Here is a 72,089-nt window from a genome sequence, read left to right as displayed (position 1 = left end):
TAATTAACACGTCATACATTATCTTAACATTTCTCAGTGTGTGTTTTGATATTTTTTTTAACCTGGATCCATTTTGGGGCAACATCTGCTGTGACTGAAAAAGCTGCTCCAAATAGAAGATGTGGTTGTTACAATAAAACTTGAGGGATTATTTCATGGCAGATTTCTTCCTGGAAGATGATTAGTGTACCAGAGTTAATGATGCACGTACCATTGCTTGTCATTTACTCTTAGTCACTGCTGTGTTTTATCATTATGTCATTTATTCTTTTATTTCCATTCATTTCATTTATATGGATTACATTAGTTTTCTGCTGAGACTGGCTTGTTATGTGTAGTACAAGAGCAGAGGATGCTCATGCTACACACAGGCTGCATGCTAACAAATAAGGTCTGTTTAATATACATTTATTTTTGTTGGTAAAAAAATGTTTTATACATGTTGTATCATTACAAAGGGCTTCCAATTACCACAGCAAATGCCCCTGTGATGGAATTGAACTGTTGAGCGCACCACAATATCTGTTAGCACAATATCTGCTAACATTAGTTTGATTGTTTGTGCAGCTCGCTAACAAGCTGCTGCATAAATTCTTTCTTGTTTTCTGGAGCTTTTTACTACAAAGTTGGCCACGGGCAACTTCTGTTGTTTGCAGAATAAATGGCTGCTACATTAGTACAAAGTTTACAAAAAGAAAAACAATGTTTTACCTAATGATTTGTCTTGGAAACATTCAGGCATACTTACACTTGGCTTGGACTTTGGATTATTTTCACCTTTTTCCTTCAAAATTCAGGAGCAGCACTAGAAATATTTAACTGATTTCACTGTCCATATTTCTGAAAGACACTTTCATTGCTGACCCTAGGTTTAACTGTCTGTGACATAATGAATAAGATAGCTACGTACTTGCTGTTATTAATCAATGGTCTTCAAATTATTTTCTGCTGGAACCCAAGCCCCTGGCTTAGAGTAGAGCAAACTCATTTAACAAAGATAGAGATCTACTCCTGCCTCTTAATGTGAGTCAACATTAGCTTACATTAGACTTTGTCTTTGGCAAGAACCTGTTCTGTTTAACATCTGCGAGAGCATGGTGCCAATTTCTTCTGAATAATTTCAGGGCTTTTTGACCCACTGGATTTGTTGAGAATTTGTCACACTTTCCTACTTCAGACAGTACCAAAATCAAAATGTGATATTAATATTCAGTGATTATATAACATTCAGAAGAGGCTATTATTGAAAACAAAGTGTACAATGGCTTGCTCAAGTGCATAGGTGATTTCACTGGTGCAGTGGTTGATTGGATTTTGTAGCTTTGTTTTTAAATGTATTTCTTTCTCTTTCTCTCTCATAATCACCATGGTGGCCAAATATCGTTTTCTTGCTTCTTCGTGTGAAAGCCCCAGCATGAGAGCTCATCCTCACGTCAGCAGCCTTCTGCTGCAGTGCCAAATGTGCATGCACGTGTGTGTTTGTGTGGCGTGGGTAAGAGGGACAGATATCAAAAATAGCACACACATTAATACTTTGCTCTTCCTCTGTTCTGTAAAGTTTTGCCCAGGGGCAGAGCTGCTGAGACTCAACTGGTGCACAAAATTTTCCTCATCTTAGTCTTTATCTCTTCATAATCTTGGGGGGGCTTTAGAGGAACAATTATGGTCTCATGGAAAGTCTTGTTTGCATTTGGTTGGTCAGTTATAATCCAGTAGGATTTGCAAGCGTAACAAAGTCCTTACCAAAGTCTTTTGTTACTTGGCTTGTTTAGAGGCTGGTGCTTATCAACAGTGATGGTTACATGAGACATAATCACTATAAAATGGACTTGACAATAGACCTCCCTTATCAAGAGGACAAAACAAGGTTACAGCTGAAGTAATGTGGGACCACTGAGTCTGTGGCATAACTTTGTTTTAATTACCAGCGAGACCACCAGGTCTGGCTATATTCAGTATACATAGTGCCCAGACACACCATTACGGCCTCCCAAAACAGGTGGTGGTGGAAGCTTGGCAAGATACTGACTATTTGTCCACTCAAGTCAAATTTCCATTCCAAATTTAGAGCAGATTTAAATAGAATTTTCTAGAAAATCTGCAGGAGAAAAACAAAGTAATGTTTGTTTCCATCCACTACTTATATGAATACAGAATATAAATATTAGGAGTTGGGTACATTGACAACAGGTAGTAGCATTAATTCTCCAATCAGGTACCGTCAAACTTCAAACAAATTACAACAATGTGAAAAAAGTCACAGAAATATGATATTTATATTTATTTTATGTATTAAACTTCATTGCAAAAGTATTCCATTTACTTAAGTAAAAGATATAGTGACACTCACACACACACACACAAACACCTACCCGACTAGTGCTCTTCTTTTTCTCCCTGCTGGGATATAATTTACAGGCCTGTGGCCCTTGGCTGCCCTTTATTACAGATTGGACGCTGGCTAGTTTTCCCAGCATCATGCTCTTTAGCTGTTTGCCCTCCACCTTCTTCACGAAGGCTGCTAATTTAAGGCTACTGAGACCTGACAGTGTTTGATTTTGAGACTTGTGAACAGCAATTGTGTTTCAAGTGAACCTAAGCATCCACTTTTCAGAGATTTAACATTGCAGATTTGAATCTAGCACATGATCTGTCATGTATTAATGCTGCCTTGTCTGTTAATTGTCTGTCAATTAAGGTGGATGCTCTTAATGGGTTTGCATGTGCTTTATAACCCTCCTCTAGACCTGGGTTGAATCAAGAGTGGCTGCTGACCAGATTTGGTGAGTAAGAATTTGTATTTGGGGCAAGAATTTGACCTAATGTTATTGACATAAAAAAAGACATTTAACCAACCTCTCAACTTAAGCCCATAAGTAGCCAAAAGACAAGCATGCAGAGAAATAAAACTGAAACTAGCTTAATTAGGGAATTATGTGATACAATTATGTGTGGATTACAGCCCTAAACTAATTCTGTCTGCAGTCTTATTTTAATGGCTCCAACCTTGTCTAAACAAGACCTATTTCATGCATGTCTCCTATATAAAAGTGGTATTATGCTCATATTACCTCAACTACAATATAACATTCAATGAAGTGCTAATAGGAATGGTAGGAGGCACACATTATGTACTTCTCAGCATTTTTCTGCATAGTATGTATTTGTGGTGTGGACAGATGATTTTCCATTGAAGGAAAACGTAAGAGTTAAGACTAACTCCTTGTATCTAATGAGCAAAATGCTATAAAACCCAATGAGGAATAATGGGCAAAACCACAAGAATATGACACATTTATTTTCTCATATGTAATGACACTTAACAGAAAGAATAAAACATGTCATTGTGATAAAACAGGATTGAAAGTTGGACCCAGGAGCAATCACAGGGAAAGGTGAACAGTCATTGTTGCTTATGGCTACAATTATAAAAATATAACAAGAATAAAAACAAGGACCACTACATTTGCACAAAAAAGCCCTTTACACAGAATTTCCATGGCATATACTGGAAGTCAGAAATAGAAATTCCAAGCGTGATCTAACATAGCTTTACACAATCCGTAGCTTTTCACCTCTTTCTGTGAAATGAATTTTTAGCCTTTAGTCATTTTTAGATGTTTTTGTAACTTGCACAATAGTAACAGATGCGAGCCAATTTCCCACAAACTGACTTAAATTTTTGAGTGAAAAGCTGTATTCCGAGCTTGTGAAGCCAGAGCTAGGATCTGTCAGGCTTTTGTCTTTTTATTTTCCGCTCGTTTATGGTTTTGCTCTTTTTAAATCACAATGATGACCACATAATTCCTCAGAGGTCAAGAGGTCCGCTGTAACTGTATCTTTGCACAGTCTTCCCTCCGGGCTGGTTAAAATCCCACAAAGGTACACACTGACAAGACAATGAGTCATTCATTAAAATCACATTTATAGATATGGTTGACAGCTTCCTCTGCAATTAAATTATTTCATGTTCCAGATCCTGAGATGAACATTATATTATTGAAATCAAAAGCATATTCTGTATCAAAGGTAGGAAGGACAGCTGATTTATGATCTTGCGAGATGTTCCTGCTGTGGCGTTGCCAAAGAGCTGGATCATAACCCTTTGTAGTTGGCCCACCCTGCTGCAGCATCTGCAGAGATCTGTAGTCATCACTAGTAACTTTAGGATTTACACCTATTCTCTTCCTCCTCTTCTATTTGGATGTCCAGCAGTGAAAGGTGCTTGTCAGGCCCTCAAAGTGGCACTGACAGGCTAACTTTTTAATAAACCCTAGAGAGGCCATCTTTATAGGCCAATATCCATACGTGGAGAGCTTTTTTGGCAACAAGAACACAGCATAAGAAGGTGTTTAGTACAAAATGTCTCCCTCACTATGGCAGGGGAAGCAGTAGGGAGGAAAAAAGAAGAAGAAAAAAAAGAGTTAGCATGTTAAAAACAGCAGGGGTGGGATGTAGTGTTGAAAGGCTGGCTGGTTTCCAGTGTCCTGTGTGGTGTCGTATGATGGACAAGCTACGGATGATATAAAAGGTTCTGCCCCACACATTCGTTGTTAATCATCTGCTCAGAGGGTCTGGTGGATGCATATGTGTTCTATGTTCTCAGATAGACCACAGATATTGTGGAATCTGGCATCATTAAGAAGACTTATGACAAATGTTGTATAGCCAAATAATGTGATGCTTGAAAGCGTAAGAATATTTATCAGTGTTTCACAATGTTCTATCGAAAAGGGTACCATCATAGTTAGTGTTAGACTTTCCAGTTTTCTGTGTTCTTTGGTCACTAAAGGTGACAGTAGGAAAGAATGGAAAGGTATGATAATTTTGAATGTGTTGAGGACAAGACCAAAGGTTATCTAAGGCTTTGGTTTTAAGAAAGAACCATTTGCAACCATGGACTCTGACAGATGCATTTTTGACATGCCAGAGCAGAGGTTCAGTTCCTCTGTGCTTTAGTTTTACATCAAATAAAACTTTGTGCTGTGAGCACTTGAGCCTTTTAAGATTATTCATTATTTGGAAGGAAACTCGTGAAACCTTTGACCTTGCAGGCAGCAATTTAGTTGCTGTTCTCCCAAAACATGGCTCCAGACAGTTTGTTAGTTGATTATTTAAAAAAAAAAAAAAAACACACACACACACACACACACACACACACACACACACACACACACACACACACACAATGCTCCATCAGTACTGACTTACGCCATAGAGGCAACTCTACATCATAAAAAAGTCAACTGTGGAATTTACTTTGAGAGCAGTGATGCTCGAGAGTCATTTTTCCCATCTACACCCAACAATCTGGGGTGTGGTAGGTCAAAAGCTTCAAACAAAACATCTTCAGAACCATATTTTGAGTGCTGCACATTAATCTTATGTGGTCTCAGCCTTTTTGTAGAAATCAGCTAATATGCCTTACATCAATCTGTTGGCCTCCAACCAACAGCTGTTGCCCATGAGTTCTGATAATGTTGTCCAGATAAGAACGATCTGAAGTCAGAGCTGTGACAGTAAGATATCACCAAACCGCACTTTATCACAAATTTATGGAAGCCATAAAATTTCACTTCACTTACTTACAAATGTATGTTCCTGGAAAAAATATTCCTTGTGAATTTAACTATTTGTACTCTTTGTATGTAAAAGAACAGCTCTTGCTTATCAAAGAAATAGTCCAGTGCATAATTCCCTGTGAAACCAGGACACTTTGTTGTTACATTTTGGCTTTGGTAACGTGGTGATTAGTGGGTTTTATAGGTGCTAGTAGGTGGATTTTGTTACCCCTGGACGGAGCCAGGCTAGCGGTTTCTACCTGTTTCCAGTCTTTGTGCTGTGCTATGCTGTAGCTTTAACTTTTCGTCTCTCCTTCTGTCTACTGCCTGTCTACTATTCCCTCAGCACATCAGTGATATTTTATATGACATAAATACAGAAGCATACAGTCTGAATACATGTGAATAATGCAAAATATGTTGCATGGAAACAAAGGAATGATAAGCTTTAATGCAAGCTTTAGAAAATCTTTGAGAAGGAGTTCGCCAGTAGTGATGGGCCCCAGCAGCTTTGGGACTGTCAGCTGTTTTTATAAGTTGTGCTTCTTGAGGCTCTCACTGGAAAACAGTGATGATATCAGGGAACATGCCACAGCTGTCTGCCCATCTGGGAAAAGTGGGAAGCACCGCACACCTTCAGGCACCCCCGTTCTGTCAACTGTTAGACCACTAGGAGCAACAAACAGAGCCAGAGAGAGTTGGTCAAAAACCCAGTGTCACAGAGGTCATGTACCATGTGGTGGTGCTTTTGCTCCCCATTTGGTAAATTAGTTTCCATTTATTTTTACTTGGTAATAGAGGCTTTAGTGCGTGACAAGTTCATAGACACATACTCAGAAATAGCGCTAAGGACCCTCACTGGTGTGTCCTGGAGGCGAGGCAAGAGGGCCAGTCATTGATTGTGTTTAGTGTTGGCCCTCTGACCCATACAACAAAGTGACATGATGTAAACCATTGGTGCACTTCTGGTTTTATTTGACATGACAGACCTCTGGTAAACATATACATAGCATGGCTGAGTTTATATCACTTCTCCACCTTCCAACTAATTTCCTGACATGAAATTTTTAAGGTCAAATTATCAGTCGTGTGAGCACAAATTACTCTGATTTAAGGGAATCAATTCATCAGTCGTGACAGTTCAATGAGACATTTGTTTCTGATGAGCGGCTGAGGAATTCACCTCTGAGAAGCGATGTAAAGTGTGGAGGGGGGATGCGAGGATCTGGTTTGTAGCACGGTCAACGTTTCTGACAGATCACTGAAATATACCCGCCCAAATCACCAGGTGAATAACTGCCATTTTGCTGCGAGACATGTTAGACACGCTCTTTTGCTATTTGAGTTTTAATAGGCAGCTAATAGCCCTGCTTTCTGTGAGGTGTTTAAGGTCCACAGTACACTCTGTCACTCACTCCCCTGACCTCATTGTGTTTCTAATGGCTGAGGCAAGCGTCGCCAGACACTGACGCAATGATGCCTCACAGGTCGTTTCCAGAAACTAGAAAAGCATCTCCGCTTCCTTGGGTGGAAATTCTCATTTTACATTTTGAGTTGCATGTTTTCCTTTCGCTTTTTTCCCCCAGTCCTTGTCTTTGTAATTGAAGTCTATAAATGTGTCCAGCTATCAGCCACTCTTGTCAGGCAAAGCAAGAGGTGCTATCAACAACAGCGATATGTGCTATTTATTTGTTCATTGCACTTTGAGGTTACACACGATCCCACGCACTTTCTCTCTAAATCTTAGAGAAGGACTGCAAAAGATCAACTTTGTGGCAAGAGACAAAAATTAATTGCTTTGGCTCAGTGGCATTTAACTTTATGAGTGTGCACAGGGATGTGGTCATATCTGCTGGGTGCTGTTTTCCATATGGTTGCCATAAAAATATGATTTTATAAGCTCAAAACATATCCTTTCAGAGTGTTATAAATAAAATTTTGGCACAGTAGCGGATTTGGCACCAGTCAGCAGAAAATCACTGCAGTGCTATCACAGCTTAAACGGGTGGTCACCAACTGATATTTGTGCAAAAAGTAGATAACCACCTTAAATGGTAAAAGCATGTAATATCCCACTATATTTTTACTTCATTGTTTTGATGTTGTATCTTGTACAAGAGCTACAGCCTGTGGATATCGACTTGTGACTTGTGTCTTAAAATGTAATGCGTTTGACATGCGTTCAGTTGAGATATGACAAAGGATGTGGATCACTTATCTACTTTTTCCCGTAGATTAGCTGCAGTGAACTTGTGTCACACAGTCTGGAGACAAAGACAGGAAAAAAAGAAAACCTTTGTGTTATATTTAGGGGTCATCACCGTGGTGAAAGGCAATGAGAAAACAAAAGCAAAACAGCCTAATTCCTTCACATTACTTCAGGAATGCATGGCTTGATGTGACAATGAGGGAAAAGGTCAAAACCAGCGATTATTCCACTGACAACAAACTGTGTGTGTTTTTTTATAAGTCAGATCATTTTTGCTCCAGTCTGTGGTACCAGTGCAAACACAGAATCATGATGAGACTTCCACAAGTGAAAATATGGAAATATACGTATATTTCATATGAAAATATTTTCATATCACATTGCATTCATAAACTTAGTGTAACTTAAACTATGGCAATGAGCCTGAGGTGATGACAGCACATTGTGCAGCAGTTCACCTGGCGAGGTGATGACTATTGGCTTCACTTTTGATGAAAAATTATCTTTCAACAACCTTCTTTTAGAGATTGTAAAGGCACAGCATTAATAGTAGTACTAAGAAAATTAGCACAAACAAAAAAAATAAATAAAATGCAGCTTACATTACTATAGCCTTTAACAAAAGTATAAATTGATAAAACCCTCTGTGCATTTGCTGGCAGCAAAGACCAAAATTAATTTGAAGGTATAAACTTTACCACTGCAGCTGGTGTATAGTCGATCAGCAAACTAGACTGGCAACCCAATCCGAGTGGTATCACCATCTACCCTCAACAAACTGCTGATTAATGTCAGGGCTGCAGAGATGGAAAATATAGGAGTCGCTTTGTGTTGTCATCAGGTGATTCAAATGTAGAGGATGAAATTGAAAACAGACCATTTGGTGGGTGTGTGAAAGAGAAAGAGCGGGAGTAGGAGAAAGCGAGTGAGACTGAGAAAAAGATCAATTTAAAGGGATGCTTTTTTTCAAATTAACGAGTATAGGCTCTCAAAACCTACCAAAGTGTTTTACTTTACATAATACAGAACAAATACAGAAATGAAATCGACAAAATAGCACAGAAGTGAAACAACCATAAGATAAAATCTAAGATGTACAGAGACTAAAACAGCATGAGATATTAAATTCATTAAGATACAAACAATGTTTTGGTCACGGACCTTTGTTAAAGCTGACAATGTGAGGGAATTTAACTTTTTCTCATGCATCATTTAATTTTCCTACACACCTGTGTATTTACATTACATTAGACAATTAAGGCATATTGATGCTTTTAATCAAATCAAAACTAATCTAATCAAAACTAATCTAATCAGGCAATCAAGACTGGACAAACTGACTAATATAGTTTTCAAAATAAACCAAAATAACACAACAGGCGTCAGTAAAATTACCATGAAATCACTCAATTTGCGCATGCAGAGTCATTTGTCCAGTGATGTCTTTTTACTTGGAAATTTGTCAACATTGTCTTTCATATCTGGAGGAGTGTATGGTGCACAGTTGTTGGGTTTCACTGGAGAATATATCAAGAGTGTCATCTGAATAATTACCAAGTCCAATTCCATGCCTTTGTATAATGTAGCCAAGGGGAACCATGTGTATAGAAAATATGATGGTCTCAGAATTGAGCCCTGGGGCACTCCATGTGTTGTAGGAGTTAACTTGTCTGAATACTACATCACTAAAAACAGATGAGGGGAGATGGTAAACAGATGCAGATTATTCTGTTTGTGACTGAGAACATGACAGATTAAATTTAATAGGATTGGTCCCATGGGGCTTGGTGGGCATGTGCAGTTGATTTCCATTCTTTAAAGCAAATCTAACAACAGCAGAGTTTTAGAGTTTATGTATGACTTTTTCTCACAACACATTTGTTTCTTATTGCCCTATTATCTACATACCGGTTAAATAAAACGTACCAAAATACAAGGATGCAAAAAAGATTTGAGCATTTTTGATGCTGTATGTGTCTTCATTACTTTGCTATCCATAGCATGTATACTTTTCTGTGCCCTGAAGGTGTGCTTTGCCTTTGTGACGCTAGCTAACATATATTTCCCACCATACATGTTTTTTCTTGTACATTATTTAAACAGCTGGTGATTGATTTCACAGACCTTCAGCAGCATTTCATCACAGTTTAAGGGAGCCCTAACCTATTTTTCTGGAATTTAATAAATCAGACCAGTATTTTCTTGCTGCAAGTAAGCTGCATTAAGCTTTTAACTCTTCATCACTTGTAGATAACACATGTTTGAGGCTGGATGTTGAATCTAAAACAGTATCGTAACGATCCATCTTTTTTACATTGTACACCTCCTGACACAGTGAAGATTTTGTGAACATTCTTTAGCTCTTTGTAAACTAACGTTGGGTCCATTAAAGGATTATCATCGTGATAGAATCGACAAAACCCCGCTCTGTCTGGTGTTGGCTGTATCATACTTCATAATATTCATAAACAGAGCTGCGAGTAGGTGTAGGTGGGGCGGGTAGAGAGACACACAGAACAACCCTTGTTCTGCAGAGCTCTTATCAGAGCTCCTGCCCTCCATCCTTCATACAGTAAGTTAGGAGTCAGTTAAGGGGAGCTCTGAGGTGAAGCTGGAGGTTTAAGCAGCTCTTTCCCCATTCATCTCAGCCTGATAGACCGCCATGCATCATCCCAAAAGAAAGCGAGAGAGACAAAGACACAGAGGACTATGAAACACAGGAAGTGTATGTGTGGTAAATTGTGTGTGACATCCACTTTCAGCACCACTTTACTGCCTGTGTTTGTGAGTCATTGAATGTGATAGGCAATGTGCAATTGAATAGACCAAAGGCAGCGAGTCCGTATTTATTGCTCTCACATGTATGATCTCACTCAAGGGCAACACACACACCTACACACTGACTCAATACGTGTTGTTGATTCCACAGGCAGGTTAAGTCAAGAAAATAACCATGCGCTGATGTCATGCTCTTTTCCCATGTTAGGAGGACTGACTGGCCCCATTACCACAGAAGAAAATACAACATGACAAATGGCAGCAAGCTGGCTGCACATTAAGATGAAGAGAGCAAACAAGGCTTGCCAGCAGTGAAATTAGCAGAGTAAGTAAGAAGATATAGCTCGGCTTACTGTGCCTCCTCTGATGTATGACACTGGACAATGTATAGCCAACAAAAGGCGTCTCCGTCAGAGTCATCATGATTGATGTCAAACAGTGGTCCAAGTAGCCAGGCTAAATTAGTTATCGCTAATTAAAGCTGCATTTCTGCCTCATACCCGCAGCAGATCAGGTTCCATTGTTTCATAATTTTTGTGGAGTGCTGACAAACACCAAGGCGGGAGTGTCATGAAATAGCCGCAGTAACCAGTCAAAGTGTTTTGCTCAGGCTGACAGAGAAGCATGTTTCTGTTTATGACCAATATCTGATTTTGTAACCAAACTCATACTGTGTAGGAAACATGGTGATATCAGCAGTCATCAGCTTGTATCAGGTGTCAGCTTGCTGTTGTCTAAAATGTTAAACTTCACTTTATCTGATGTGGCAGAAAAGGAGGGAGAATGTACATAGAGAATATTAGCTAAAGGCAGAGGAATGTGATGGGTGAGGGTCCTATGGTTACTAATGCTGGAAACAGACCTCAAGATTTTTTAAACATACAGTACAAAGACTTATTTCAACACATATACACAGCACATATTGAACAACAGAGGAATGATAAAGAGCAGCATACAGGACAACACATAGACTAGATTTTGGGGGTTGCCTAGAAATGCTCAATTCCTTTACAGCGCATTTAAAATTGAGCTGGGACCTAAATTCCTGTGTAAGTAATACTATATATTCAAATTTTTTTCAATAGAAGAAAAAGCAAGCTTTGACATATTTGTGTAAACAGGCTCTATATTTCAAGCCTATAGCCTATAGCCTACAAAATCTTGAGTGTTCATGTACCAAGACAGACGATCCGTCCATTTTTGTGCCCTGCAAACTGGATCAGTGGAAGAACACAGAGTGGCATACCCAGAGTACCATTGCAGATACCCAGAGTCTAGCCAAACCCTCCCTCTGACCTTTGCAGCAACCAAGCATTGCAGCAGCAAAGGTCAGTCTTTGTTTGTGCATTTGTTTGCACATGGGGTTGATTGCCAGGTGAAAACACCACTTGAGTGACATCATGTAAACTGGATTGTGACAAATTTGATCTCAGTGATTTGCGGAAAATTATTGCTCCGTACACAATGGAGACACAAACTAAACTAAAATACACTAAAATGTGGCTGTTTGTGATGAGACTGATGAGAATGAGGGTGAGAAGTTGGAAAAGGGCACAACAGATGGGACCGGTAACATGCAGTACACAATAATATACAGAACGTCTTAAGAAATATACACATCAACTTGAACTTGAAATTGATTTTGCTATAGTGATAAATCGGTGAAGCACAGAGGCAAAACAAACACAGGGTCTAAACCACAAATGATTTTGTAAATGGGCCCAAAGCACTCGTCTTTCTTTTTTATTTCTTTCTCACTTTCCTATTGTTTACTAATGTTTTGTCATTTATTTGGTAGTCCTACTATCATGCCATACCCCCAACCGTTGGACCAACAGGAGAGTGGTTATCTTTACCATCAGTGCCTCCTTTTGCATAACCTCTTGTACCCTTTCTGTTGAGAAATAGAAGTGTGTGAGAAAAAGGCCCCTTCAGTGAAGAACTGAAATAAAAGATTTAATATCATAATGACAGACAGAAACCTCCTTACTTTTCCGTTCACCCTGGTCTGAACTTTGCCTCGTGAGTTGAGGATGGGAGGGATTGAAATGGGACAGGGATTGGGCATGGGTGCTTTGACAGCAGATAAAGGCCATGCCTGTGGTGAGCACAGACTGGGAGCCCGGGGCGGGGAAACTAAGAATGACAGCCACCTTGTGCTAATGGCTCAGCGGTGTCACTCTTCCAGTGGTCTCACCCTGATGACATCATTGCTCCAAGCAGACATGTGTCACAATGGGTTGTTTAGGAAATCCATCAAGTCATCTGCTTCTGCAGCAGAAATTAGCCTGAACCAGTACCGATGGCAATGAAACAAATATCTCTAAGCACTGGGTGTTTATGTCTCCACAGCCACATTTTGTGCCTCTCATGTATTAGCATATATTTGGGCCACAGAGGCAGCTATTGGTTTCTCCAACAAACAGTGTCTGATAAGTTTTTTAATAAGTTGTAATTAAGCAGACACAACTGGAGTTATATTAAGCCAAGAGGACTCAATGTCTACACCCATGCTAGTGGTGCTGTACTAAAGCACAGGAGTGCTTTGGGCTTAATACTAATGTCAGCATGCTAATGTGGTAACAATGACCATGCTAGCATGCTGGTGTTTAGCAGGTGTAAGATTTATCATGTTTGCCATTGTGATTGGCATAACAATAACTGATTAGCGCTATCATGAGCAACTAGTGGCTCTACAGGAAAAGGCCCATGAATCATCAAATTCATCATTAGTAAGATTCATCATCTGGGAATATTTGATATCTGTACCAGAATCCATGGCAATCAATCTGACAGTTGTTGAGTTATTTTATTAAAAGCCAAAAATGTCAGCCTGCTGGTGATGCTATCATATTTTGTGCCTGTCCATTCAGTAGATGTTTACATATTTCACAGCATAAGTGAAATATTTGACCCATTGATGGCACTAGAGGAAAATTCAGGGGATCAACAAAGTTATTAGGGTCCATCCTCAGGGTACCATAAATATCTATGCAAAATTTTTTGGAAATCTGTCCAATAGTTGTTGAGATATTTCGATCTGGACCAAAGTGGTGGACTGAACGGCCAACAGCCCAACAGGCCAACATTGCTACTAGCATGACTAAAAACACTGAACTCAAGAATTCTATTTCTGTGAGTTATCCTGTTTTCTTCATCGTGGATAGGTTTTGAGGAATTAAAGGTTTAACTCTTAATTCCATTCTCCAGAATGCAGCAAAGCAAAACTTGTGTTCTTGCTGGGCCTCTGCTTAACTCTATACCCAACTGAGTCCCTGCTTTTCCTCTTAATCCTTTTATGTTTGTCTCTATAAGGAAAACTGTGGGTTCAGCTTCAGTATTAATTTCCAAAAGGATTTTAGCAAGCAGACTTAAAAAAACTTGAGCCTATTACTCTGAAGGCTCACTCCAAAGTTGTTGGAGTGGTTTTAGAGAGTAAGCCACCAGTGTAACCCTTAGTTCGCTGCACATGCACTTCAGCACATCCACTCAGACAGAGTCCTTCACAAAACCCAAATCCACTCACAGTACACACAAACGTATTATTCCTTAACTGTCACCTTTTAACCACTGTGCGTGAAAGGTGAAGTTGTCACTCAGCCAAATGCTAACGAGGCTATTGTGCATGAGATTAACACCCCCTCACGGCCCCAGCAGACCAGACTGTGGATCTTTCACATGGAGCTCAGAATATGACAGGTCCGCCCTGAACTCGAGACGAGAATAATACACTGGAGTGACCTGTTTTAGCACTTGCAAGTAGATCTCTCCACTGATGACTCAGTGGTATAGACGCTGGCACTGGTTCAGCATTACCATGACATTGTGTTTGATTGTGTGTATGTGTGCACTTTAATCACCATCACCATGACAAACGGTGAAGCTTAACGGCAAAAGAAACGGTGCCATCAGTGTTTTGGCTGGGTTATACAACCATTTAATCAAATTCAAATTTTCCCAGTTGAAAGAAACTGGTAAACACAGAGTGCCGAAGCTATTCAAACACATCTGAATGAGTTGCTGAGGTTTGTCTCTGGAGTCAAAAGGGAACGTTTTCGCCTTTTACATCCAGTGACAACTGCATTTATTACCCACAGTGTGCTCTGCTTTCTGGCCAGGGGTAAAAGATCAAAGAGCAAAATGTATTGATAGTAAGTGTCAAACAAGTGTTTTGAGATGTCACCCAGTGATTAATGAATATTTTTTCTGATATTTTTAGAATTCAGAATTCATATAGCCTTGAAGGCAAAATCCAGGACAAAAACATCTACACATTTACTCACTGTCACTGTGAAGCTTACTGCTGTAAGCACATGGAAGTAACTGAATGTGACATATATGAACATATCTACATTTTTATCAGCTGAGAGCTTCTCTCATTTCTGGTCAGTAAGATGACTGTTTAGTCAGAGAGTAAAGCTCAAACTGTAATAGTCAAAGGGACACAAACAGGATTTTGAAAAGTGAGTGAACCATCCCTACATCCCAGAGGAAATTACGCCATTGTCTTTTTTTAGCATACTTTAAACAGACTCAAGGAAAAATGCATTGGTTACACCAGGAAGGACCGAAAAAGCTCCCGTATAATGTATTCAGTTTTACATTACATGCTGAAGGAAGTGTCAGTCAGATTGATGTTGAGTTATACAAAATGTCCTCCCAAACTTTTCACAAGGAAAACACAAGCCAGATTCCCATGAAGGCCAGCTGCCTCAAGGTCTCTCACAACTGACGTGACCCATACAGTGCTTGACTGTCACCAGCAAAATGATTATCGCATTTTACTTAACTGGGTGTGCATTGGATATATGTGGGACAGGCAGCACAGAACAGCACTGGACCCCAGAGGTTAGCCGATGATTATACTCTTGTAGCTGTTTTGTTTTCTCATTGAGTTTACATTCCAGTAAGAATTCAAATCTGACATTAGAGCTTGTGTTTCCTCACAAGTTCTGCTGCTTGTTCAAGTAAGGCAATTCAGGTTTGTTTTTTGATTTTTTTTTTTTTTAAACAGTCTGCCTCTTATCAGTTGATGCTAGCTCTACGAGTTGGATGAAAATTTTTAAATGTTTCCAGTTAGCTCATTTTTAGAACAAGAATCATTCACAGAAGACTAGACTTAATATCTCCCTTCCTGATTTCTTTTCTTTGTATAGCTATACATAGAAGTGATGTGTAGTTTTAATTTTGCATGCACTAAAGGTTGCCCAGATGTAGCATTTATCTCCCACTTAGTTTGCCTTGCACAAAGTAACTGGTGCCCAGATTTTAGGACACCAACGAAGTATGTCAACCAAAGACAAGCTCTCCAAGAGATATTTGCACATGCTTTGTGTCTTAGCCGGTCTGGGTTATTCAAGGGGTTTGTTATCTTGGGTCTCACTTCATGCATTCGTTCACACCGCCTCTCTGCTCCCACACACAGGGCCCAACGTTTTGTAGACCCCTGCTATCACCGAATGTACACACCCTCTATCAAACATACGCACAGGCTGGATCATGGAGAAATACAGAATAACATGTAAGCAAGAGCAGGCAGATGGAGACAGTAAATGCTTGCGCAAACATAAAGGCATGAACATGCACACTGACGCACATGCACTGTCACACAGATTTTGATGTTTTGGACTAAAGAGGAATGTTGAAGTCCGGCCAGAATTCAGACAGCTGTGTCTCCCCGAATCAGAGATTTTAATGGACTGTCCATAACAAGGACTTGACCTTTGACCCGGGGCCTTTCAGCACTGTGTTTCCTCACCCTGCTCCTTCCTCTGGCCTGATGATGAAGAGACATTCCATCTTCCAATGCTCATTCTTGGATTTCACTTTTGTTTTCTTGAAAACATAACAGTAGAGGGTGTGTGATAGAGACATACTGTATATAAAATGAATGAAGACAGGGACAGTGGATGAAATGTGGATATAGTGGGTAGATGAAAGACAGATAATAAATTTTGCAGGGAGAGGTTTTTGCAGTCTTTGCAGAACCTCACACACTTGGTTTTGCTATTTCTGGGCTGCATTGACGGAAAATGACTATTAATGTCATTTAATCCCAGCAGGCAATATTAATGTTTAAAGCCACAGAACAAATAATACTTCATAATTTTATTAAAGTTACAGTGGTTACTGGTAGTAACACTAAAAACAACTTAATACAAGTCCCAGACTTCTGTTTGAAATTACATGTTTATCAATCACTGGGAGCAGGGTGTTTGTTTTGAGCAGCTACATTCTCTCACATCAATATGAAAATGTAATGTCTTTTTTATACATTGCTGTCAGTATGCTTTTACTGACACAAAAAACCTGTGTGCTACCAACTTTAAAATGCCCATGATCAGCTGTTCTGGTCTTCTGGATTACGTCATCATGTGAGATATGTGTATTCACGCAAATTATGTACACTTGTGTTACGCTCTTGTCTCATGAATTTTGTCCAGAACTTGCAAATCAAACATATTTTACTCTAGCGTGGGAATGGTGGTCCCCACCACTGATGCAGACCACTATGTAGAAAGGTAGTAATTGTAAATATGTGGGTATAACTTAATAAATGCCAGCCATATATCAGATATTGGGGCTTGATATGGATTAAAACTTTAAGGTCCTTGGAAGATAGAGACTTCGACTACCTCCACTGAAAAGACAATGAAAACAAGATTGCCTCTATAAGGCTCAACTTGCCATGATGATGGGTTTCTATTGTCAAGGGGGAGAAGTAGTCTATAAATAACCTGGAAATATACCTCCCTCATGGCTATGTGAAATAAAGCACCTGTCATTTTAGTATAAGAGGGAGTAGAGTAGTATCTTTGATGCAGATATGTTGAACGCACACGTTTAGACAAGTTTTTTGTGTCAACACAGGCAAGAAGGCAGGTCAACCACATGAGCCTGCAGTCAGAGAGCCTGTAAACCGATACTCATAGTCTAAGCACATCCTCTGTGCTGGGGTCCCCTTTCTGCCAGGATCACACACACACACACACACACACACACACACTAGTCTGTGCACAGACATTCCTCTGCAGGCTCTGCAAGGGGCAGGCGCAGAGTGTGCTGGAAGCTTGGAACTGTTCTTCAGAGTGAGTGTCTCTCTCTCACTCTCCCCAGTCGTTAAGTCAGAGAGCAGAGGAGGAAGGGAAGGCAGAGAGACCAAGGGAGGTCTGACGACACCATCCCAGCTTACCCGGCACCGATTTTAAACGCACAGACTGATAAATGCAAGCGCACAGCCTGGTCACATCTGGCTCTGATTTACTGGAGGAACATCAAGATTTATAACCAAGCTATCATTCTGCAAGAGATGTGTGCAACCTTTACTGCCAGAACAAAAACTTAAAGGACCTTTGGAAAAACAGAATGTGTCAGTGTCCATGGCAAGAGTCTGCAGTAGCTTTCAATGCTGGAAGTCCAATGTAAGGATGGATGACATGTTCCACGCTGACGGTGTTCTTCACCGTTTTCTGATCCAACTTTAAAGGGAACATCCAGCCAAACAAAGAAGAAGCAGCCAAAGTTACAAGAACTTAATTCACCTGCAGCCTTTTCCTGAGGGTGAAATGATGCTGTGGTACAACTTTGGCCACCACTTGCTCTCACTGGCAGCACTTCTGGTGATTGTGAACTGCGGAGGAGGGGAGCAGAGGAGAGGGACGGATAGCAGCACCAGCAGCACAGGTGGCAGCGGCAGCAGCAGTAGCAGCAGCAGTGGTAGTGGAGGAAGCGGCAGCAGTAGTGGTAGTAGTAATTACAGCAACAGACGTTTTCATAAGATCCAGCATGGCCAGTGCACGTACACATTCATCCTACCTGAGGGAGATGGAGCCGGAGGAGGGTCCTGCAGGGAAGCGAAAGCCGGCAGCCCGCAGTACAACGCCAACTCCCTCCAGAGGGACGCTCCACCACCTGAGCCAGACTTTCCCAGCCAGAAGATCCAGCAGCTCGAGCACATCATGGAGAATTATACCCAGTGGCTACAGAAGGTAAGGAGGAGCTCAGGTGGTATGCAGTTTCATGTAAAACTTACAGTGTGGAGTGACTTTCCTTTTAATGAATATATCTACTTCATGACTTCATGACATGAGAATCAGTTGTTGGTTTGCTGTGTTGTAAGTGGTAGATCAAGAAATGCTGTCGCTATTTTAATTAGATCCAGGTTGGAAAAGTTGGTCACTGAATTGCATCCATAACATCCTCGCATGAGACTGTAACCATTTGAAGTGGTCGCACTGTAGTGCATAGTTCATTGAAATATTTATGTTTCTGTGGGTGTGTGGTCTCTGAGCGTCTGTTTGTGGCTTCACTAGATAACTTGTTTTGGTTTCTGGATGAGACTTTCACAAAAACCGAGCGGTGTTTGCTGTTTTGTCATAGTCAACACGTTGTTTGTCAGAGTGTCTGTCAGTAGGAGAGTTTATGTGCTTTAGGAGTAGAGCTTTTTTTTCTCTCTTACTGTGTCATGCTGTGTCAGCAATTTCAAAATATCAGGGAGCAGACATTGCCACACAAATGATGAAAAACATGCAGAAAAAAAGTTGCTCTAAAACAACTGTACAAACACAAAAATACATACATACAATACATTTATCAGCAACAAAACATGCAGCTGACAATCTAGGGGTCAGAATTACTATCACAGTTTATATTAACTCTGCTATGCTGTTATGTAACTGTGTACATTGACTGAATTGAACTTTTTGTTCTGGATGTCACACAGCTGTTTGATTAGTAGTCATCTTGCACATCATGCCTCTTGTCTGCTGTGTCTCTGTGCCCGTCTGACAAACAAAAGCTATTTTTTCCTACTTTCTCTCTACTTTTTCCTGAGTAAATTTACTCTTGAGTAAATTCCACAGATGTCCAGTTGAGTTGTGCAGAGCGTCAGTCATAGAGCAGAGGTATCAGTCACCCCCTGTTCTCCAGTGGGCTGTCTCTTTAATGGCAGGAAGTCAGAAAGAGCCCCCAGAGACACTAAGGACAGGAAAAGACAGAGAAAGAGAATGCTCCCTTTATTTATTCAAGTCAAGGATCTGTGAATATAACTGGAAAATCGAGACTATAATAAAAGAAAAAAATCTATAACCTGTTTGATTTCTCTGTAGAATTTAAACAAACACAACCCTCATTATATCTGAGCTGATATGAGATTATTTAATTACAGATGAATGACAAAATTACAATTTATTTATAGAGCCACTGAGGTGATTACTATGTTCAAATATGGTTCTACTGTAATGTCAATGAGTTGAGAATTGAGACCATTGCTGATATGACTTGGCAGCTGCCCTGCTTTTTTAAGCTTTGAGACTTTGTGTCTCCACAGAGAACGAGACTATCTCTCTGAAATGAATACATGAATCAAATAAACAAACTTCCAAATTCGGCATAACCGGCTCTCCTGCTCCTTGGCTTTGAACAATATTGTTGTTCTCCAATAAGATTAGCAGGTCCAATCTGTGATTAATTGCTTAAAGCTAATGGTTTATTTTTTTGTCTGCAAAACAAGGTGGCGACAAAACACAAAGCAACTGCACGCATAGATAACACCTGATGGATTTGATGGATTACAGTGGAGCCAGGGGGAATTAATCAACCTGAACTTTATCAATAGCCCAAGTCTATACATTAGCAATTAGCAGCGTGTCCCCCCAAATCCATCTGGGCTACTCTGCTGTGTGCCTGCTTTTCATTTACTCTCAGCAAGTAAACTTTTCACTCCTCAGGTTGGAGGAAATACTCATTCCTCATCAATTAACCAGGCGCTGGTCAAAGTATGTTACAGCGAGATGTTGACTGAGTCTGTAATTAGGGAGGTGTAGTGTTGGAGGCTACCTCACCCTCCTGCAAAATCAGATTTCATCCGTAACTACAGATACAGTATGTCCAAATGAACAGAATCTGTGTAACATCAGCTTATCATTGGACTGTCTATCACGGTCTTTATCTCCGTTTAGCTAAGGAATTCACTGTACATGGTCTATGTCAAGGTTTTAAGACATGCGCTGTAAAAAAAATGTGCACACTTTTTTCACTTTAGAGGGCATAGCACTTCAGTCACTTCAGTTACTACCATATTTTACATTTTTCACTGTTCGAAAATCGTGTTTCTGTATGACTCCCAAAGGGGATCCATGTGTCAAGAAAGACCAGGGGTGAAATAAAACTGGCTTTATCTTTGCTCAGTGGACCTCATCTGTCTGTGATAGTACAAGTGATACTATGAAAACACAACGGCAGCATTGGTAGACTGAAGGTTTGACTAATGAGACCTCTAGAATAACTTTCTCCTCAGATGTAAGAATGGGAGCATGTTAAAACGTCTGCTATCACCACTAATACAATCATGCTTCTTTCCTGACACTGCGTGACCACAGATATTTCTCATTTAGAATAGAAAATTATAGATGAGGTAATATTATTTAATAGATTATAGGATTATATTTTTAAATGTGTGACAAACAGAATTAAATTGATGCATGTAATTGAAAAAAGTATTAGATTATGGAAAAAATAAGCAAAAAGCAGACAGCATGAATCATGAGAAAGACTGATAAGCAAAGGAAAGAAATTGGTGCAGGCATTTCAGGGGACACTTAAACACACACTGGTAATTCAGGCTAATTATGCTGCGTGTGTGTGTGTGGGGGGGGGGGACATCAGGATGCAGTTAACATTTTTCATTGGACAGAAGATTAAGTGACCTGGCCAGTCTATCTATCTTAATCACACCAGGGTTTTTACTGCTTGTCTAAGAGAAAGTTTGCCCTGATGTTGCTCCAATGAGCCCTGATGAAAGAGATGAACGGAGGAGACCAGTCCAGATAGCACCCCCATGCTCGGGTGCTCAGTCCAGTGCGTGCAGGAGGGTGGACGGTTAAGAGTGATGCAGCAAACAGCTGTTGGGGAAGCATTTTAAGTCTGAGATCTTTCCTTCCCTCAACCCAGGGTAAAGTATATGGACCCTGATAACATTCCTGACCAGTCAAAGGTGGCTTGTGTTTGTCCAAGAATTACTTCCTTGGCCTGCCTGCAAGGCCAGAACCTCAGATTGTAGAGGGAAAATGCAGCAAGAAACAAACTACTTCACACATTAAAGAATAATTACAATAAACATTACCTGTGTAGGACCTTAAAAGGACTTGCAGAAATCTAACAGCAGTAAAATATAAATCAATAAATTGCTAACAAAGATAATATAAAACAGCAGGAAAATGAATCACGGTGATCAAACAATATAATGGATGTATGGTTTATCTGAGTTGCATCTCAGCGATTAATAGAAGCAGCCTAGCACCGAACAATATGCTTTATTTACTTTGCTGTCAAAATAAATAAGAGCATCAACATCTACATTTCTCTCGCTACTGTGACTCTCTGTCGCAGAGTGGTATTACAAGATTGGCCGGGTCGGGGCTAGCTCATTAGCATGCTAACTTCAGTAGAAGAAGTGATAGAAAGATAGGCTAAACATGAGTTAACACTGGCGTTGCTTTCCGCTGCTGGAAACAGTTCTTGGTGAGTAAATGTATGAAGTTTGATGCTCAACTTGCCACGTTTCTTCTAGACTGGTAAGTAAACAGTTAATGCTAACATCAGCTATGTAGCGATAGCAAAAACTTATGCGTAGCAACCATAAACTTGAAGCTGGAGCCAGGAGATTGCTAGCTTGTCGTGCTCATAACCCCTAACCCCTTTATCATTAAATTATGCGCTTTATTTTTTATATGGATTCAATAAATGAGACATAAAGTGTTAATGTGTGTTTTGGATGTGCTAGTGGTAAATTTATTACCTTTGAAGCTGTCTGTTTACCCTTCTTTTAAGTTTTTCTTCTTAGCTAAGCTAACTGTCTCCTGGCTTCAGCTTGGTATTTAAGGGATATAAAAGTTCTATCAATCCTCTCATCTCTCTCACAAAAGCAAATAATGTGAAACAAAGCTCTTCTCATGGATAGTAAGTGGCCCGATGAACAGGTTGGTGTAACACTGTTATTAGTGCCAACTATTCTAGCTGCTTTTTGGTGGGCTGAATGAGGATCGGTCTCATGTTTGAAACATGAGAGTGGACGGGTCACTTTACAAAAATAAAAGGTTGCATTGAGTAAAAAGTAGATCAAACACGCATCTCACAGCACGTCCTCAGAGCATCCTTTCTACTTTTCTAATATTTCAAGGACAATGAAAATTTGGCACAGACAGAAGCTCAGCAAGCCAAATTTTGTTTCTGTTTCTCGGGAGTGAAAGTAATAGATCTCCTCATTTCCCTCCTGGTGAAGACAGTAGAAAGTGGTTGAGAGCTGTGTTTCTTGAGAAGGACAGCCTTTGCCAAACTAAGCTGTTGAACAAAGGGGGGGGGGACTATGGTTGCTGTCTTATCCCTGTGAAATTCTCATCATTCTGCCTCTCGACGAGCATGACTGTGCTGCATAAACAGCGGTTTAAAAGGATATACCGACATGTGGGCAGCAGCTTGTTTCCCTTACATACTGGGAGTTCATACGAGAAAGGGTGAATATGTTTCTCTACTTAATGCTATCAGAGGGCCACACAGCATGTCTGGGGTTCCAAGGAGAAACCTATCTATTTTAGGGGTGACTTCCTCTATGAGAGTTTATTTTCACTGATAACGTGGGCCAAAACCAACAATCGGGTGATGCAGAAAGGCTAAGAGATGCTCCGAGGAATAAAAAGCTCTTCTTTCCTGACCTTGAAACTTGTAAAAAGGAAACTATGGAAATTACTGAAGGACGTAACAATAACAGCTTCCAGTATTGGTTGCACTATGACTGAAAGTGAAAAGGAAATAGAGCTTTCTGCTTAGCATGTCATGGGAATAGGGAAAAACATTACAGCCATGCCATCGTATTTCCACATGGATGCGCCCAACATCGTTAATGTTGATGATTTTCAGGAAAAGGAGCATTTAGTAGTTTTGTCACACTCAATATGGCAAGCCACTTTGTTTTGAGACCTTCTCGCCTTTTTTCCTCCCAGAAATCATATTTCAGTCCAGCTGGTGGCCTCAGACATGCTGGAATTTTTGATATTGGGCAGACAGGTCTTGTAGATCTATGCCTCTATAAAGCTCAGTGAATGAAGCAGTAAATTTCATGGTAATTTTGATATGTGTCTTGAACCTGTCTAGTTTACCTTATGGCAGCCATAAAGCAAGCACATGGTTCCTTTTCCATCACTCATTTTAGTGTATAATTCTCTGGTGGGTACTTTATACAGGATTTATTTTGTTTTAATTACAAGGTTATACATTTGGATGAACACATGCAGGATTTATGGCATCCCCTCCAAAAACATTGTTGCTAGCTTGTAGCTTGGCACCCATTGATGCATCTGCTGAATAAATTGAGAATTTCCTCTGATACGTTTGTATTTCCATATACCCCTGAGTAAATTCATTCCAGTAATGGTGCTAATTTTTCTTCATTTGGTTGCTGGAGGTATTATGAATGTGAGTGGTCTGCAGCATGTTACTCAGGTATGGAAGTGATCTGGCTAGATCTGCATTCATTTTTATTGGGCCGCTAGAAGACAGTGAAACAGGCCATAAATACAAAACTGACATAACAGATGTGAGCAACATTAGCACCCAATCAGCAACTGTGTCTGTACTTTGTTTGCTGATGAACAAGTAGCAGCTGTCTGTTGAGATTAAAACAACACTGATAAGAGCAGTGAGGTTGGAAACCAAAACAATGGGTTGAAAGATGCTCAGTAGAGGGGAATTGCAGTTAACTGATAATTGTCTGTGGGCTGATCACTACAAGCAACTCCTTTCACATGCATGTAGTCATTTGATCCATTGTTAATATAAAAATATTGATTTTAGCAGCTTTAATTATGAATGTGAGTGCTCTGCAGTGTGTTATTAAGGTATGGCAGTGTCATTTAGATATTTTATCCCACTGTGGCATTTAAATATTTACTTATAAAATGGCTGAAACAAGAGCAAAAGCTTTTTCCAAAAGAATGAGTATAAATAATATTATTTTAGGCAGGCAAGTGGAAGCCATTAGTACTGAGTGTGTAAGTTATGGTCAGAAGAGTTGCCAAAAGCACAAGGTTCATGGCTGTATCTCTGCCACTGCTAAGGTTGAGTGATTATGAACCAAATATGAGATAGTAATAGCTTAGATAGAACGAAACATTAGACATTATGGTCAATCTGAGTGCACAGTTAGCGGGCAAGTAATGTGGTGTTATCACAGGCTGCAGCAAATCACAACTGTGTTTGAACTTACTTCAGTCGCGGAACCGGCTGTTATCTTTGTTGTATTTTTGTTTTATAATGACTCTTGATAAAAAGAGCAAATGATAATATTACTCACTCGTATCTGTTGCTATTTATTTTCCTCCAGACTTCAGGTTCATTTAGATGCTGCGCTGTAAATCAAAGTTTGATGAGGGTCAAGGGAAGTGAATCGGCATGACAACAAAAACCACGTTTGAGAATTTGAGCTGCTTGCCGTGAATACCGCAGGATGTCTACGCAGTTTGAATTTGCAGTAATGTGTCAGTAATTCTTTTTTTTACTTCCAGGAAAAGATAACAGTGAGAAACATATATTGCTGATTCTGGCAGAGCAAGAGAATGAAAGACCATACATTGTAGGTTTAAATGCTGTCGCTAAATGCCTCATTGTATGTTCTTCCAATTTTGAATTTTACTGTAAGTTCTCTCAGGAATCCCTTTGGATCTAACAATTACTGATCCCAAAGTTAATTATGTTATAGTCTGTGAAGTGGGGAGGAAAATTCATGAAGCCTCCCCACATGCTGTCTCTGAGGCCGACTCTCCCCACAGCATCTCTTTGACTCTCCCTTACAGATGTTGCGTTCTGAGTGGATGTCTTTGTCTGTCAGCGCTGGGGGGGGGGGGCCTTCCAGAGGTTCCAGAGGACAGGGCTGTTTCACCTTTTTGGAGTTCAGCCCTGTGGATCGAGTGTTGCTATGATTTCAGATATGTGAAACAAAAGAATCACAATCAGATGCTTGAATCTAAGCAGAATGGGCTGTAGAATCTGTCAGAGCAGTGGATGATGGGAAGCAAGTAAACATGAAAAGAGAGACAGCAGGCGATATAGACAGAGTGTGAGATACGGGGTGAAAGATAAACAGTTTTACTCCCACACAGTGTGGGTTAGATAGATCTTCAAATGACTAATGGTTGGCTCCATTGTTTTTGTTTTGTTCTTGTGGCAATGGGATAGGAGCCACTTGTTCTTAAAACCTTCATCACATCCAGGAATTACCTCACTTATTTATTTAATCCTTTTGTCCCCCCGGTGTGGGTGAGAGAGAGGAGTCACTGGGTGAATATCGTGTGATGCATTAACTTACAATTTCAGACCCACACATCTTGATGGTAGACAGTCTGGAGCTATGCAGAATGGCAGGCTGATTATAGTCTGTGTCTGTGTTCTGTGGGTGGTTTGGACACTTGAGCGTATTAGGTCTCGGTTTGTCGGTTAAGCGCTATGATTGGTGCAACACCTCGTTCAGCTGCTCAGATACAGACGCTCACGCACACACGCATGTACACCCACAAATCTGCATATATGTTTTCAAAACAGAAACACGTTCCTAACCCTATCCAGACCGGTGTTTGCCTCGTCTCTAACTCGAGCCAGGCTTCTCACATTTCGCACAATACCAGGGCTGAAGTTGGCAGGGAGACTGCAGACGTGATGGGGCAGCAGTAAAGTGGGTTAGCCCCTGACATTTCTGTTCTATTTAAAAATAACACCATCAAAACATAGTACAGTACAAGTCAGGAGTCTGCACATAATCATTTACATTGTTGACCTTTCACCACATTTTTTCCCTTTGTCCTTTTTTTTTTTTTTTTCCTATTCTTTTTCTTTTTTTTTTTTTTTTGCTTGTTGCTCTTTTTGTGACACCCCAGTCAGTGATGTCAGAGCAGGTGATTAACTGATGGAAAACACCTGCTGGTTAATGTTTGTGTACCACACTTTGATGGATATTCAAACCAGGGATGCAGCAATGTCACTTTTTCTCTCCTAATGCTGATTTCGGTGCCTAAAACTCAGGGTATTGCCTGATACTGATAATCTATTTACTTTTTTAACTTAAAATGAATATGGAAACTGTGTGAGTGTGGAAACTGATTGGGATCATTCTTCAGTGTTTAAGGTAAGATGAGGCTATATATCACTTGTTTGCTAGACATGCTGTGAGAGTCAAGTTTACAAAAAGTATCACAGTAGCAGTCAGGCTTACTCTAAATTGTGCTGCCGTACTGCAACCTAACAGGAACTCTCCCATAAATCTGTCATTGATTGCACAGATGGATGTGCTTTTTGGTCTGGGTTTACAGCTAAAATACGAATGGTTACAAGTGGTTCTCGATGTTTATTTAAATTGACATGTTTGCAGCAGTCCTGAGATGGAGAGGGTAATCCCCCAGAGGCCTGTGTGTGTATATATTTTAGCATGTGTGAGCACACAGATGAATCTGTGTCACATTAATGTCTGATTCTGCACGTGTTTGTGCATGACATTGTTTGACGCACACATGAGTCTGTGTTTGGATGAGACGACCTTCAGTTTAACCAATGGCCTGTAACGATCAAATGTAATATTCCCTCTCTGGAACCCGTACAGTCTCAAGTTGAAGCTTGGACAGAGAAGAGGCTGTCACATTTTGTCTGTGAGTTTCAAACAGCACTTCTATTATGAGCATGTATGCATGTATAGTGATGCATGATGTCTATGCTGTCTTATCTGCACAGCACAAGACAGGAGCAAGGGAGTGAGTATGAGACAGCACTTGTCCGCTGTTTACAGTGCTGCACTCATACCAATTTCCTGGCATTTCTCCAAAACCACAGCCACCATCCCTATCATTTTCAAGTGAGGATTAAGAACAGGGGTCTGTGTCTTCAGCTGTAATGTTATTTAATAGTGAGTGGACCTACCAATAGCTGAGTGCGGGCAGTTTATAAGCATTTTTCCCAACAAGAGTTTAAACCCAGGAAGCTTCTCAGATGAGCAACAAAAAGGCTAATGTGATTGTGCTCTGGTACACACCAATTTCAAGAAATTTTCTTGTGTATATTAGTGCCCCTATTTTGCTAGATTAGATAACTTTACTCTTGAATAACTGACAAAGCAATCTCGCCTGTGCGCCTTTTTACCATATCAACTGAACTTAATGAGCAGATGGTTTGCTAAATTGTCATGATAGTGTAGATTGCCATTTTTTCAGGGTCACGTTGGCTCAAAAGTTGAGTTTCAGAGTTCATTCTTGATCTTGGAAACAGCTGCTGACAAAAAAATAAATAAATAGAAATCACCTCAAGGTCCATTTAGTACTTGCTGCTTTCAGCTTTGCCAGTGATTACCGGATGGACTGCAGGATGAGATTATATGGCTGTTTGTCTTTGGCGTAGATATGGCAAAACTAATGATGTGAACTCATAAGTACAATTGATGTTGTGGAAATTTAGGTCTGTGGATATTATGTAATGTTTTAGGATGTTTTGCTTTGTTGCCTGAACATAATGATCCCAGTTGCGCTGGTTTTTATCATTCAATCCATCCTCTACTTTTGACTGTGTTTACAGAGAAAGAAATGCAAAAACAAACAGAACCCTGGGCTCATCAAAGTCTAGGAATTATACCTACAGTACACTGTGTGTCTTCCAAGCTTTTTAAATAGCTTCTCTTTCCCTTGGTCTTATTTAGCATTTTCCCCAGTAGAAATGATCCAAAATAAAAGTCTTTTTGACAAATTGTACTGTCAGCTTGCCATGTTTGTTTCAACTAATTATAGATTCATGACTCAAGTATATTTATCCTGCAGCTTCTCTAGAAAGAGCTGAATCACAGCGAGCAAACAATAAAGGCACTTAAACATGAATGTTATCAGCATTTTCATCCATCATCAGCTGAAGGTCAGACAGCAGCAAATGTTTCTAATGTTGCAGCCTGGCAGTGATACAATAGTGGCTATGGATGAACTGCGCATTATCATTAACCGCAGCATCTATTTTCCTCTTCTCTAACAGCCGTGGTGAACCGCAGGTCAGCCCGAAGCAGTTCCATGTGGAGATGTTAGTTGAGCTACTGCACCTCATCTTCCTGCTCATCTCTTTTGTTTAGATTGAATGTCGGTTCAGCACCACTTAAGGGAAATTTAGGCACAAATGCAAACACACCCAGTCAATGCTGCATCAAAGTACCACCATCAGGTGGTTAAAGGTACCTCATGCAGCCAGTGATGTGATATATAGCCCACTAGCAAAAAGCAACAGTGGGAGAAAAGAAAATGAGTCATAAGTAACATAATCTGGACGTGATGTGATAGCACCAGTCCATCTTTGGTGATTGAGGAAAAGGAAAGCAGAGGTTGTAAGAAAGAAGGGGGGAGAGCAAAACACAGGGAGATAGAGCGATATAGAGGCAGACAGAAGGGGAAAGTGAGAAAAACTGTAAGACTGTGGTTGGCATATGCTGTGGAGATTGTAACCTTGCACGACTACAGGGTTGGTTTATAAACTATGGCGTCCTCGCTTAATGTGAGATGTGGGATGTTAGGATGAAAGATAAACATGAATGTGACGTTGAAGGAAACAACCCCTGTCATTAAATGCTCATTCATTTTGATTAGAACAGACAGCCGGCCCGATAGATAGAGGTGCTGGCACTCAAACTGGAACACTGCAACCATTTTTCCCCCTGAAGTTTTGCCCGGCTAGGAGGTTTAACATACAACAGCATGCGTAGTAATGTTTCTGTCATGGCTGCGCTTAAAACAAAACATGTCGTTTTATATCTATTTCTACAACTTTTTGGCACAGGGGTTCCCCTGCTGTGATGTTTAGAGGGTACACTGGAATGCTAGTCTCAAATATTTGGAAGTAATCGCCTTCTCCGTGGGATGGTGGGTTTGTGGTATCCCTGTGTGCTTGAGTAAAAGGGGCAGACTGACATGGCCTGTGGGACTGACACACACACAAAAAAGCCATCATCACACACATTCCTGCCTGGATGTGTCCCTGAGGAAAGATTCCTATGCTGGACCACGATATCTACAGACTGCCCCTCTGCTAGTACTCAATGTTGAAGACCTCTGGATGAATGACCAGGTCTGAGTTTGTTTGGTTGTTTGGTTTTCGTTGCGCATTCCCATGTCTTGGGTGAATGCTAGTACTTCCTCTCCCATACGGCCAGATACGCATAATTAATTGGAGTAATTTTGGGAGCCATTTTGACATTAGAGAGCAGCACTGAAACTGGAGGATTTGTGAAAATATACATTCATGAGTAAGCTCTACTTCACTGTATTTGTTTTCATTTAACATGGAAAGAAGCCACGTGACGTCTCTGATAGTGATCAGTGCATCTGTTTGAGGTACGGGTCAGACACGAAAGAATATTATATATATAACTTAGTGCAGTGTTTGAGCCAAGAATGTCTGGGAGAGGGGGGTCAATGGGTCCTTCAGTACTTTTCTGGGGCTGCCCCATTCAAGGAGTACAATAAACAGCATGCTGTGAAAACTGTACCTCCAGTTAGTGTCATGAAATAATACCATAATTATTCAATATTAGATATTAATAACATGAATAGGGTGAGGAAGTACTCCCCTTTCATCAGGACTTAACTGTGCTAATGAATAAAACTTTATCAGTATTTCTCTTGAACTCACCTTCAAAGTTCATCTGTGTCTAGAAAACCAGACCAATTCACTGTAGCTTATAAATGTGATGAAACTATGTTACTGCAGTACCTAAGACTACTTTTTAACTATTATTATGTGTTATTATGATATAACACATAATAACATTCAAGTGCGTATAGCTAATGCAAAGTTGTTTATTAATGTAAAATGGTTTATTGACCAACAGATTCATCCCTCTGTTGGTATTTGTGAACAGCACAAACCAACAATATCTAACTTTATATCAAAACAATACAATCCCTAAAAAACATGATGCAGATTTGCCAGATAGGAGCCAGTAGTTTAACTTTGTAATTTTTGGCAAGCTGTGTTGTTAAGGCTATAAAATCTTCAAATGAGAGGCCTGCTCACATCCTTGATTTTACCCTTGATTTTATTGGGGACAATTGGGCGCCCAGAGGTTTGTTTTACAGGGGTTATTGTTGTAATGGTGTGCTCTAGCTCCAGCTATGTGTATACTTTTTCATGCTTCATTACATGCTTTTTAAGAACCTTTTATTTATATTTTTATCATCCTTTTCTCTACAGATATTTTTCTCCACGTGCAACCAGTGACTTGGGTTATATGTGCTACTACTGGAATATAATCGTGAAGGAGAGCCAAATCTTCCTTGTCTAGACCAACTCAGAAAATGAATTTTGATTGTAAAAATAAGCAACTGTCCACACCACTGCACCAATATCAACAAAAGTAAAGCAAACATTTCTGTTGGATGTGCTCACACCCGCTCCACAGTGCTTAGGAACTCAAGTATGAGGCAAAACATTTTGTCCATCTCTCTTTTTTTGATGTCGAGAGAAAGTTCATGCTTTTCACAACATTGTCAAAAATTAATTTGTAAACCTCATTTTACTTTTGAAATGAATTGGCTTTTATCTTACATATTACAGACCTACAAAAGACTTTCTCCGATACATCTTGCACTGGGACTCTTAGTTAATCATGTGAGGTATGTCTTGTAGACATAACACTGTCAGAGCTCTTGATTTAAAAAGTCTTTTCAAGCTAGAAACTACATTCACATTGTGTGATCTCTGGTACTGATGGTGCATCAGTCTTCTTGTGAAAGAGAAAGTTAAAAGAAGATCACAACTGAGAAATTTGTGTCTGGGGGGAAAAGTGATGGTAACAATAAAAGCAGATTTAAAATATGTCATTTATTTTCCCAAAGGAAACTAAAAACCACAACAGCACATCCAGTCTCTTTTCATTTTAGACATTTGACCTCACAAATACATTTTTATATCTCAAATTTGACTCAACTAGAGCCACATTCCTGCTAATTAATGTTTCAAAACAGGATTTAGCATCAAATTCTTAACATTTTACTCAGTCTTTCTTGAATTCAAACCTCTGTGGGTTTCTATTATTGTAACTTGAAATAAATTAGTCATATTCAGAGCTCGTTAGTCATTTGAAAGAATCAACATGTCAAAATTTAACGTAACATTTTCCACTCAGTTATTACAACTTGTGGTTTATTTGAATTTTTAACTCTGAATAATGATTTTAAAGGTCATGTAGTTTGTACATATTTGACAGAAGGACTGGAAAATCAATTTGGCCAAAGCCATTTGTGCTCAGGTTAGAAGTTCTTATTTGTTTTTCCAAAGAAACAATCAACCATCCTTGAAAACTCTTCCATTAGCCAAATATTCTCACTTTCTTTTATATTCTGCCCTGTTGACAAACCATTGTGACAGAAAACCTTTGAAGGGTGGAAAATGGTGTGCTTTTTAACCTGCCAAATGATTTTGGGCCCTTAAAACTAAGCACCATGATTTACTCAGTGATTTTATACAGAGGAACGGCCAGTTTGTTTTCAAGTTGTGTACACAAGCCTCATTATGTCCTTGGAAATGTGCAACCAACGCGCAATTGACATCAACACAATAGCATCTTGACAGAAAGACAAAGGGAGGGAAAAAAGAGGAAAGAAAGATGCAAGGGAAGAGAAAAAAGAGCCTTAGAACGGCGGGTGCTGGCAGTAGCAGGGTTGTTTTTCGGATGGCAGTCAGTCTTTCTGGCTGTGGCGAGTCCTGGAATCAACAGTTCGGACAGGGAAATGGAGATGAGGCAGGGGCTGGACCACCCACCTCACTGCACACCCCCGTTCCACCAAATATGACGAGAATTGATCACTAACTAGACCGATCGCTAAGTTAAGCTCTCCATTCTTGCATGGCACATATAATATCTACAATGATAATGATGGCAGATTTATCCCTCAAATTTTAAAAAAGAAATTTTGAAAACAATGGGTCCTTGATTTCAGATGGGGGACTTGAGTCACAGCAGCTATCATATGATTGGAAAGTGATCGTTGAGGGAAAGGGTTTATTGATCAGTCAGTTGATCCAAACCCCATTTCAGAGTCAAGTTTAAGGTGCTATTTTACCCACTAAAGCACAGGGGATATGTCTGTTTGTTTCTTATCTTTGTACTTTCATCTGCCCTGTTGGCCAGTCTCTCTTAACTGACATTCTATGAGAGGAAAAAAAATGTGGCAGCAATTGAGTAAACGCCGAGATATTGGCCACCAGGGCGAAGGTCACAGAGGTCAACTGTGAGTTCAGCCTCAGTTGTTACTCACCTAATCTTGACAGAGTTTAAAACAGAGGGCCTTATAACTGTTTCAAGGTGGATTTAAAAACAAACAAGCCAGTGACTGAGTAAGAGAGCTTTCTAAGATATACGTACAGATGCTGCCCGTATATATAATGCTGGAGAGTGACAGTACAGTGAGTTAGGGTAACACTTCCTAAAACCCTGCTAGGGTTAATTATAGGCCCAGGTTTCAGAGAGCGGTGTCAGATTCACCTTTCATTTCGGTGGGTGATAAGAAGGTATAAGTGTATTTGCTGGCGTTGGTCCAGAGGTGGTTTGTGATACACCAGGAGGTGCTGATTTTGGGGGTGGGTAACAGCCCCCATGCTCTGGTCCATTATAGTGGTCTGAAATGGTCTAAGCGTAAGGGATGCATCCCAGAAGCCAGACCTCCACCGTAACACCATCACCATCACCTCCACACACACACACACACACAGCCAGAGATAAGCAGAGATGTGACAGTGCTAGCTGTAAGTGCTTTATACAGTCCAGGCCCACTGTTTTCTAACTTTCACAGTGTCTCTCAGGACTGTCACGGCTGCTGTTTAGAGAAAGATCAAGACCCCCCTTTTGGAATGGAAGTTACACTCAATGGGAAATGTCAGAAAAGTGGTAAACATTTGCACTAATCTGTTACAATGATAGCAGGGAGTATCATCTTGAGGGATTATCTTGTTCTTGGCTCTCAAGCGATGGCAATTTAGCAGCTTCACCATGAAAATTTACAGAATATGTATGTCTGGGATCTTAGCTGATGGATTTTGTGGCTTTTTGCCTGTGATGCTTTCCATGAAAATGCTTGCATGTGGTCCAGTTCATTCAGTAACCTAAACACTTGTCCCTCTGTATGATGAACAGTCCATTTGCTCTTAAAATCTGCATCCTGTGACATGCTTAATGTTGCACAGCTTGCCATTTATGTCCCAGACAGCCCGAAGCAGCTTGTTTAGTGCTTAACAGCCAATTGTACCTCATAAACTGTCTACATGGACCAGTCTGTGCGTGTTGCATTATAGGTGTGTAGTCTAATGAATCTCAATAGCTGGGATGTCAGGCAGCATCATTAGTAAAGTCACAGGCAGTCCACATGAAGTCAGCCTGTGCCAAACACACCACCTAAAAACCTTTATGCATCAATATAAAGTAGCACAAAGGGAAACATAAACTTGTGTTTATGTCACTCTCACTTAGCAAACAGTGATTTTGTGAAACCAGAGGCTAGATGTAGCTATTTCTAAAAGCAGAACCTAGTTTTATTTCACCATCTGGAAAGTCTCTTATAAATCACTACAAACCAGATTTATTTTTATTTTGATGAGAGTGGCATTTCATTTGAATTCCTCTTTGTTTTGAAAGTGAAATGCTCACGCACAGAGACAAACTGACAGGGGTTCAAGTTTTTCATCTTGAAAGACTGTAACTTTTGAAAGAAGAAATAATACATTCCATTTTTTTTATTGAAAAGATGAAGCAATAAAACACACCCACTCTTCAGTACGCTGAGTAGTTTTGCAGCAAAAGCCATACTTGGTCTGGTATGACCAGTGGGCTGATGGTGGCTAATCTCAGCTAACTCTAGGTAAACATCGCTGTATAACAGACATCACAGTTTACTGACTGTATGTCTCCTTTCCACATCTGCTACTGTTACACTATGTATTCAGTTGTATAATAATTGTCACTTGCTGCTGCTGTTCAAGTAGTTGCACTTAAAATATGTAGTTTAAAGATAATGTGACCCTGTTTTGAGTTTACTACATATAATATTGTTTGATTGTAACTGTGGATTTCCCTCATACTCATACTTCCCTCATACTCCACCTTGCGCTTACACCTGAATGTGCAGTTGCAGGATGACCTCCATTTTTTAAGCCTGAGTTGGTGGGCTTCATGTAGAAGCTTACAAAACTGTCAAGCCTTTAAGCCAAGTTTGCTGGTCTGAAACCTGTTTCTTGTCAAATTCCCATTCGTGAGAAGAATTTATGAGTATCAGACAAGATGTCAACTTGTCATTTCATTGGCTTTTTTACTACATCTCTTGATGTAAAAGGATAGAACATCATGAATTGAAATTAATTGGTTCCAGTTTTAGGTTAACTAAAAGTGGTTATATTACAATATATTCTGGACAGAATCAGTTGCTGGCATAAGAACCTCACGTCTTAGGAGGAAATAACGCTCCACAACTTTTGCATTCTCATTATGCACTCATATTTATTTCACCATCACAATCCCATTCCCAAATGATGCAAATTTGCATTTCAGTTCTGGCAGTGGAAGCGAGTATTTGCTTTCATCACTGACAATAGTTTCTATTGGTAGTCACTGACTGGAAAAGCAGAGCGTTTAAGTGGAGTCGAGGTTAGAAACCATTTAAATAACCCAACACCCACATAGACCTATTTTACGGCTTCCCAAGTGGTGATTTTACATGATTGGGTGTGTTTGTGTAATCTTGTTTCTCCTTGGTACTTTCCATTTATAACCCCCACCAGATCCAGCCATGAGTCAGCCACATTCCCTAAGAGACAAACCATGCAATGATCGCTGGGCTTAAGTTTCCCTCAGCCATCTGTCCCTTCAGTACCTTTTCTCCCAAGGTGACTTCACTGTGCAAAGCCCATCAAAGTCCTCAAACACTGGACACACTAACCTCAGCAGATGAGTAAACTGCAGTGCAAAGCTGCTGATGTAAGATGCACAAAGAGCTTAGGCCTAAACGGATGTAAATACAACCTATACAATCCACAGTTCTGATATTTTACATTTCTAGATGGACTGAAAACCATTTCCAAACACAGTCACATTCTATGGTTCATTATCAGGCAGAGTAATCCATCATTACTTGAGTTTTGTGGATTCCAGACTTCTTGTTTTCTTTCCAATTCCTGGGGCCAGACCATTGGAGGTTATGTGGAAAGTGACACTTATATCAGCCTTATGTAGTTCACAGCTAGGGGAAGCTGTATTATGTCTGAAATCCGGCCTGAAAAATGTTACATTTGACTTTAATATAGTTGCCAAGGTGGGATATTACATTGAGAAGTTAATACAACTTGGCAGACCTGTGCAGATAGCTGAGATCTGGATGTTTCTGTTGAAGAGCAAAGAGCTCCATCTCTGTTTTGTTTTATTGTCTATCAGTCTTGGACTGATTGAAATGTTGCACTTCATCTATTATTTATAAAAGCAGGAAGACTTTTTTTCTGCAATTGAATGAGTACTAGAAATATCAACAGTATAAAAATTATCAAGATTTTATTTGTTGACAGATACAGAGAGAAAGGATTTTTCTGTTAGTTTTAGAAACTTTATGGTCACCAACATGGGTCCAAAACCAACATATATATTTACTGTGTAAACTATAGCATATAAATAGTTCTTCTATGTGCCATGGCATTTTGTCATTTTAGATCAAACATGAATTGGAAACACTCCAGCATACAACTGTCAAGACTGGGTCATAATGGGCAGATATTTGTCCATTTGTTATTTCCGTGTGTGAGCCAGATAACTGTCTAAACCATCCAAGAAGGGTTAAATTGAAGGCAACTAGACTTGGCTGTACATTCTTGAAGACTTTTCACTTCTCTTCCAAGATGACGCTTTAGTTCTCAGTCAACCATGACCTGGATGACACAGAATCTTCACAGACAACAGTTCAAACCAGCTGCCATAGGAATATAAATGTTAATATCCCTTTGACTGGGTTCTCATTGGGTGTGTACCAGGACTAACTTGATAATGGTTACAATTTGCACCTTCAGAGAGATGGAAAGATGAACTGAGACTTGTGCTGTCACCAGCTGCTCTCTGTGGAATTGTCTTTGGCCTTAAACATACAGAGAAATTGTTCCCACTTTAGAAGGTTATTTTTGTTCTAACAGTGTGCCAGTACAGTGTGTACCAATACTTACATGTACTGTAGGTACAAGGGAATAAGCTGTGAAGTTAGGGAATAAGGAAGGAACAGTCTGTGAAGAATTTGTACTGTAAATGTTTTTTAACTAACAGGTATCCTACACTTAATTTAGATTTACAATTTAACCCAAAGTAATGGTCATACTGTAACCAATAATATTAGAATAGTTACCTGTTAAAAATATTAAGTTAAGGGATTGTTATTTACTCCCTAACTTGTTCCCTTAAAAATATGGTACTGCTACACTGTACAAAAAGCTATATTGTAAATTGTAAAAGAATTATGCTGTTCACTGTAATCTAAAGTACTGTCCTCTAACCAACACAGACTAGTGAGTGCAGTGTAGTTCAGTTTCTCAGTGTGCATAGCCCACAGCTGCAGAGTGGGAACTGTTGCTAAGGACACCAACACATGTGATGTTGTTCAGTTTGACACTGATTTGTCTTGGCTGATATAGTCTTGAAAAATGGCTGTTACAGCTCATTGATGAGCCAAAGCAAAACTCAGAAAACATCTTTTATAGATCAAGCGTTTGACGATCTCCCCGCTGGCCCATTACTGAATCATCTCAGTGTGTGTTCAGACCGTGAGCCACCAGATGAACAAGTGGACACTTAAAATCGAATCAAGTTATGTTTACCGTATTTATAAAACAAAAAGGTTCTAATAAGTAATCACTTGAGGCAACAAAATGATGTCAAACACAGTAAGACACAGGGAAACAAAGCACATGAAAGTACATTGTAGGTTGACTTACACCTACCCTCTCACGCTGCAGTAAGAGAAAGGAAAAAACGCCTGAACGTTTCACTGGAGGGACAGTGAAATAAAGAATCTAAGCACGCTGCACAGATGGTCTATATAGTTAATCCATTAGAAGAATCTTGTCCAACCTCAACCTCTATCTCCATCTTGTCATTTGTTTGCGTTTGGAGATAAGGATGAAAGAGTTCTTTCCAGACAAGCTTCAGTGAATATCTGTTCATCTCTGCTTCTTCCATCACAGGCTAACCACCTACATCTGTCTCTGTCTGTACTGACTAAACCCATTCTTTGCTTGACTGCCACTTAAATGATGAAAAAAATTATGTTTGTTTGTATGTTGTTTTCAGATGTACATAAGAAATCCCTCTCCAGTGAGGTACATTACAAGGTATCCTTTAAACCCGCTCGACTAGACTCTCAACATGAATCAAAACCATTTTCTGCAATCTTTTTTCTTTTCTTTTGCAGATTGAAAACAGCATTAAAGAGAGCATGAAGATGGAGATGGCTCAATTGCAGCAGAGTGCTGTCCACAACCACACAGCAGCCATGTTGGAAATGGGCACCAACCTCCTCTCTCAGACGGCTGAACAGACACGCAAGCTAACTGACGTTGAGACACAGGTAACACCCTGTTAAACACACTTGCGATAATGCTCTCGAACACACTCTGTTCTCTCTTTACTGGCTTTTTCTCATGAGCGCACACAGACACTGAGAGGATCCATCCAGTGCTCCATTAACTCAGCTATTCCACAGTCGACTGCCCCAAAAAGGTTAGAGCGAAGTGGCCAAAGTCAATAGTGATGCTATATAAATGCCTATCCCTTCTTTGAGTTATTTGGCTTTGGTTCCTTTTAGTGTTTATATGGAGAAGTTTGAGGAGGAGGTGATGGAAAGTTGTGAAGTTAGCGGTCAGTAATTTTTGCTAAAGCACTAAGAAGATAACTGTTTGCAAAGTTAAAAAAAGATAATGATAGCAGAGATGAATATTTCCTAAGTATTACCATGTGTTGGTTGAACACTTGACAAAATGAAAATAAAGCTGATGGTTTATATGTGTAGAGAATGTGCAGCGCGTTTTTTCCTCCAGTGTCTAGAAAACCTTAAATACAACCCTGTGTTTTTGGTTTCTACTCAAGGTTCAGTGCAGATGTACATAATGTTAGCTACTATTACTGCAGCTGCAGAGGCATAATGTTGTCTTATTTATTCTTTACATCTGTGTATTTCTTTTTTTAATGGTAGGTTCTTAATCAAACATCGAGGCTCGAGATCCAGCTGCTGGAAAACTCTCTCTCCACGAACAAGTTGGAGAAACAGTTAATGGTCCAGACCAATGAGATCAGCAAACTGCATGACAAGAACAGGTAAACAGTCAGCACATCAAGCAAACAAAACCCACACACACTGGCCACCATCCATACTGCAGCAAATTGGACAAATATATTCTGGGGGAAATAAAGATGATACATCAACTTTATTTCTGTGCAAGAAAAAGCACAGTTTTCACTCTATCTGCTGTTCTCTGCAAGGATTATGTAAACAAAATCAAAAGTTTGCTACCAGCTCCCACTTACTACCACATACTTTGTCAATTTTCCAAAACAATTTTCAGTTGTGTAAACAACAGCATGATAAAAGCTTGTATTCTCTGTGATGTTCAGCAAATCAGTCTCAAATCCATGAAGCTGTGCTTTCCATGTTGGACCGCTGTGCATTTGTTGCAAAATCAAGGAGTTAACATGTGGCTTTTGGATACATTTTCATGTCTCCAAAGCTCTTTTTTTTTTTTTTTTTTTACAGTGATTGGTCCTGTGGGATTGTTATAGATGGGTTTGGTCCACATTTCTCCTTGCAGTATCCATAGAGACTCCTTGCAATCACTTTGAAAAAACAGAACAGCATTTGAAAGCAGAGTCTCTGGTGATTCTGACTTTTAAGTCTTTCTTGAGGTTTATGGAGATAGATTTCTGAGGGCAATTTCCTTAAGCTTGAGCAGTTACGACATTATTCCATCTCATATGTGTCGTCTTCTCTTTTTCCTTTACCAAATCTATAATCGAGAGGGAAGATATGATTAGTAAATGAATTTGATGTCAGCTCATATCATCTTTCAGGCATTGGATTGTATAATAGTAAAGCTCAAATACTGTAAGGGCTTATTCGTTTATCTCAGATGAATCTGTTAAGTGCATGATGAAGGGTATGTTTATACTGTGCGGGGAACACATAGCAACCAAACCTACAGATGTCAGTATTTGTATTTCTGTCTTATGGAAAGTTCCTGAATTTGTGTTCCCATATCAGTCACTGGGAAGGGTGTGTATCACCCCATTTTGACTCTAATTACTCACAGTGTTCATCAGAAAGAAGTAGCAAGAACTAAATCTCAAGCTTCAGTTGCCTGACCCCCATACACAATGGCTACATCAAAATGAAACAGATACATGTTACATAACTGGAAAATCATTGGTAATATCATAACAAAAATTGCAAAACAATACTAAATCCATTTAAATCTTGTGAAAACAAATCTCATTCCAGTGGATTTGGATGCCCTGAAGTATCGTAATAATTAACAACTTCTCCATCTTCCATAACAAACTTTTCTTGACCTTTTTTCCTCCCCGACCCCCTCCAGCCTCCTGGAGCAGAAGATGTCAGAGATGGAGATGCGACACCGCGAAGAGCTGGAGACGCTGAAGCAGGAGAAGGGAAGCCTCCAGACCCTGGTGGGGAGGCAGAGTGGGGTTATCAGGGAGCTAGAAGCCCAGCTGAGCCGAGCCACAGGAAACAGCACAGCCCTGCAGAGACAGCAGCAGGAGATGATGGATACTGTCCACAATCTGCTCAACCTCTGCTCTAAAGATGGAGGTAAGCTAACTGCAATCAAAGTCTTACATGTTGAGAATTTTGGAACTTTTTCAGCAGCCCAGAATGTAACTATGGTCTTATTCACTAGCAATTTTGGCACTTGTATGGTGCTAAGCATGGAGATGAAGAAAGCCATAACATATTAGAAGTGTAAGTAAATGTTTAACCCAGTGGAGAAGTCTGATAGCCTTGCAAAGCCTCTGAGAATGCATCCAGCAGCTCAAACCTGGACCAATCAGTGAAATAACAGGAACAGTTTAGATGATGACAACAATAAGCAAGGCTGTGTTTTGAAGTTGAACTAAAAGCCAAGAAATCAAGGAGACTGATTTACCTTCTGGAGGCCAACTTCTCACCTAAAAGTTATTTCTTGTTTGATTACAGTGGGTAGTTTAGGTGTAATTTCACATTGCCAGAATAGCAGCTATGTGCTTAGCCACATTTACAGCATTGCTCTAGGGTTGGTCTGCTAGTCTGTCAGTCTGTCTGTTGGTATTAAATTTTGCCATTCAATTTTGGATCATTCATAATCCTCAGGGGACGAAAACGTTTTCTCAACCATTATTGGATGAATATATAGATATTAATGGTCCCCTGAGGATGAATTTCAGTAACACATTCAAAATTTTTATTAAGCCAGTGAAATATATCATCATCTACTTGATGAATTGGCACAAACATTGGTCCAGATATACATGGTTCCCAGATGATGAATGGTTTTGGTAATCCTTTGACTTTTCCTCTAGCACCACCACAAGGTTTACATTTGTGATTTTGAGTGAAATGTCTTGAAATGTACCCCTCAGGATGAATTTTGATAACTGTCTTGATCCCCTAACTTTTCACTGAGCACCATTATCAAGATAACTTTATGACCAATGATTTAGCCATGCCTCAGCTACACTGTGAAGTCCTAATTAGCTAATATTAGCACGTTAACACACCAAACTAATGGTGAACATGATAAACATTATACTTACTAAACATCAGCGTGTTAGCATTGTCAATACGAGCATGTTAGCATTCAGCTCATTGCAGTGCTGTAATCCTTGTGATTTTCCCTGAAGCAAAATCAGTTGCATCCAACATGCACTGGCTCGGTCCATCCAGGAGAAGGAGGGTTTATGTTTATGTTTCAGTGGAGGAGAGCACTTGTCAGTCATCTGACTGATGGTTACAGACTGATCCAAGTTTTGTTCACCCCCGCTAGCGATAACTTCACTCCAAGAAAAATACCTATTGACCTTCGCCAGACCACAATGTGCGAAGGAAAGTTTGTGAATTGGCTGTGCGAGGCTTGAACTGTGAGGCAGCACTCGCACGACTTGTTTTGGATTACTTACTTCCTCTGGTCAGATGTTACAGCTACAACATCTCTGACTTTACGATCCTTATGAAATTCTGATGACACCAGTTATATAAACTTCACCCCATACTGAGAGACACAGGGATGCACTGCTTAATTTCTGCTTCATTGAGAGCAGCATGAGGGAAGGAACACAGTCCTTATCGTAACCTGGTGTGCTCCTGTTAAAGAGGTATGGTGCCTCTCATAAACCAGCATGATGCTCTTTTCTTGCAACAGTCGCTTTCCACGCTGTAATTTTCTAAAGTCTGTCCACACAGCTTCACTAACATGTCAAACAGGACTCCAGTTATAAAGTAATAGGCTTATTTTTATTTCTCTGAGTCTCTCCCTTCTGTTAATAAGAGACCAGGGATTTCCCTTTTGACCCAGCAGCAATGCAACCTCTCTTGTTCGGTCAGATGCTGTGAACTCATTTACCCCTATCTCAGCCGTTTAAATATGAAACCTGCTTGATCCTAACACTGGCCTTAAATCCCATTGGTCACAGGAGATTTGACGTGAATGTCTGCTCTGGGGGATTGGTTGCAACCTCATTTCCATTTGTGGATTTCCTGCAGAGACGCCTTGAGACCCCACAGTGCTTCTCTAGGTTTCCCATCAGACAGGAAACAACAAGGGCATGAAGGGATGTAAGAGCCATGAGTGGATAACTGCTGCACATGATTAACACATGCTTTGTATTTATCATGCTGCTGCCTTTTGTAATTTTAATGTTCCATGTAATAAATGTCACGGATGGCCTTTACTCACACTCCATTTGTTTAGTCTGGATTTGTGTATGTTACATTTAATTACTAGAGGTCTTTAGAGACAATCTTGGCCTGACTGGTCCTTATTTATCATCTCAGCATTCTTCATGTTAAGATTCAAGTGTGTATTGATTCAGTATGATTCAACAAGTTTAACTTAATTCACTGTAAATTATACTTTTGTGGTCTTTATTATGCCACCATGTCTGCTACTATTAGTGTCAGTTAGGGTCAGTAGAGCAGGGTACGTCAGCCCATACATACCCCTGTCTGTAATTGGCGGCAGACTTAACAAGTGGCAATAGGAAATGGAACATGGCCGCTGCTGCTCTGTGGTTGGTCCTTTCCTCTTCCATGGTTGTGTTAAAGGTTGAGGCAGGCGTGCAGGTCAGAGGTCTCTCCTTTCTTCACCCCAGCCCGAATAAGTCAAACTGTAATAGCTCCTGGGGGAAGTCTTGTCCAAAGGAGGTGAAGGAGTAGGTAGATTTCACCGATCATCTGACGAGCTGCCCCTGTTTTTCGACAGCATTTAAAACTCGGAAGCAGAGAAGCTCTGTTTTTTCTCTGTTCAGGGGAGGGCTTTTTGTTTGTTTGAGAAACGGATTAGTGTTTTCATTTGAGGAAAGGGTTAGCATTTCATGCCATGGAGTGGCGTCTGCTTGCGTTAGTCTCTGTTTTGAAAACTGAGCCTGGGCATTTCCTTTAAAGCATGGACTCAAGTCATCTTTGACTTTGTTTCAGGGAAGATGACAGATACTTAGAGAAGGGAGTTTTAACACTAAATCTCCATAAATGTATTTCTTGTTTTCCCATTTCTCCATGTATGGCTTTTCCTCCAATTAAGGTTTCCAGTGTGTTTTCAACCATTGCAGTGCAAACTGAGGGTCGGGAAGATATTTTTGATGTGGCCAGATGCAGCAGTTGGAGCTCTTGTTTACGTTGTAATCATTACCTAAACCTCATTAGGGTGCAATGAGCCACACACCGTTATTAACAGTAATTGACCTCAGCTTTGGAACGCTGTGTAAAAATTTCTGGCTGCTAAATATGATTTTGTTTTACAGTGTTCTATTATCCCACTAAATGAATGACATTCATCATTTTTACAGCTGCTTACTCAGAGTCGGAGAGAGCGGAATTATTTTAAGGTTCCATGCTAAGCCTCAAAAAAATGGCATTTGCAGTCTGTAATGCCTCAGCACGACAGTGTGGTGAACCACTTCATTAAACATGACTTAAATTTTGAAGTGCTGCACATGCTTTTCACGCTTTGCTGACAAGGAGAATGAACCAACACCTATTGTTTCAAAATGTGTGCAGGTATTACTAATCACCTTGGTGACCTTCCTAAAAGTGTGGGTACTTCTCACCTTTATATTCACAGAGGGACTTTGAGGATTTTATTATATAGTTGTTGCACATTTCTGGTAAAACTGTTAAATGGAGCACTATGTTTTAGAGCCATTTAATAAGGCAGTAGATACCAATTCCAGTCATCAAAGTTGGTAAGTTAGATAACTGATTTCACCTGGCATTTTAAGTCTAAATTAATCCATGAACACTAAAGGGCTGCAGTATTTAGACTAAATCTGGTCAAACCTGGGGGGTCAAAGTCCTGTTGTTTGTACATCCAACCATACATGTCAGATTTCAGTGTTTAACCAAGATCATTCCCTAACTTTAATGAAGTGCACTAAGTTGCCTAAACACAACTGTAAAGACATTAATGACACATTAGTTACAAGAAGAAGTTACTGTGAGGACAATAACTAATATGCATTGACAGGTTTTACAGATTTGTATTTGTATTTCCTTGTTAAGTAGTTGCATATGTTGCCATTCTTGGGACATTCTTCACAGCTGAGAAAATTTCAGCAGTGTCTGTTCTTTCCAAAGTTGTATATGAAAGAAAATAGGATGTGCCACATTGAACAAATATAACTTTTACTAACTCATGAATGAATCATCTTATCCAGAAATTTCTCTCTTCGCATGTTACACAATAGTGACTACACATTACTTCTGTACTGTGGGAATGAACTGGGATTATTTTATAGTGCTTTGCATCCTTCACATATGAATACACCAGAGAAATTAATTGGTTCTTCTATGAATCACTTCAACTCTCAGCGGTATTTAGAGACTGATTATAGTCACATGGGAGCTGTGATGTCCATTGCAGTCCATTTAGCTCCATTATTCACTCTCCCCAGCTCTAGCATTTTTGCTCATTTGGCAAGGGTACTGATTTATGCAAACACCCAAGCCCTGCTGGTCTTTTCACATGAACCCCCCACTGAATATGAGTCCCCACTGAACCACAAAATATTTTTCTGTAAATAAATATTGGGACATAAATAATATTTGGAGAGCTGGGCAGCAAGCTGTTCAAGGGAGCCGCTCTTACATTGGAGCATCCAGTCCCTCTGCAGACAGTCGTCCTCCACCGAGGCTATTGTGAAATAATTATCCACACTGTTACAGATTGAATACCAGAAAGTTCCCCTCTGACAATGATCTCCCTGACCTCTAAAATGTCCCCCACTGTATGCCGGCTTGGGGTAAATTACCACCTGACAGGGCCACCCTTTGTTGTGTTAGAGTCTGGTGTGCGAGGGCCCACTCTGTCAACCTGTCACAGCAGGAGATTCTTGTCGCTGACACTCAATACTAAGTCAAAATGCTCAGATAGTACACCTAAATAAGCACCCTGCTTCCACCGGGAAGTTTCTGTGCTCAGGAAGGGGGGGATCAAAGTGAAGGCTAAGGATTGCTGACACATTTCACTTTTCACTGACATTTTCTTTGACGCCACATTTCCAACAGTAAAAACAATGGTGTGAAAACTGAGATGAACCCTTCATATAACAGGAGAAAGGGAGGAAGAAAGAGGAGAGGAGGGGAAAAAGTAAAATCGGAAGGAATTTCCATCAATATAACAAGGGCTTGGAAGGTAAATATAAACCACTTGTTATAACAGGAACTTGAAATTTATAGCTTGTAGTATTTTGTCCTTAGCCCCTTGCTTGGTTTCAAAATAGTGCCGCCATAATTATCTACAGATGGAAATGGATGCAGCTGGGCTGTCAAAGTCTGAGGCCTTCTCTTGGAGTGAGAGATCATCCAGTTGATGAACTACTTTTCTCTTGTTAATACATGAATCGCCCTTAGATTTTATCTGGAGGTTACAAGATACTCGCATTGAGACCTCACCGATCAGCTTCTGCCTCAGACTCCTTTTATATTTTATCTTCTGGGATGCACAGATGTGAAATATGATCAATTGACTCCGTTAAGGGCTTGTTTGCAATTTTGTGATTTCATAAAAAATGATAGGACTATGATTTCCATGCTTGACTGCCATAAGAGGTTGCACAAAGGGTAACAGTTTTTAATAGCAGACTTTATTTACAGTGCTATTCGTGTATCTGGTGTATCAAGTGTTTTGATCCCTTCTTTTATCACAAAATATTCTAGCACCAGCATCTGAGCTTTGGCATCTGACCTGTCAAAGTCCAAAATGGTCCCTCTCATCTTTCTAACAAACAGCTGGCATATATGTCAGTTATTGTGGGAAGAGCAAAAACTATGAGATTTAAAGACCACTTGCCACGTCTCTCTTTGATATCGGAGATTCCTGTGTTTAATTTGTCTTTGTCATACAGTATTCTACAGAGAAAAGGCTCTAACACCGTGCCCTTTATTTTTTGTGTCACCACAGTTGTTCCTAACAGTACAAAAGTTGCTGATGAAGAGAAGAAATTCCGTGACTGTGCCGACCTCTACCAGGCTGGCTTCCATAAGAACGCCATCTACAACATCCAGATCAATTCCCAGGAGACCAAAAAGGTGAGAAGCTGTAAGATCTTACAGCCCGCGGTCCACTGTAATGTAAATATATCTGTCTTTTCATCACGACTAGGAAGCACTTTCACAGTGGGTTTATGGAGCTTCACACGTTTTCTTTGAGTTGGAGCGGAACTCAACTTTTTCCATGTGAGCTTAAAGACCACATGCCACCACAGGACGTCAGCCACTGATGAGTGTGAAAGATGGGTGCTAGCTGCTGTAGGAATATTAAAAGCTGAAAATACACTTGGCAGCTTTGAGAGTGCAGGAGTTGAGCAGTGGGGTGAGGTTTTTGAAACAGAGATGTGAAACACGACACACAGCTGATCAGGATGATGGGAACAGTTCAAATGTGTGTGTGTGTGTGTGGATATGTGTGTTCCTATCCCCTACATGCCTACATACTGTTGATCGTTGGGAGTGATGATTTAGTATGTTGGGAGGTTGGCAAAAGGTTTGTGTCTGTTGATTTCTGTCTCTCAAACTAAAACACAGTGCTGCTGTGCTACTCTCAGAGGATACAAATCAAACTGAAACACTAAACTGAAATCTAAGCTATAATGAAAATTAAGTTACTGTTTTTTATTGTTTTTTTTTTCAAATTTTTAAAAGAGGATATAGCAGTTTTTGGACATGTTTGGTCCAATTTGAAATATTTGCATATTTGAAAAGCTTCAACTGGACATTTCTTATGACAGCGACTGACAGCACTAATGTCTGGAGAGCCTCATGTGATAGCTCTACCAATGTTGACACAAGATATTTTCCCACTTTCTTAACACACCCACATAGCTATAGTCTGTCCTTCATCATTTGGGAGGACCCATGGTGCTGTCCACTCAGAAAAGCGAAAGCTAGCAAGGTAGCTAGTGGAGCTAACTAGCGTCAACTTGGAAAACAAATATTAGTCAGCCTTACTTGTTAACGTTAAAGTTTACATCAGTGTGTTTCCATTGTTGAAATATGGCAACAAGTGTTTTGGCTTGACTGAGGTGAAAAAATGGGTACAAAGTCCAGTTGTTTTTGCATGCGTGTGTGTCTGTGTGTGTGTCACGTATACTATGAATGATGAGCTAGTCTCGGGGAAAATGATTCTGTCAGGGGTACTTCCTTAATTATACCCAGGCCGTGTTCATGTGTGTTCAGCTGTGTGGGCTGGCTGAGGTGAGAGACCTTCTCCACTCCACCCTGGGGTCGCCTCCTCAAAACATAGAGCAACACTGCAGATAGAGCACCAGCCCTGCCTTATCAGCTTACACACACTGAGGTCCAAGGTTAAGGGCCACATTATACCCAGGTGTCTGCTGGTATGTGTCCGGCTCAGACCTCTACTTTGATCCTGGAGAAACAAGGCCCTCTGATGAGGAACATCTCTGGGGGGTTGGTGAGGGATAAGGAAACGCTGATTATGTTTGAGGAGGACAGAGATACAACACATTCCCATAAATGATTCATTGGGAAAGCTGGGAAAAGGAGTGTCTGAAACCAAATAATTGTCCAAATGACCCTTCATTGTTAATGCCACTGAGAGTCACATAGGATATTGAATTCAGTACCTTTGTGGTGAAATTACATCTTTGGAATGTATCAAAACCTTTGGGTTCTATCAGTGTTTCATTACCTTTATAACTGCGTGTTTTCCCACCCTCCCTTTCTTTTTCTTTTCAACTGTGTAGGTGTATTGCAACATGGAAACAGCAGGTGGTGGATGGACGGTAATCCAGCGCAGAGAGGACGGCAGCGTGGACTTCCAGAGGACGTGGAAGGAGTACAAGATGGTGAGACAAGACAAATACGTAGACACAGACACTCCAGACACTCATCCATATCCATTAAGCATAAATTACGAAATAGTGTGATAAGCAAAACATCCTGTTTCAAAAATACACTTCTGCAAAATGGATTATGACAAATAGCTTGTGCTTTTTGGCCTTTGAACATGTTGAAAACAGAAGAGAGGCAGGACGCAGTGATCCAAGACCACTTGGAACGCCTCAGCCAGATGTCATTCCTCCTCGGCAATAGCTCCCCCGTCGTTTCTGTGTTAGCAGTATTGTCTAGGGTATCTGAGATTTGCAGTGCTCCTCAGCCACAGCTTCGGTGACATGCTGTTATTCTTCCTCTTTTCCAACAGGAAATTATTACCCAAATTTGAAAACAACACATTTGTTTAGTCTCTATAGCCCGGTGCCTGGTGTATCATCTGTTTGTCATCAAGGAAAAACCTATGCATATTTGCATTAATGGTGTTAACATTTCCAACTTAATCTGTGTTTAGATGGTGAACTGGGTTTATTATTGCTAGCAGTTGCATTGCCGGTGTTTGCTGTGTAAGTCACCTGTGTATACCTTCCTCTAGTATCCACAGTTTATTGTTCTATGTTCATTCAATCCCTGTAATATGCTTTCTGTTTCCAGTTTAATTATTTTCCATTCTCCACTGCTCTTGATGGACAATGTACTGATCACATATGTAGAACATTACAAGCCAAAAAACTTCCACAGTTAACAAAACGAAAGCACATAACTGCAACTGTAAATTGTGATCGCCATTTATCAAACAAAAAAAAAAAAAAAAAAAAAACAAAAAACAAGGGCATAGAAGAAGGAAATAAAATATTGTGAGGCCACATAAACCCCTATAAGATATATATGAACACCTTCCAGGTTTGAACAGGTGTACAGTCAGAGAGCATGAGGTGCATTACAGTACATGAGGGGACACTCAAAGGCCTTGACTGACACTTACAGTACACTGCTGATCTAACAGCTTAGTATGACTGCTGGTCTCCTTTAATAGATCAGAGGTGATTGATGGTATTTTATCATGTTATTAAGTTTCTCATTCTTGGTCTCCAGAGGCTTGTGCTCACAGATTTAATGTACTTAGTGGATTTGTAAACCTTTCACTCAAAACTGAAATGCTGTTTCTTTGTGGGACCACAGAGAGAAATTTGGCAACACAGATGTCATATTAAAATGAGATCTTAAGACCATCTGATGTTTGTAATTATATTACTAGGAGACCTTACAAATGATATTCAACAACTCTTTCATCTTCTTAACATGTGATGATTCACAAACAATGCCCCACAAGTACTCCAGAGGTAGTTGCCACGGGATAAGTAAAAAGCCGATCTAATCAACTCCTAACTTTACAATGAAAACAGCCGAAATAGCCAATTATTAGCCAAAGGGAATAATTTATGTGAATAAATACACATAAAAAAATGAAGAGTTGAAAAAGTAACTAGAAGTAATGACATAGTGTTAAACTGATTAGAAAATAATGAATAAACAGATGAAATAGTAGCTAAAAGTGATGTATAAAGATTGAAATGTCCAATTTCTGCTACTCCAGTGTAGTACAAAAACTTAACCAAAGTAATCAAAAACACTGACACGGTATGATTATTGTAAACATTATTGTAACAATATCCACTTTTATGCATATAATCCTAATAATTATATAACCCATTCACATGAACATGTCTCATGGTGCAGATGAAGGCTGAGCTCATCTGACGGCTCTGTGGGTCCATTAGACAAACAAGGGTTGTGAACCACTGTTGGACTCTCACTGCAGTTCTAGTTTATCTTTGTATGTGCAGCAGTTCCTGAGATTTACAGTAATCAACGTTTACAATAATTTTTTTTTCCAGAAAAAGTGATTTTAGCAAGTGTGACTGAAATGCAAACTGAGCGCTCAGTCCAACAATATGACTAACCATCTCCTCATCTACTCTGAGCTGAATGATGTGGATCAGGTTTGCGTGTGAAGAATCGCGAAGCACCGGAACTGTACAGGGGAAAACTGTCAACAGAGCTTGACTCCAAGCCTTTTCCCCAGCCAGGGTTCCTGAGATAAACCGCGGTCACAGTAGGAGGCATTGGACCGAACTGAAAGCCAGTCAAAGGGGAACATCTCATCAGGAGTGAGATCAATTTTAGAGAAAGAGGGAAAAAAAGGAGAGAAAGCTGTAATGGGCCCCAGTCCCTTTCTCTTCCACCCACTCGGCAGGACATGCCTAAGGCCCGAGGAATGCCCCATATTTACTTTCCCTCCTTCCCATTCCTCATCACCACACACGCTCAGCGCAAACACAGACGTCTCTCTGACTTTGCCTCCCTAGCCCACCCCACCCTCCCCTCTTCCCCAGTCTTTAATGGAGCAATCCAGACCATCCTGTCAGAGCTGTAATGTCATCCCGCTTTGTGATATTCCCCTTTGCAATCTGCTGCTCTTGCTGCTGTCAGAAGCACTTTGCCTGTGACCGGCAGCCACTCTGATCAAATACAAACTTTTGCAGTTGTTTGAAGTAGTGTCCCTGCATGCAGTATATATATTTTGGGAAAGAAATCTATAAGTAATAATGAGTTTAACATGTGTGACTTGAGCAGATGGAAAAGGGTGTGCGTCTATTTCAGCTGGTACCAATTTGCACACTTTTATAGATAGGTAAGTCCATCCACATGGAAGATGAAGCCAAAAGCAAGTTTAAAAAATACATTAATGTACAATATGAGTAATGTGTTTGGCTTTTTTGCTGCAGTCTGGAGAAATGAAAAAGAATGTTAGGATGCTATGAATAAAAAAAGTCTATTTATTCAGTACAGAAACAGTTGTGCTGGTGGATAAACGGCCACAATATTTATTATCAAGAACCATTTGTTCTGATCTTATGTCTGACTGACAAAAAATAAATCTGTAAATAAATTAGAAAATTCCTTCTCATTCATTCCACAATCCTCTAGTGTTGAGATTTTATCATTCTGGGAAAAGAAAGGAGATAGCAATGAATAATCTGTAGTTTATGATTTACAAAAAAGATTTTCAATGGCATTTCCATGTCGATTATCGTGTTTCTCTCCTGTCGCTGCAGGGTTTTGGGAGCGTGTCCGCAGAGCACTGGCTGGGGAACGAATACGTTTACCAGTTGACCAGCCAGAGACAGTACGCTCTCCGTGTGGAGCTGACAGACTGGGACGGACACCAGGCCTTCTCACTGTATGACCGCTTCCAAATCGGCAGTGAGAAACAAAACTACAGGTAACACTGTCCTGTGCTACAAGCAGACAAAGAGTGGGATAATTGTTTTTTCAGGCCAAGGAACATGTGGCCAGTAAAATGAGAACAGTTTTTTGTCTTCATCACAACATTTCATTGTAGCTTATAAACTTAGCTTAACAAACAACACCCTGGAGACTGGATGTGTTTTGGTAGAATCCAATGGTGGTTTTTGCATATTTGCACAGCCTCTTAAAGTGATACCGACTTCAGGCTGAAAAATGACACAGTTAATGAATCTTCAAATAACTGAACAAATTATTTGTAATCACATCATAACCACATGGTTCTGTTGATGGCAATGTTGGTCTGCGTGTCTTTCTACCACTGTGGTCCAGAGTGAATATGTATTGCCACAAGATTTAGTACAGACATTTGTGGTCTCCAGAGGATGAATCCTAATGACTTTGGTGATCCCCTGACTAACACTAAAATGTAGTCTATTCAACTGTTGAATGAATTTGCCCTGAGATTTGATATAACTGTTCATGCCCCCCTCAAGATGAATTCTAATAACCTTGGTGACTTTAAATCTCATACCAATGGTCAGATCAAAACTTAAAATTGTCCAGGCTAGTAGTTCATTAGCTAGCATGCTATATAACTACATTAAACATTATTCCCCCCAAACATCAGCAAGCTAAGGTTGTCATTGTGACTGCTTTAGCATCATGTCATTAGCATTTGGCTCAGAGCACTTCTATATATAACTACAGTTTCACACATTCACTAATGTGACTGTTGACTCTTACACAATGTCTACATAGCCTGCATAGTGAAAGCAGAGCAGCTTTAGTCCTCCATTGGTGTCTACAGGAGATGCGTTCAGAGCTCAGAGATCAACACACAGTCACTAGTTACACATGTAAAATGGAAAAAAATGGAGAAAATATGCTTTAAGTTGCAGTTACACGCATGTAATGTGAATAGAACACAAGCCTTTATGTCAGTTCTACAGCCGTTATAAGATAGACGACTGAAAAACGTGACTGAAACGTGAACTCTGGTGTAGACAAGCCTTTAGTCATGTTCTGACCTTTCCTCACCTTCATCACTGCATATCAGAAGATTGCGAAACTTTGTCTTTAGCATGTGTCACTAAGGAATGAGGAATGAGGGAAGGAGGAAAGAAATAATACAACAATGGAAGGACCCAATGTTCAAAAGTGTTAAGATTATAAACATGGCTAGTAGCTGTGAGCTTTCCAGACGTTTCAATCATGTCGATTCAGTTATGTAAGTCTGTGGTGAGACTTTTCTCATTGCAAATTCCTTCCAAACCAAATCGTACCGCTTGTCATCATCTCCTTGTTGCAAGCTTTCCATTGATTGACGCTTTGTCCTTGTGTGTTGCGGGGGCGAAGGTTTCTGTTTTCGTTTCAGGGGGTTAATGATAACAGGCCTCAAACTATGGCAGATGCTTGGCCCTCTCAGATGTGGAAAACTACTGCAAATTCCACACAGTTCCAAGCAATTGCTGGCTTCAGAGGAGAAGGTCTGACATCTTCAATTCTGCAGTTTTCACTGGATGGTTCGTTCTCTGCGATAAGAGGTCACTTTAGTTGCGAAATGTCTTATATTCAGTTTGAAATGACGAAATAAGGAACAAAATTCTATAGCTTAAAAACCTTTACCTAAATCCTTCCATTGCTTGCACCCTTGCTCCAGAAAAGAATACAGGTTTTGACTGCTTCCCTACAGCAGGGAGGCCGTTCAAGCTTGTTGCCATTTCTAATTTTAAGAATTGTCTTGCGATGACAGGGGTTTCACTTACCAAGGTTTCCGTTTTGAGGACTTTGTACATTGAGTGGGCTCTGTGGTTTTCTCTGAGGACTGGAGAAATGGATTTCAATCAAACGGAAGAGATGAGATGTTTTTTGTTTTGAATTTCACGCAAAGTTGAGGTTTTGTATGACCACAGTGTAACTCCATCTGTTGTTACCTTTAGTCTTTATTTCTGGCTGTGGTCTGACTCCACAGGCACTGATTTCTCACATGGCACATAGATACAGAAGTTTACAGAAGCATATTTATAGGGATGAGTATTAAATCAGTATTTATCGCGTGTAAGAGAAGGTTGTTGATTTAAATATAATGTTAAATGATGAAACACCTTCTTCACATTCTCATCCTTTTTTGCTGTTCATGCTTTTGCACACATATTTTTAACAACACACTTAACCTTTTGTTATTTTGAATTTTAGGAAAATAATAATTGTTTTTGTGGCAAGCAAAGGACATCCCCGTCCATTCTAGCCTGTTTTGGATGCAGGCTCACACTGTTTAGGAGCCCAATCGACATGCTGCTCCCTATAAATAGATTTGTTCTTGAAAAATAGTTGTGGTATGATAATCACACATTGCTCCTCTGAAACACAGGCCAAAACAAACCAGATGGCCTGGCCCCAAACAAACCAACACTGCCACACATTCTCTGTTGTTTCTGCTTTGGCACCTTCCTGCTTTTAAATGTCAAACAATCTGTGACAAGTTCTCCAGATTGCATTTATTGCCCTGAGACATAAGAGATAGTTGTGATATGGCTTGACTTTTAGTTAGTTTTGGATTGTTTTCTGTCATCCATGGGGGTTTACTGGAAAACAGTCTGCGTCAGCACAAGTCAGACAAACATTTACAAAGACCTCATATGGTATAGTCAATCTGGCTCTTGCTGTGTGTGTCTCTCTCTTTCTGTTTCACACTCACACACACTGTAAAAAGGAAAAAAGCTTATAAACAAAGCCATGAACAGACAAAGACCACTTGGACACCAGGGAGAATAAGTCCGACAATGTACACGACTCACCATTTATCATGAACAGTATTGAACAAAACCAGCCAGGAAATGTTTGTATTACTGCCAGCTTCTTGGTTTCATCCACACACACTGTAAAGAGGAAATTACTCAACTCTCACAGAGGGGGAGTAGGTGTGCAATTATTCCTTCATGAATTATAGGGTCCTAATCCTTTAGAAATGAAATTATGTACAGGGAATAAATGTCATATTTATTACCAGCACACTAAAACTTTGGAGCTGGCATTCATCTTTACTCAGTCATCTAATTCTTTTTGGCTTTGTCCACCATAATAACATTGTTACATCAATACATTTTTTGAATTTAGATGATTGAAATATTTTGAGTGATATTTTAAAAATAAGGTGGGGTTTCTGTTCAACCATAGGTTCCATTTGGTTTGATTTTCATTTAAATTGTAAGAATGGAAACCCTTTGAGACTATTTGCAGTCTCAAATTACTTTTTTAGTGCCTGGCAATGATATAGTGGTAGTTAAGGAGAGAGAATGCAATACTGAAGGATAAGTCTCTAAAATAGAGATATTTCAGAGGTTATGATAGGTGCTTAATGTCCCAGGAAACCAATTTAACCATCAATAAACAACAGTTTCCCCCCAGTTTAATAGTACTGGGAAAAATCATTATTTTCTCAGTCAGTACCATTAGAGTATTCTAGTTTTTGCCTGTGTTTGAAGGCATTTTTCATGACTGCAGCCCTGCCTTCAGAGAATTTGCTTCCATGAATCATAACTGATAAGGTGACAAGTGATTACAGCTTGTTAACACAGTTTAAGTCCATACAGTCCAACACTGTTAAATTCAAGGGCTCAGAGCCTCAAATGTTTTACTAAAAACAAGATCTATCACTAAACAATTTGGGTATACCTCTTTAATGTGTGAGTGTTAAGTGTTCTCAAATCTAAATGGTTGATGGTTTTAGTCTTCTATAAGATCCTAGAGATGAAATGCCCTGAGAGTAAGCTGACATCAGAAATGTTGCCTTAATGTGAACATACAAATCTCATTGACAGCACACTGAGGGGTAAATTTGGGTTGACCATGGCTACAGAGTTCCCACTGAACCACAACCTCATAATATTGTGAAATGAGCCCTTTTTGTTTTTTTCCTCATTGTGACTGAGGTCACCATAATTGCAGAGGTTACTGTCTTGATAAACAGCAGAAAAAGTCCCCTATTATCATAGATAATTTTGTTGCTGCACAGCATGGGTTGCAGAAAAGAAAATAATAAATCAAATATAATTTGATGACTTGCAAATATTGTTCTAACAATAGCCATCAGATCAACACTCTCAGCTAATTGCCCTCATCTATCAAAGTTTCTTTGCTTCATAAGTTGGATTTTGTAGTGTCAATATAAATAGAAAGGGGGGATTAAGTCAACCTGAAAGCAAAATAGCAAAGAGACACAAAAGGCTAAGACATCAATTGGAAAAAATACAGATGGAATGAAAAGTTTAAAAAGTGCTGAGTCAGCAGGGAAATTATGGTACAGAATAAAGAAAATTGCATGTTATGCAAAACTAAATTACGTAACCAGAAAAGACAGAGCCACAAACTGAACTGAATGATACACAATGCCGTCTTAGATAAACACTTTCAGGCAGATAAAGGTTGATTATTGAGAATGGTCTTGAAGTTATATAGTAGAAGCATTTCGATATGTAGGCTTTGTAAATTTTTCCATGATGCAGTTTTCTGACATTGGCTTTGTATATAAATAAATCCCAATGATTATTATGTATCTAAGCCAGGAGAGACCCACTGACCTTGTTGTATACACTGCAGTGGTTGTACATTGTGATTATATTCAGTAACAAACATAAAAGTGATATGGTACAAGTAAAGGTTAAAAGAGCTTGCTCCAGTTCATTAAAGGGGATTTCTCTGAAGAAAAGTAGCAGGTATAAAACAGTATTGTCTGCATAAAGATGTATTTAACTTCATGGATGAAATAACAGCATAGAAAGTTGACAATAACCAGGTTATTCACAGTAAGTGCACAGAAACATACTGAATGTTGGCTGGTCTCCAGTGGACTACTTAGTGTAGCTAGATTAGAGATCTATTTAAACTGCCAGCTCAAGTATAAATGTGCTTGACCACAATTTAATGGCAGAGCAGATCAGAGGGGGTATGGTGCTATTTAGTGTAATTGTTCTCCAAAGTAATGATCATAGTTGAGTTGAATTTGCCCTGAAATAAAACATTAGTGTTGTTGCAGTAAAGGGATGAAATCTTAAAGATCTCTTCATCTCATGAGAGAGAGAGAGAGAGAGAGAGAGAGAGAGAGAGAGAGAGAGAGAAGAATGAAAGAAAAAAATTGATTAGGCATAAAAAGAGTGCCTGTTGATACTTTTATTAAAATCTTAGGAATGCATAAAATGTATTTGTTTAAACCTTTGCATGAAGTGGGATGCTACATTAAATCTAATTTGCACTCAAGTGGTCTTAAACCACAACCAAATCTTGTTATTACATCACATCATATTTTCAATTAACTTCCCTTAAAATGTACGACGTGTAAGATTTTTTTTAAATTCCATTTTCAAAAATCCATTGCTCTACTTTAGATATCCAGAACCTGAGCATGTCTGACTTTTCTCTAGTAATAAGAAATTCAAGTTTCATGCAGCTACTTCAGACCAGTGGAATGTGGGTCAGTGAATGTCTGAGTGCATTTAATGCATCTTAAAACACTAATGGGCATTTGAAGATGCAGTGAAGTACCCTGGGCACCTCAGAGAACCAAAACCATTTCCAAAATTGTCTACAATAGAAACATTCATTGCAGTTGAGTATATGCACAGACACAAGTTGAGGTTTACATGGAAAAATGTTTTGTACGTATGTTCAAAGCCTCCCAGCTGGAGGAAAAGACTTATATGTTTATTTTTGAACGAACCATCACATTTTCATTCTGTATCCTTCCTTGTCTGGAAAGCCAAGTTCTTAAATGCAATGTTTTCTCCATACTGTGTGGTAATGGCCCAAGTTCCCCATGGGATCAGATAGATCTAGTTTAGATGTTTTTCATGTGGGGATTTAAGAAAGAAATTGGCAGAGATTTTGGTTCCAAAACACAGTGACCTCTCTCTTTTCCAAGACTCATACTGAGATAATCTTAGATATCTCAAGTTATGTCTACTTGAACCAATTCCATGCAAGCTTTAGCTTCCACAGTCTTCAATCACAGAGATGAAGCATCAAAGCTACACTTAGATGAACAGTGTGTTTTGCATTTAAAGTTAACCTGTATTAAAAGTTGTTTTTTTTTGTTTGTTAGTTTGTGTTTTGTTTGTTTTTCTTTTTTAGACAATGTAAAGTTGACTGTACAGTCCACTTAGTAGCTTTTCCCAGAGCTTTCAACCATATCCCATGGTCTTCATCAGTGGATGGAGTTTGTTTAGTTGTCATGGAAAGTGATCTGTTGGCTTAAAAATTATTAATATAATTATTTTTCAATCCACATGTACCTAACCAGGCCAATGAGCATCTATACATACTGTTTGTAGTAGTGTATATGTGTCTCAGTGGAGCTAAATGACACCCAGTGGCAAGAGAGCAGCCAAGCAGAGCTCAGCACAGCCAGACACCTCTGTGGCCTCACAGTAGGAAGCGAACCATCAGTCAAGGTGATTAACCTCTGCAATGGGCCAATCAGACTGCAGTTCAGGGGACTAATGACTGCCAGGTGTGCAGAAGCACACGCTGGACTCTCAGCTGACTGAGCTGTTGCCTTCATGTACGGAGATGAAAAGAACAAGCAGGCTCAGCTTCAGTCAAAGGATGAATAGTGACATAGTTTTACAAAGTGCTGCAACCACTTTGATTTTAGATTTTCAAGAGCAGCTTTTGTGCACATTATTGTCATCATTCATCACTTTTGCTGGCTTTTTCATAGAAGAATCACTTTGTACCAACGGATACAAGACAGATTGCAGACAGGCAACATGTTAGCACATCTAGGGCCCCACACCAGTCCCAGCCCACTTGTAGCTGTAATCCAACACATCTCTCCTCGGTGTGGGCAGGAGGGGACACATGTTGCAAGGAACAACCTCGAGAAGTACTCTTTGAAGGCTTCTCTGCTTTATATGAAAGCTTCAGTGCACGTGCATTTCTTCAGATGCACAGGCTGATTCACATTTGCTTACATTTTTAAGGTGCTTTCATGGGAGAACAGATGTATAGGGCACGCACATCCAAAAAAACTTCCACAGGTGCTGGGTTGAAGCGTTGTTGTCACATTAAAATTGTGACTGCCTGACGAAGATCTCCAGCAGATTGAAACGTGGTTGTCACATTAAAATTGACTGGGAACTACTAGCACAGCGTGCAGGTCTTTTGTTTGATTTTTGCTTCAGGGTTAAGGTACCATGCACAACGTGTAGCTAAGTAATGTTATTCTTATATTTTATGTGCAAGCTGTAATATTAAGAACTAACAAATATTTTTAACTAAGAAAAGTAATGTGTCCATTGCTGTACTAAGAGCAGTGTATATAACTGTTAAATGTTGATGCATGATAACAAACAGAATTTTTAAGATTCAGAGTGATAAAATGTCTATTTCTGTAACCTAGTTTTACTTGGCAATGGTCTCAGATAAACATATCCCCGTCATCTGATTCCTCACCTGACCCTGCTACAAGTCATTTCCCACGTACACAGTTTGCAGCTGTAATACTCCAGAGCATAGACTCATTATGACTGAAACTGAATCTTTATCAAAGCTTTAAGGCGTCGGTTCACCCAAATGACAAAAAAACATTTTCACATTTACCCCTAGTGGTATTTTGTCATGCAAATAGTTTTGTTGTATCTCTGGAGACGTGCAGCCTCCCCAATACAACAAGGGTGAGTGGAATGTCATTTGTGATGCCTAACACACTCTTTAGTTTATTTAGAATAAATTTGAATTCTCCTCACTTTTTGTGCAATAGTAAAGTAACAGTAAAATCATTTCTGGACATATTTGTAGCAGTGTCATATTATACTATACTATACATATTATAGTACTTTTGCAACATTCAACATTTACAGGTATTATGCTTTTAATTGTGTATTCCTAGTAAGAGCGGATGCTAGGAAGCTAGGCTAAAGTGGAAGCTAACCTAGCTTGTTAACATTAGAAAATCTGCTGATGTCGCTAAAGTTACCAGCTAAGTTGCTAACCAACTAGTTCACTAGCTCGTCCTGTAAACGTAAACATTGACAAGGGTGTATTTGTGATGATAATGAATGAAATGACAGGTATTTGTTTGTACAAAATACCACTGGGGTAAAAGGGAAAATGTGTGTTGTGTTCACTAACCCTTCATGCATTGTTGAATGTCTAAATATGTTGTAAGATCACAAACAGACCAGTTTGATGTTAGCACAATGAGATGACATGGCACCAACCTCCCTCCCCAGAGGTATCATTGAGTAAAACCTAATTATTTTCCTCACAGCTCAATAGTTTGTCTACTAATGAGCCTTGACCAATTGCATTACTAAGTTACTTTAATAGGAACAATCTGATTAGCATGTATCGCCTGTTAAGTTGAGTGACCAGATGTCTGTCCCCTGATACATTTCATTAACATGAATATGAATTTTCTTGCTGTCAAACTCTGTGTCTCTATGTCTTTCTCTCTCTCATTCTTAAAAGCAGCCCTCAGGAAAAGCATCTCTTCCTCTTGAGTTCATTGCTTGGCCCATCTTTAGATTACCCCACTTATCATTTGAGTGCATAATGGACTCTGACAGGAAAAACTGCAGATGTCAGTTGGGTTGGGGATTGTTGGTCTGGTAAATATGCAGTGCGGCCGGTAAACACAGCCGCAGACTATTTAAAGCAGCCTGTCAAAGTGTCATGCTGAAAATCCCTGCTGATGATGTGCCTTGGCGATTCGTCAGCGCAACAGTGATCGTGAGAGCTTTGGAAAATGGAGAATGGATGTGCGGCAAGGTCTGGTCTTTATCAGAGCAGTAGCAGACCTCATCCTCAACACTGCGTGTTATATTCCTCATAATCAGGAATTAGCTGATAGTAGTCATGCTACCCGTAAGTGAGGCAGCGTGTTGGGGATGCGAGTTTACTCTGAACTGCAGAATATCTCAAAAGACATCTGTTGCCAAGTAGACACCGGATAATATTCAGCATGTGTCATAGATGACATATTGTTCACAGGAACCTGCACAAGCTGCCTAGAATATACTCGAAGGCCCTTATCCAAACTTGCCATGTCCACTGGTCACTTGGTGCCACTGATTAGACGCATGACTCACCCTTACATTGTGGGATTACACATGCTGGTGTAGTGGCTTTCCCTGCAGTCACACTTTCTACTCTGCTGTTCAGATCAGCCATTTACACAGCTGTCCAAATACAGGAGTCTTTCACGTTAAATGACTCTCCTTTGGGAGTGTGCTGTGTCTGTCTTTGAGACGTTCAACCTGATGCCTCACAGCTAAAAGCCGCACAATGCGTGAAGGTTGAAGGTGCACACGGAGCGTTCAGCATCCCCTGAAAACATAAAATATTGTTTTTGTATTTGTTACTTTCTCATCGGAAAACCCGCAGTGGGTGAAAGGTCCGCTACACGCCCATGGTCCCCTGTTGTTAAGAAACGAACTCAGGAAATTACTTTCTTTGAGAGTGAACCGTACGTAATAATGGAGACCTCATTGGCACGGTGCTGCAGCCCTGCTCTCTGGATGTGCAACCTCTTCTATTGGGAGAAAGTGAAACTGAGAGACCGTGAGAGAAACAAAGGAAAAATAGGAAAAAGCAAATGTGTGATACAGCAATGACAGGGGAAGGTGTGTTCTGCTGGTAATAGTCGATCTGTCAAAGGGATGCAGGGATTGTCAGATCCGGATGCAGCAGGAGTGAGTTCACAGTGGGACACACCCTGGAGAAATCTGCTTCCCAGTCCCATATTAATTTCCAATTTGTGTGTTGAGGACGGAGTGTGTGAAGGAATTCAGTTTGGGAGTGACTTCTCCTTATCAAACATGTTGTGTCTTTTAATAATCTGCAGAATGCAAAGATCTCACTGCTGTTTACATCAGCTTTAGTCTCTTTAGCAAGCTGGATTTTTTTGTTTCTCTCTAAATGGCCTTTAAGATTATTATTATACTATTATAGATTCTGCTCTGTACGCACTCAACAGTTACAGCCTCCTAATGCACTTTTTAAATATAAAATACTTTAGATTTAGGCCTGACATAAAATATCTCTATTCTGGCAGCAAAAAATGTAGTAGTGTGTGTGGTTTCATGAATAAAATACAACATCACAAAAAGAGGAAGAGCATCAGGGTCTGTGTACTTAAACACACAAAGAGAAGACAAGGAGAAATATTGTGTTCTTGGATACCAAAGACCCACTGAGAGTATAGCATACCTCTCTAGCTATGCATGGATGATTGGTTAAACAGGTTGCTTACTGGTCCTTTACTGTGTATAGCTGTTATAAGTCAGTATTTAATGATTTAGTCTGTTGTCGTGGTGTAAATTAACATTCGGTGGCCCTGTAGATGGAAATGTGATTCCCAGACATTCCTTACGCTACATACTCTTTCTCTGTTTCTCTCTCACTTTCCATCTGTAACTCTTTCATTCTTCACTTTATATTCTCTCTACCCTGTTAATGTTGTTCCAGGTGTTCTACATGTACTCAGTCACAACAAAAAATAAATATCTCTCAGGAGACAGCATGTTATGTCTTCTTGCTGTCTTTATTGCTCACACCACCATACTCCACTCTCCCCACCTTCCTCCTCCCCGATGTGTTTTCATGTCCTGACTCCATCCTCTTCCTCCTGCTGATGTGTTTCAGGCTGTTCCTGAAAAGCCACAGTGGGACTGCAGGCAGGCAGAGCAGTCTAGTAATCCACGGGGCAGACTTCAGCACCAAGGACATGGACAATGACAACTGCCTGTGCAAGTGCGCCCTCATGCTCACTGGGGGTAAGTGCAGCACTGTGTTATAGCGGGGATAATCATATGTTCATGGCAAAGCAGAGGTCATATATTACCATTACGTCCTGGTTTATGGATACTCTGATCTATTAGAACGTGGGTAACATTTTTGATGTTTGGCTGTAATAACATGGTAATAAACAACAAGTAATTTACATACTCTCTGTACTCCAACTCTCTGTACTCCAACTGATGTATCCACCACCAACAGCCACAGCAACAACGCTGATGATTTGTTTATGCATGTCGTTCATCTTCTTTATGTCTCTTTAAGTCATTGAAGACATGTCCTAGAGAATTGAGAAACCAGAGACCACAACAATCAGCTTTGTCTCCATTTTTATTAAAGTGCCTTTGCTTAGTGAAGTGCAGTAGTAAGTGTGCTTCAGTTTGTGCTGAAATCAAGATGTGATTGGCTGTTATTCGCACTGCATCTGTTCCCCTTCGTTTTTTCTTACAAAGTTTGGCTAGCCTGGTTTAGCTTAGTTAAAAACTTACACACTTGTCTAAGTTTTCATGTTTCTTCCCCTGTCTGATTTCCTTTTAGCAATGTTGCCACATTCTCAGATCTCAGCAATTTACTTGCTGAGCACAATGTTATTATGACCAATAGGAGATGGCTAAAACTACAAAAACGTCCATTGTAATTAAGCAGATTTTCCTTTAATCATTTGTCTCCTTATGGCACCATGGAGACAATACAATTTCTTTCATAAGAAAACAATGCCGTGGAATAGTCACTCCATCTACCTTTTCCAAAAGCAATTTTCTCTGATTGGCTTTATGACCAACTCCACAATGTTCACTGCCCAATCATTAGTTCAGGTCATTATGATCACAACCTGCTCTTGCAAGACATGCAACAGGCTACAATGGCCACTTATACATCTATCTGCACCTATTTGGCCATGCTCTGCATCCCCTCCCAGTTGCACTGTGGTTGGAAACGAGCACATTATAAAAATCCCTGGGCGCAGCACCAAGTGTCAGAGAGATTTAAAATGACTCTGCTTCTCCTGCTGTGTAAGTGGAACCCAGTGACCCTTGCTGTCACCTCATGGCAGCTCTATTGCTGTGGAGTCCTGACCTGGCACTAATCAAGCATTTCTTAAAGCAGATTTAAGATCAGTATTACCTCTTAGGTCACTGAGAATGCAGTGGGTTAAAGGGAACTGGCATCTGATCACTGATCAACACCCCTGCTCTGCTTGATTCACAGCCCGCCTGTGGCTAGCCCACAAAGGAGAAGCATGACAACATGCAGCCTGAGTCGAGGCTGGGCCGAACCCAGCGCTGTACAAGCTATAGTATATACAGTATATCATTTGATTGATTTCCTGCATTTATGAGAGCAGGGCTGACATTAAATGATGTAAGTGCCTGGAATATACAAGAGGAAAAATACTTCTCTGCTACATTTATGAGGACAACCACAGCATGCCGTGTTAAGAATATGGAGGAGGATGTAATGTGAACACACACATAATATATATATATATTACCCAGCATCCAGAACACAGCACAGACAGTAAGAGGTAGAGGTGGAATCTCTTCCCTTTTTTGAAAGAAGACATCCTCACTGTTTTTACAAGACAGTAAAAATCTCCAGCCTGGAATTACCTAAGATACTGATCATAAATCCCAAAGCACTGCTGCTGTGCACACTGAATGTGGTTGTGTGGTCTGTGGTTTATCAACAAGCAGAGGACGACAAGTAGGAGCCATTCACTGTATTCTGCTTTGTGGCTGAAGATGAAAAAAACACAGTCTCAAGAAAATAAAACAGCAGGTTGCACAACACACACTTTGTGAAATACATCAAATGCGACAGGAAGAACGCACTGTAAAAGTTTCAATTCCAGACACTTTTCATGTAAAGTTTGTGTCAAGTTTGTCTAAGTGTGAGTTATTACGTTGTGTGAACCCCAGCCTCTCTTTGTGATTAAATTGCTCACAGACTTAGAATTTTTCTATTTAAGGCTACGTTAAAGGTTATTTTTGAGCAGCACCTGGCAAACATAAGTCCGATATTCACTTTTTAGTTCTGTTTTGCTCTCCACCATTTTCTGAGGGAAATATCTTTAGCTGCTAAATGCTTCCCTCTGTTCACTGGCTAGCCTAACTTTGTCTGTCTGGTATTTGGTGATAGGGAGGTAGAGTACAATAAATTTCTAGAGCTCACCTACTGAAAACAGCTGCCTGCTGTGTCTGGAAACTGATGAAAGCTGTGAGCATGAACCAAAACAATAAAGCTATGGGCCTTAAAACCAAAACAATTCACTAAAAGAGCTAAAAACAGCCCTTTGTGCTGAGGTGAAACTACAGAGCTTGGTAATTGTTTCTCTGGTGTTTCGTCACTTCGACCAACCTGTTTCATATTACACATAATCATTCCCCTCATTGTTAACTCAGAAATACTGACTATAGCAGCTTTAACCTTTCACAGCTTTGGTCCCTCAAAGATGTCAGGTACAGAGCCTCATCTCAAAGAGCTCATTGAATTTCATGTATAAAAATTATAGTGGAGTAAGTGCAATTTCATATTCATTTCCCACTGGCGCCATCATTCTGAAATTATATTCAGCTGTGGAAATGTAAGGAGGTGTCCACCAGTTTCTATGCTATGCTGTATATATGCGTCTTATGATGAAGCAGCAATCAGTGTGAAATTTATATCAGTGTGATCCATTCCAGCAGCAAGGGCAGAACATTGCCCCTGATTACTGACTGGTCTTGTGAAATGTCATACTGTAGTCCACAGTGGTATTCAGGTCTGTCAGAGGAGAGAGGGGAAGAGCTGCCATTTGTCACTGTGTGACTGACAGATGCCGTGCCGCGCATACGTTCTATATCTGACTGTATCAGGGAGGGTGTGTGACAGATTACTGGGATGGAATAGATTTTTTCATTCAGTAAGTATCTGTCACTTGAAATATAATGGCTGCCTCTTCATACTTCTATTTCTTGACCACTTGTACATTAATGCTGGCCATGATCTACGACAGTAGAGGTGTAGAGGTGCTAAACCATTCAGACCCTTGTAAACTAGCAGTAACATTTTCAAATCATTTCTAAAAGAGACAGGAACACGTGCGTAGCTGAAATTATACAAAATCCCCTAAGTCCAAGTACATCTACCATTTCATCTATATAACAGATGTAGTTCAAGGGAAACATGAAATGTGTCACCTTGGGAGGAGAATAAAAGTTTCCCATGCCATTTACCACTCTGATGTCCCACTGGAGCTAATGCACATGCACTCCTTGCTTTAAATAGAAGGTACAAAAAGTGTTCAGCGACAGGTACTGGCACGCCAGTGATCCCAGTGACAGTGACATGTTGAACAAATAGCAGTGAAATGGCATCTGAATCATTGCCACTGCCCAGTGGGTGAGGCCATGGGAAACTTTCAGCCTTTACCAAGGACAAAATGTATGACTGAGGTGACTTGTTTGTTCTGTTAAAAAGTGTCAAAGCTTTTGCGAGTTATTTATTGTCTTTGGTGACATGCAGTAGAAGTGCTCAGTTCTTTGATCATTCTTCCTTCTCTTCAGGTTGGTGGTTTGATGCCTGTGGCCCGTCCAACCTTAACGGCATGTACTTCACCCAAGGACAACACATAGGGAAGTTGAACGGTATCAAGTGGCACTACTTCAAGGGCCCGAGCTACTCGCTACAAGCCACGGCCATGATGATCCGCCCACTGGACTTCTCCTAGTCTTTTGAACCCATGAACTTTTTTTTTTTAACTTCCAAATGGCTACGTAGCACATTAGAGGGACGCTTCCTATTTTATCCTCTTGTTGTCTCATCTCATTTCACTGGCCACGGGAGTCATCCAGTAGATCATTTATTTCAACCGGGTTCTTCCTCCAGAGCAGCTGACGTTGCTGTGCTACTGTTGCCTCATAACCCTTCCCCCTCATTGAACTGAAAAGCAGCAACGCGGGGGGTTCCAAACCAGATTCACAGACTCAAGATTTTTTATGGACAAACAGTGTTTATAAAGCATGATGTCAAACCACAACTCTTCCATTTTCCAGGGGACCTGTGTTGTAATAAAATAGAGGACTTGAACTCTTCTGAATGTAGAGCAGCTATCACAGAGTAGCAATGACTCTCAAACTGCAGGACAGGACATACCTGAGCGCTTTAAAGAGACAAATGAGAGATACAGCTTTTTTATTAAAATGTTGCTCACAGATTACAGCCCATAAATACTGTGTTAAATTTTGTTTTTAGTACTATTTTTCTTATTCCAACTGTATACAATATCCAAAATGACGTAAATGTGTCTTTTGTACTGTACAGTGTACGTATACTGAACTTCTGTCTGCATCATGTATAAAACACACGCTCAGTTTTTATTTGACCTTGAAATACAAGTGATGATGTGCAGTTGGTAATAGTTATGAGGGTCACTTGCAGTGTTTGCTGGCAGTTAACACACTTGCTGTCTTGACAGAGCGTGATTATTTTTAGAGTTCGAGATGTGAGGTTATTATTGGATTAGATGTTGGACTCTGCTCCATTTGCCTTCGTTATTGGCTGAGAAACACCTAATACATGCCAAGGTTCAGATTGTGAGTGATCACTTCTCCTCTGCTGAACAGGAAAAACAAGGACATTAATTCAGATGAATTTAATTAGTGGTGTGTAACAGCAGTGTGTGTGTACAGGGGAAGAAAATGCACATTTGCATATGCAAGTTCACAAAATACACAGATATGCAGTATATTCCTGAGTGTAATGATGATGTATCACATCGTCATTCCTCTATAATCACAAAGATGTAAGTGCTTATATTAAGCTGGCGTCCCACACACAAAAACTCACAAAGAATGAGGCTGAAGTTTCTAACTGTAGAGGATATTATAAACTCCCTCCAAGACTGCCCCTGGTCAGTTTCTTCATACTCTAACCTCTGACCTGGAGACAAAGAGTAGATCATTAAGACAAGTTACATCCAAAATATTTCTCACAGACATCATTATTACATTACACAGTATCAGACTCCAGCCAGTTTCTGTTTCTCATCAATGCAGCTTAGAGAAAAAAAAGGAGCTGGAGCTGGATATGAAGCATGAAATTAATGATTCCACCAAGTGATCCGTGTGAACACATATTTCATAACTTCCAGCTTATAACAACAGAATCTACTGTGGAGTGTTTACTAAAGGTACATGTGGCAAGAAGATAAAATGTATCTGGAACTTGTATAACTGCAATTGACATGTTTATTAGCATACTAAAATTGTATAATTTAACGTGTGTGTACGTAAAGCAGCTTTCCTGAGGAAAGCTATTCTTTTTTTTTCTGTTTATACTCTGCCAGAAGTACAATGGTGTTTTGAAGTTGAGCATAAAACATAGGAGTTAAGATAATAACCCTGGAGAAATGTGCCTTTGATAACTCTGCTTTTACCTCATTAAATTCTAGATTTGCAGATTTATTTAAACATCTTTTGTAACATGTGGTCAGTGTTGTGTTGCTAGATTAAATAAAGGAGCATGTGATGCACTAATGTTTTCAATCTGCGTTTAGGCTGCACTTTTTGAGCCAAATTGATGTGATGATAGACATGGGTTTAAAGTCGGGGCTCCAAAATTTGGCCCCCTTTACGTCCTTCTTTAAGCCGACATGCTTTAGCTTCCAAAAAGTCTCCTTTCATGATAATATCTTCAACATCAGTTGAAATCTTCGTGTACAAATGCTATACTGTGCTGTGTGACATGCAAAGCAAGCTTATTGGCACGGAAAGACATGAGATAAATCACAGAGATAGATGGATGTTCTCTCTTCCGGCCTTTTTCAGGACCAAGCCAGATGGTGCAAAGATTAGAACTCCCTCTCTGCCCGGTCGGTGGAGTGGCCATTGTCTCAGGCGGTGGCTCGCTTTGCTTGCTTGCTAGCGGCAATGACAGATTGCCAAAGTGTCAAACGATGCTGTCAGGACCTGTAGTGTCTCCTCATAGTTGACATTCCTGGGCCTAATCAGAGGTTAAACAAATTACTGCAGCCTGCAAACCACTGTGTGTCCTTCAGCGCCCGCACTGACCCGACACCCTCACTGGAATGTGTTCTATAGAGAGTCTGAGGCAGCGGAGTGTGAAGTGCGTCTGCACAAGCTGGCAAACACCTATGCGGGTCCTAAGCCTTGTCCTTTGTTGGTGTCAGGACAGGAGGTACTGAGAACCACTTCTAAACCGGGGGGCAGTTGTCTCCAGTGGACATTCAGGATGTTAGGTAAAGTGTCGTTTCACTTGTCATCACCGCATACACACATACACATACACACCACCACCACCACCAACTCCTTATACCCACAGCTACAGTATGTAGCTCTGCTGAAAGTGGATCCTTTCCTGTTAAGTGAGGAAGAGCTGAGGGCCGGTGAGCCGATGGGACCTGTTGGGAGGTGGGGGCCCAGGCTGCATACGGACTGACAGTGTTGGACCCCGACCAAATCAGATACGATAGAACACAGTACCTGCAGTATGAACACTCAGGGCCCTCGAATCCCCCAAAGAGACCACCTGCTCACATGGAAATGAATAAAATTATTGAGGAGGCAAAAAGAAAGGAAGGGAAGAAAAAAAAGAATCACTGGAAAAGACAAAGGGAAGCTGAGTACAGTATATGTAAAATACCAGCTTGCTGAACAGTTTCATCAACACCACAGAGTGAAAAGCTACTTGGCTGTGCAAAAATAGCAGTTTCCTCATGCAAAGAGGTGTAAACAGACCAGTAAACTCCTGCATACCATGAGTCTGGGTTTTATGGACCAGAAATGTCAGGTTCCAGAGGTCCACAAGCTTCTGTATACAGGTTACAAAAGTGTCTGTAAACAGCCAACTAAAGCTCCTCTGTCGTCTTCTGCCAGGATGATTTTTGGCACTTTAGTCCAAAAGCATTTCCAAGTCATGAAAATATTTGCTTATTAGGCCTGCACATGTATCACATCCTTAGCTCACCCTAATCAAATCTGCATTCACAGCAGCCTCTTGTTTGTAATTCCAAGTCAGAGATATCAGGAATTTATGACAGTGGCGCTATCTCCTAGTTGGGGAAAGGAAGTAGAGACGTGTCAACAAACCTGAAGCAAAATGATTGCAAAGCCACCATCACTGACAGATAGACTAAATTAGGAGCTATACAAATTTTGTTTGTATCTGATTTCACATGCCGATGAACTGGTTCAAGTATGTAACACAGCAAAAGTAGCTAATTGAGGCTATTTGTGATGGGGTAAAGTAATGTGTGAACTGTGAAAATTTTCCTCCTTCTCAGGCAACACTGCATAACAGTTCTTGTTACTGTGGTCCACTGATTATTTTTACACGACCTTTGGTTTAGCTATTATTCATCACATCTAATATTTTTGATGGGCAATCATTTATCAGTGAATTTGTTGTTTTATCTCATACTGTTTTCACAGGTTCACAACTGCTTCCAGTAAAGATTTCAAAGCCCAACTCTTATCTTCAACCTTTACTGAATGTGCGTTTAGCTAGCTGCACAGCTGTACAATTTTATGCATAGTTAGGACAGAAGAAAGCCCCATGTTTTGGCTTTCTGTGAGAGTGACATCATTCTGCCTGTGTTAAAATTAATGATTCTGTCTTAAATGTTTTCATGTTGCAGGAAAATCACCAAGAGCAGCAACTGAAACAATCATGTGTTCAACTGCATAACTGGCACAGAATCAGCCACTGATGAGGCAAAGTGTTAAAAAAAAAAAAAAAAGCTGCCACCACACAAACTATGTCCTAAAAGGGCAGCAGAGGGAATAAACTTGTAAATTAATCAGATGCAAGTTGACCCAAAATTGTTGTATTAAATGTTGACATCAGTGCGCGCAATTCCAAGTCATTCTCCTTCTCACTGAAGACTTAAGGTCCCTGCAGAATAATTAAGATTCAGGGTCAGATTGTACACTAAAAGAATCACTGTTTTTCTTCAAATGTGCTGAGCTTTTTATTAAACTGAGACAATATCCATGCGAAGTTTTAAGATTTCCAAATCTACAACAAGTTATCTGATCTCCGATTTCTCAAGACTACCAAAGGTCAAATTTTGATCTATCTATGTCTTGACTTTTGTAATAACAATGTTTGCCATCAATAATGAACAGATATTCTGTCCAATTATTGAGAGAGAAACCCAAAAATTATTTTAGTTGCAATTATAAAGCAATTTTGGATTGTACAAAGCTGGTTTTGAGAAGAAAGTCCTGTGGTTTAGCAAAATAAATGGAGTAGAATAAGAATGTAAACGTGAGTTGAGGTGAGGGGCTCCCTCATCTAGAAAAATTCAAAAGGAGCTCGATATGATTGATGGTCTGTGGGAGTTAGAATGACACTTGGTGTACACAGAGGGTGTGAAGCAAAGAAAGGCTGTAGGCCCCAGCAGGGGCTGTTCAAACTGATAATAATGTGAAGATTTTTTAGTTACATGGATTACCAAAGAGCTTAAAAGTATCAACTGTAAATTTTGACTCTCTTCAGATGCTAATACGGATCCCAGAGAGACTATAAATCCTGTTAAGACATCCTGGGAAGTTAAAGCAAGCGAGCATTCACTTGTTTGTTTAATTCATACAGTGAAGTTATATTTTATGTGTAGTTCCCTCTGACAACATTTTTTATGTTGGAAAATTAGCCAAAAACCAGCATGGATGTCAGAAAGTATGATATGTGAAAGAAACAGTGGAAGAACAAATGCGCAGGTCCTACTTCTTATTTCAGAGCTCAGTGTCCATAATATTATAAAAGTTGATGTAACAAGTGAGAAGTGTGTGGCCAATTATTGCTCCAGAGGCTGCTGTGGTCAGAAGTAATGAAGTGTGATTGCTGACTGACGTGATGCGAGCCAAAAGAAACACGTTTTTATAATATCTCTGTAACAAGAGCGTGTCTCAAAACAAATAGCCAATGTGTTTGACTAACACATTCAATATACATATAAAGTATGGAAGATCCGGCATGCAAATCACCATTAGTCCTTCAAACTTCACCTCATCTTCTAATTTGGTATTTATTATATTTATTATATTTATGTCACATCATGTTTCTAATTTTGGATAGGAACTGAAAAGTAAGTCTTCCTAACATTTCCTAACAACAAAGAAACATTTAAAGGCAAGAGTAGCCTGCTCATCCTGTGCTATCTATTGTGAAAATAGTCTTGTAATTCCCATTGAAAGTGCATTCATACTCATATTCATATCAGAGGCACATTTACCTTTACATAAGATCAACAAATTGTTTAAGCATGACAGCTAGCTTGCCAGTATTTCACATTGTATGTCCAAATTAGCACAGAAAAATACATTAATTCCATTTGATACACTTCTTAGTAACATTTCATTCAGCTACAGCACTAGCATTTTCACACAGGGGACATCCCAATATGAATTTGCTACTTGCACAGGTAGCAGCACCTGTGAGCCACTATAAATCCTCACTGGATTCATGGCAGATAGAATCAGATCCCTTCTCTACAAATACCTGTCAAACATATGACATTACCATCAGCCTCAGTTGTACTTTACGTTTAATGCTAATTAGCAAATATTAGCAAACTAATTTGCTAAACTAAAATGGTGAGAATATTGTGGATGTTAGCATGCTGACATTAGCATTTAGCTCAAAGCACCACTGTGCCTACGTATAGCCTCACAGAGCTGCTAGCATGGCTGCAGACTTTTACTGGCATTTGAAGCCATTAGTAGATATCAGTGACAACATGTAAAACATCTTTTACGCTAAACAGTGCCGTTTCAAGCCTCTACACTGTAAACACTTGCCACT

At 40.0% G+C, this 72,089-nt stretch overlaps 1 protein-coding gene across 2 annotated transcripts; it reads left to right on the top strand.

The window, feature by feature from the left end:
* Positions 1 to 17,649: 17,649 nt before the first annotated feature.
* On the top strand, positions 17,650 to 67,810 carry angpt1 (angiopoietin 1). 2 transcript variants are annotated; one of them, XM_051067984.1, is made up of 10 exons: positions 18,415 to 18,536; positions 37,919 to 37,959; positions 38,040 to 38,195; positions 38,820 to 38,941; positions 40,216 to 40,448; positions 46,288 to 46,415; positions 48,092 to 48,193; positions 51,299 to 51,465; positions 62,133 to 62,263; positions 65,831 to 67,810. In XM_051067984.1, the coding sequence occupies exons 3-10, from the start codon at positions 38,064 to 38,066 to the stop codon at positions 65,992 to 65,994; spliced, it is 1,179 nt and encodes a 392-aa protein (XP_050923941.1). In that variant the 5' UTR covers positions 18,415 to 18,536; positions 37,919 to 37,959; positions 38,040 to 38,063; the 3' UTR covers positions 65,995 to 67,810. The 2 variants fall into 2 exon arrangements, with proteins under 2 accessions (XP_018541609.1, XP_050923941.1); XM_018686093.2 differs by lacking the exon at positions 37,919 to 37,959 and having other exon boundaries at positions 17,650 to 18,536.
* The last annotated feature ends 4,279 nt before the right edge of the window (positions 67,811 to 72,089 follow it).

The sequence above is a fragment of the Lates calcarifer genome, linkage group LG3, assembly GCF_001640805.2.
Source record: "Lates calcarifer isolate ASB-BC8 linkage group LG3, TLL_Latcal_v3, whole genome shotgun sequence".
Classification (NCBI taxonomy): domain Eukaryota; kingdom Metazoa; phylum Chordata; class Actinopteri; family Centropomidae; genus Lates; species Lates calcarifer.
The sequence above is the reverse complement of the archived record's forward strand: the minus strand, read 5'-3'. Positions and strand labels throughout refer to the sequence as shown.

Coding starts and splice junctions, on each gene's coding strand:
- angpt1 (XM_018686093.2), top strand. CDS start 18,114: ATGATGCTGTGGTACAACTTTGGCCACCACTTGCTCTCACTGGCAGCA. Junction 38,942..40,215: donor AAACTGCATGACAAGAACAG/GTAAACAGTCAG, acceptor GACCCCCTCCAG/CCTCCTGGAGCAGAAGATGT. Junction 40,449..46,287: donor CCTCTGCTCTAAAGATGGAG/GTAAGCTAACTG, acceptor GTGTCACCACAG/TTGTTCCTAACAGTACAAAA.